At 38.1% G+C, this 71,752-nt stretch overlaps 3 protein-coding genes, 9 non-coding genes and 1 pseudogene across 13 annotated transcripts in view; 7 read left to right on the top strand and 6 right to left on the bottom strand.

Annotated features, from left to right (window-relative positions):
• LOC108698916 (vomeronasal type-2 receptor 26) overlaps positions 1–14,058 on the bottom strand; it is an 18,334-nt gene extending 4,276 nt beyond the window's left edge. Inside the window, exons 1-4 of the mRNA XM_041573909.1 lie at positions 13,910–14,058; positions 6,684–6,975; positions 3,687–4,322; positions 533–757 (exon numbers count right to left, since the gene is read on the bottom strand). Coding sequence (XP_041429843.1) covers positions 533–757; positions 3,687–4,322; positions 6,684–6,975; positions 13,910–14,058 — 1,302 coding nt within the window. The remainder of the gene's footprint in view (positions 1–532; positions 758–3,686; positions 4,323–6,683; positions 6,976–13,909) is intronic.
• A 3,005-nt stretch (positions 14,059–17,063) lies between these two features.
• LOC121397296 (vomeronasal type-2 receptor 26-like) lies at positions 17,064–35,080 on the bottom strand. Its single transcript, XM_041573908.1, has 5 exons — positions 34,992–35,080; positions 27,780–28,071; positions 21,566–21,790; positions 20,213–20,336; positions 17,064–17,992 (listed from the first exon to the last, which is right to left on the bottom strand). Exons 1-5 carry the CDS (start codon positions 35,078–35,080, stop codon positions 17,085–17,087), a joined length of 1,638 nt encoding a protein of 545 aa, XP_041429842.1. The 3' UTR covers positions 17,064–17,084.
• Positions 35,081–48,808: 13,728 nt separating this feature from the next.
• Positions 48,809–48,901, top strand: trnai-uau. Its single transcript is given in 2 exon segments — positions 48,809–48,846; positions 48,866–48,901. It is a non-coding gene; the product is annotated as a tRNA-Ile (tRNA).
• Positions 48,902–49,193: 292 nt separating this feature from the next.
• Positions 49,194–49,266, top strand: trnar-ucg. Its single transcript has one exon. It is a non-coding gene; the product is annotated as a tRNA-Arg (tRNA).
• A 3,860-nt stretch (positions 49,267–53,126) lies between these two features.
• On the bottom strand, positions 53,127–57,941 carry LOC108698462 (zinc finger protein 182). 2 transcript variants are annotated; one of them, XM_018229961.2, is made up of 7 exons: positions 57,575–57,941; positions 57,045–57,117; positions 56,290–56,416; positions 55,582–55,692; positions 54,865–54,963; positions 54,497–54,595; positions 53,127–54,253 (listed from the first exon to the last, which is right to left on the bottom strand). In XM_018229961.2, the coding sequence occupies exons 1-7, from the start codon at positions 57,748–57,750 to the stop codon at positions 53,478–53,480; spliced, it is 1,461 nt and encodes a 486-aa protein (XP_018085450.1). In that variant the 5' UTR covers positions 57,751–57,941; the 3' UTR covers positions 53,127–53,477. The 2 variants fall into 2 exon arrangements, with proteins under 2 accessions (XP_018085450.1, XP_018085452.1); XM_018229963.2 differs by having other exon boundaries at positions 57,610–57,740.
• Positions 57,942–58,052: 111 nt separating this feature from the next.
• Positions 58,053–58,126, top strand: trnan-guu. Its single transcript has one exon. It is a non-coding gene; the product is annotated as a tRNA-Asn (tRNA).
• A 516-nt stretch (positions 58,127–58,642) lies between these two features.
• On the top strand, positions 58,643–58,714 carry trnae-cuc. The gene has a single exon. It is a non-coding gene; the product is annotated as a tRNA-Glu (tRNA).
• A 296-nt stretch (positions 58,715–59,010) lies between these two features.
• On the top strand, positions 59,011–59,093 carry trnal-uaa. The gene has a single exon. It is a non-coding gene; the product is annotated as a tRNA-Leu (tRNA).
• A 1,544-nt stretch (positions 59,094–60,637) lies between these two features.
• Positions 60,638–60,711, bottom strand: trnan-guu. Its single transcript has one exon. It is a non-coding gene; the product is annotated as a tRNA-Asn (tRNA).
• Positions 60,712–61,102: 391 nt separating this feature from the next.
• On the top strand, positions 61,103–61,174 carry trnag-ucc. The gene has a single exon. It is a non-coding gene; the product is annotated as a tRNA-Gly (tRNA).
• A 950-nt stretch (positions 61,175–62,124) lies between these two features.
• On the bottom strand, positions 62,125–62,196 carry trnae-cuc. The gene has a single exon. It is a non-coding gene; the product is annotated as a tRNA-Glu (tRNA).
• Positions 62,197–65,586: 3,390 nt separating this feature from the next.
• Positions 65,587–65,659, bottom strand: trnaa-agc. The gene has a single exon. It is a non-coding gene; the product is annotated as a tRNA-Ala (tRNA).
• Positions 65,660–65,985: 326 nt separating this feature from the next.
• Positions 65,986–69,017, top strand: LOC108698915 (annotated as a pseudogene).
• The last annotated feature ends 2,735 nt before the right edge of the window (positions 69,018–71,752 follow it).

The following is a 71,752-nucleotide window of genomic DNA, read 5'->3' as shown; positions in this document are numbered from 1 at the left end:
GGAAGCTCTGAATTATGGAATGGTCGTCTCCCATAGACTCCATTTTTTACAAATAATCGACATTTTTGAAAATTATTTCCTTTTTCTCTGTAATAATAAAACAGTAGCTTGTACTTGATCCAAACTAAGATATAATTAATCCTTATTGGAAGCAAAACCAGCCTATTGGGTTTATTTAAATTATTTTCTAGTAGACTTAAGGTATGAAGAGCCAAATTATTCATTATCCAGGAAAAATCCAGGTCCCAAGCATTCTGGATACCAGGTCCTGTACCAGTATTAGCAAAATACAATTTGCAGTAATACTTTGTACCCTTCTACATTGTATAAATTGTATGTGGTTTAATCTTAGAGGATATGAATCATATGGAGCAAGTGCAGATCAAGTTTTCGGAGAGTCAGAGAATGTGCTATTATTTTATGTGGGATATGATGACTGCAGAACGATGATGCTGATACAAGCAAAGAACTTTTACTTTTGCCCAGTGGCAGCGATTCACAATTTATTTAAAATGTAACACATAAAACTAACCTGTGAAAAAGAATTTTCCCAAATAATTGCTTTCTCATTAACAGCCATTTGTTTTCCTGGGGGTGCGTCGGAATAAAAACTTCCAACATTTTCTGATAGGATTGTCCTGTTCGGTAAGTAGACCACGTTATAAATATCATATCTGCAAGATATTTCATCATTGTTAAAATAAATTTGTTGGCCCATTGTGTTTGTAAAGTTGACTTTTTTCAGGAAACGGTGTAACTAAAAGACAAGAAAGAATAAGGTTTAGTCAGAATATACATATGAATTATTTTCATTTTGTAGGAGGAAAATGTAGAAATAAAATGTCATGATTCTCAGTGTACAATATTTCAAATCGAATTTGATCTCACTTTGATTCGAACGATCGAATACAGCCTATTCACCCGAAAAAAAAAAAACGTTGATTATTTTAATAAATTCAGTTGGTCTGTTTTATTCGAATTTCAAATATATGGGAATTAAAAACAAACTCCCATTACTTCGAAATTTAACCCTTGATAAATCTGCCCCTTAAAGGGGTTGTTCACCTTCAAACAACTAGTTGTTATCAGATAGATCACCAGAAATAACGACTTTTTCCAATGACTTTCTATTTTCTATGTGTCACGGTTTTTCTAATATTGAAGTGTAAAGTGTCATTTCTCTCCTTCTGAAGCAGCTCTGGGAGGGGGGGTCGCCGATCCTGTAAACTGTTCTAAATTGATACATTTAGTTGATACATTTCTTATCTTTGTCCCTGCTGAGCAGAATCTCTGGGTTTCATTACAGGCAGCTGTTAGAATTGATACAATTGTTGCTAATACTCCAGAGATGCTGCTGAGAAATGTATCAACTAAATGTTGCAAAATTGTAACAGTTCAGAATCTGCACCTGGATCACTGAGCTGCCAGACTCAAACACCAGAGACAGGAACATTCAACTTTAAACTTAGATTTTGGAAAAAACGTAAAAAATAAATAATGGAAAGTAATTGGAAAAAGTCATTATTTCTAGGGAACAATCTAAAAACAACTAAATTGAAAAAAGTGTTTGGAAGGTGAACAACCCCTTTAAGGCATTACTTCGAAATTCGACCCTTGATTCGACCCTTGACAAAAATAGCTCGAAATTGGAATGTTTTTTACTTCGAATTTTCACTTCGACCCTTGATAAATCTGCCCCTTAGATATCATTATTATCTGCCACTTGACTTTCACATCAACCAATGGGATCTGAGCCCTTTCCAGCCCTCCCCCAAACATGGTCGCCATGTTTGGAAGTAATTTTGCCATTGACTCAAAGTTTTCCTATAGTTTTAAGAAATTTGCAGTGAAGTGAAATGCTGCAAGTTTACTCATCACTACTTTTCTGCTGTAAAAGTATGAAAATACAAATTAGTATAAAATAAGCTATAATTTGGCTTGTGTGTGCCCAACATTAATGGAATGTTCCAAATGCGGGGAGGTTCTTGAAACATAACTGATAAATGAATCTTGTGAAGACGCAACCCTATCACAGTACTATGTAAAGGTTTCTCTATCTCGACCCTGAAAACTTTTTTAGGTCACAGGTTGCTCATACAGCCTTTTTACAAAATTTGGCACATTTCTGGGGTTTTAAGGGTTCAGGTTTTATGTGTTTTTACAGTTTTGCTAATGAAGGTGAATTTCCCCTTAAGTTGCAAGTCAGAGTTTATCTTAAATAGCTACAATAGTTTCAAATTAAATTGTTACAAATTTATCTAAGTGCACCTGCCATTCTGGGCTCTCTGCCAAAAGTCTCAGTTTTAGAAACGTTGTAAAAGAATATACATACCTGGAAGATCATCTTAGAAATTATATCTCAAAATGTCTCTCTTCCAAAATGATTCATGTGAAAGTAATGTAACTTAAAGAGTAAGCCAACCAGCACCTCATAGTTTCTTTTTGCAGAACAAATAATTGTAACATTCTAGCAGGATATCAGAACATGGTCCTGTCTGGCTATCCCTTGACATATTATTATCATCATTATTAGTAGCAGAAGTAACATATTGTTAAATTTAGAATATTTATATATAGAAAAAAATAATCCCAAATGGAACCGATTTTTGCCCCCTTTCTCACACAGCATCTTCATTATTAAAGAAATATTTTTTGCATAAGTAATTACCCATGGCAACTCTGATTTTGCCCGTTATTCATTGTTGCCACTACCATCTAACTGTAAGGCACATTATTAAATCTAAATTATTAACAATATTGGCTGGATTGAACAAGCTTAAATAGACCATTAGTTTCTCACGTTGTTTGATCTCGTTAAAGAGATAAAGAAACAACTGATGAACTTGGTAATTTTTAAAAAGGTAAAATTCACAACTTAAATCACCAATATGACAATTGTTTATGTTGCCATAAACAGTAGCTAATGTGTAGTTCATATAAGGGCAATGACACATAGGGCATTTTCGAAGACAGCATTATGATAGTTAATCTCAAGCACAATCAGCCTCTCTATAATCAGAGCGCTTTGTCTTTATATATTTTAGGGGGTTATTTACTAAACTCTGAATGCCAAAAACCCAAAAGATTTCTGAATGGCAAAAACTCAAAAAATTTGTGGGGTTTTTTTAGTATAAAATCTGAATTTTTTGTGGGGGAAAAGAAAATCACAAAAAAAGATATTATACCCCGAGGATGGAAAAAGTCAGAATCTGAAAATCCAGCATCTCAGACCTGCTGAGGTTGCATATAAGTAAATGGGAGAAGTCCCAAAGATTCTTTAATCTGCACTGGGTTTCGTGCAATAAGAGAAATTCCAAAAAAAAGTCCTAAAATTCATATTTTTCACAATCTTTATTTTTTCCCACAAACAAAATTTTCGTAAAGTGTATTAATGAATAAGATGAAAAAATCAGTGCGAATTAGGTCAGACTTTTTTCAGAAAACATTGAGATAAATACAGACTTTGATAAATACCCCCTTAGTGTAAATTATTCTGAAGGATAAACATTTCAATTTACCACCCAAGGTTGCAAATCCTGGAATTTGAGTTTTCTGGAGTCATTTAATCTTTCCTTCAGTGTCTGTTGATACATATCATGCAAAGCATGTGCCACTATATACACAGCATTGTATGCACTATAGCTCATGGCTGCGAATCTGAGATTGCAATGTGAATACTCAATTACCCTCCCGCTTTCCACCCCTGTGCAGTTCCGTTTCCTTGGATTAAATGGGCATCGGTTTTCACATAATTCATCCCACCAAGTAGTGAATGTCTTTCCACTAGGAAATCGACTGGGATTAACTTCATGGATAAATTTAATGTAATATGAAATTTCCTTTTTATGCATGTTTAAATACAGAGAGCCATTTACATTTGTTCCATTTACTATATTTAACATTCGGAAGCTAGATTCTGCAGTATGGATCCAGACTTTTCCTGGAATGTTGGTAATATGAACACCTTGTTCCAGATAGTAAACATAGTTCTTAGACCCATAGACAAGTATGGCTTTTGCTGTGGCATTGTTAATGGTGTTTGTAATGTCCATGATCCTTTCTGAACTGTAGTCGTTAATAGATGGCACAACTTTAATAAATTCAATGCATCCCCCATTTCCCTCAAACATCTTTTTAATTTCCTTGATGGCATTTATACTGCTGTCATCATCTGGGCATATAATGCCTATCCAGGTCCAGCCGAAATGATTCAGTAAGGCTATTATTGCAGCATAAAGGGTCTTCTCACTTGGCACAGCACGGTAGAAATTGGGGAACTGCACTTTATCACCCTGAAGTGGATCCTGAGATATGAAACTGATCTACAGGAAAATAACACCGTTTAGTAGTTGACTTTAATACCCAGGATGCACTTAAATAAAGTGAAAGCAACTACTGCCCTTGCTCAGGGTGGCTGTATGTACTCTAGAAACCTGCTTTATTGGATGCTGGTAATAATTCAGGGGCACAATATCAATGTGATTCAAGAAGGTAAGCATCTACACGTATACCAACAAATTCTTTTCATGCTTAAAGGAACAGTAACTTGAAAAAATTAAAGTGTTTTGAAGTAATGAAAATATCATGTACTGTTGCCCTGCACTGGTAAAATGGATCTGTTTGCTTCAGAAACACTACTATAGTTCATATAAACAAGTTGCTTGTGTAGCCATGGTGGAAACTGAAAAGAAGCTGTATGGCACAGGTAAAAGGACCAGTAACATAAAAATTTTTAGTTAGTATACCATGAAAAAGAACACCAAGACTAATTAAACGTTAAAATCACACAGCCTTTATTAAGAAATAACTTACCGAAACTCTGCTTGTGTTCCTCTTCAGAAAAGGCCACGGCAAAGATCCATCGTGCAGCATTCGATTTCTCCTCCCTGGCTATCTCCTATAAGGAAGGCAGGGAGGATAAATCGAGCACCGCACAATGGATCGCCTTTTCTGAAGAGGAGCACAGAGTTTCGGTAAGTTATTTCTTAATAAAGGCTATGCGATTTTAAAGTTTAATTAGTCTTGGTGGGTTTTTTGCGGCATACTAGCGAACTTTTTTTTAAAAAAATGTTGATGTTACTGGTCCTTTAAATAGTGGATAACACCATTATGTTCTACAGATCTTATTTGCTGTGTAACCTGAGCCTTTTCTCCTTTGAATGGCTGCCCCCATTGCTACACAGCAGCTTATTTATATAAACAGTAGTGTTTCTGAAGCAAACAAAGAAGTTTTACCAGTGCAGGATAACACTGCATTATATTGTTATTACTTTAAAACACTTAAAAATGTTCATGTTACTGTTCCTTTCAGATTGTTTAATATCTGCAAAGTTTGTTTTTTAAATAACAATTTAGCTTTTTTTTCCGTTAAAATAAATGGTAATTTGTAAAGAATTTTGTAAACTGATTGATTGTAAATATCTCATATTGTTAGAGAATAAAAACATCATCATTTCTGTGAAATCTGTTAATTCTGTATCTCACAACTATCTATCTATTATATATATATTATCCATCATGGGGTGCTTCGCTAATGAGGCGAGTTGAGGCTGCCGCCTCAGGCAGCAGCGCCCCACTAGGTACCAGGGGCAGCAAAAATGTTGCTCCTGGTACTTTAAGAGCGAATTTCCAGGGGAGGGGGGGCAGCAGCAACTGCTGCTGCCTCAGGCGGCGGAGGGGCCAGGATCGCCCCTGTATCCATCTATCTATCTATCTATCTGTCTGTCTGTCTGTCTGTCTATCTATCTAATGTCTAATCTAATGTAGCTATCACTAATCTCTCTCTTGCTCTTTTTATTTATCTTTTTATTTATCCTTATATATTCTAGACATTTCATAATGTAATGTAATAATATGATTTTAACAGTAAGATAAGGAAATAAGATAAGAAAAATAAGATAATGTAAAGTAAGATAGGAAATAATGTGACACAAAAATACTTTGTTCACCTTTAAATTATCTTTTAGTATGATGCAGAGGTTTATATTCTAAGTTGATTTGCCATTGTTCTTCACTTTTTATTTGCAGTTTTAAAATAATCTAGCTTTTGTTCAGCAGCTCTCCGGGTTTAAATTTTCGGCAGCTTATCTGGTTGCTAGGGTCCAACTTACCATAGCAACCAGGCAGTGCTTTGAATGAGAGATGGAAATTTAGATAAGGCTTGACCAGAAAGATCAGTAATACAAAAAAATAACAATAAAATTGGAGCCTAACTGAGTAATTGATTATGGGCTGCTGGGGTCAGTGACCTCCAATTAAAAGCTTGAAAGAGTCAGAAGAAGAAGAAGGCAAATGATAAAAAATAGAAAATGAAGACCATCTGAAAAAAAATGGTCATTCTATAACATACTAAAAGTAACTTTAAGCCAAAAAAATTGCAGCCAGTATATTTTGGTACTAAGATTTTTGATAGCATATTTATCTACTACACATTTTCTGCATAACAGTATGTTTTTCATAGTGCTTTGAGGTACCATACTTACATCTTATTATTAAACCTATCATTCAGGGTCCATGATGTACAGGGCTTTGGTTTAGTGGGACACAGAACCCTGGCATAGTTAAAGGCTCTGACATTAGTTCAATTAATAGTTTTGTATTTATTGGGAAGAATCAATGGTTTATTGATCTTAACAGTTGATCCTCCTTGCTAATTTTAAGGGACCTTTCTCTGAAGTACTTACCTGTGGATGCTTGTACATTCCAAATATATTAGAATACTGAATAGAAAATGAAGAGGCCATCCCATCAACGACAGCAGCTAAAACACCATATTTATCACAGTTATAATTTGGAAACTGCTTTGTGTTTCCTGAATAGATGCGAACAGCACCTTGGATCGTTCTAAAGAGATCAACGTAAGAGTCATATACATTGTACCCCAAAGTCACATTGGGAAGTAGATTGGGGTTACGGTTGATTTCATCCACAGCAAATACTATGCTAAGAAAGTTATAAAAGTCCTCAAGAAGCATACTGTAAAAAGAAAAATGTTGTTGCAGGTTAAATATTTTAAATGAATGCTGATTCTTTATAGAACTTAAACCCAAAAATAACATTTTGCAATGACTATGAAGATTTTCATTCATCCAGGTCATAGTATATCTAGTATAGGTCAATCTAAAAAACTATTCAATTGTCACTATCATGTCAAAAAATGTATCAATAACTTTTACAAATGTGTCAATAACTAGACCATACATTGTTACTTTACAACTTAATTGGCTGCCTGCCCAGATCTCCTCAGCGTTGATTCAAAAAACATAAAAAAGAACAGTGTTCGTTTAACCCTGTTGGTGCCAGAGTGTTCAGCTTCCTGATCCAAAACACCTCTACTAATGGCACCTACTAATGGCAGATCTGTGGCCGTCCATGCGTAAATGCAGTGTTTGGTCTGATTTCCCCACATACGACAAACCACAGGGCAAGTTATTAAATAAATTATGTGTGTGGTTGTACAGGTAATGTGATGTTTGATCAAATACCGTTTACCGGTTTGTGGGTGTAAAAAACTGTTACCTGCTGTCATAAATCTACAGGAGGTACAATTTGGACATCTGAAACAGCCTGGTAAATCATTACGAAGCCAAGTACTCCGTCTACTTGAATAACACCCTACTGGGTCTGTTTTAACCAGAAGATCTTTAAGGTTAGTGTCTCGTCGGTAGCACGTCATAAGGTCCCTAGGGACCACATCTCTCAAGCTCGCATCCGCCTGAATTATGCCCCAATGATCCTTAATCAGCTTTTTGGTCTTATTAGATCCAGTCGTATATTTGGTGCTATAAATAAATTTAGGGTGATTATTCGTTCCTACCTTTGGAGCTGCCACTCTCTGTTTCGCCTGAGATAGTGCCTGTTCTAAAACGGGCCTGGGATAGCCCCGATCGATAAATCGTTCCCACATACCTCTGAGTTGTTGTTCAGCCAGGTCTGGGTCCGAGTTGTTCCGAAGAGATCCGTCCGGGAGTACTGTGGATCACACTAAATTAAAATTGAGAAGTCTCTTTACCCCTCCCTGTATACACCCTACAATCAAACTTTTTAAACACGCTGTAGAACTACTACTCCTAGTCCTCGGATGAGACAGAATATCACTAAAAATGAACGTGTAGCGATTAAATCTCTCCAGGAGGATTCAAGTTTAGTGATACGCCCAGCGGATAAAGGCGGGGGTATAGTACTTCTAAATTACTCCGACTATAGAGATGAGATACTAAGCCAATTATCCGATGGAAAGGTGTATAAAAAGTAATCTGGCGATCCTGTGAAATTATTTAAATCCCAAGTAGATTCTGTACTTGATCAGGCTTTCTATGATGGAATCATTGATTCAACTCTGAAAGATTATTTGAAACAGGAGTTCCCTATTTGCCCGATCCTGTACACTCTGCCTAAGGTGCACAAAAGTCTTCTTAAACCCCCTGGCCGTCCGATAGTCTCAAGTAGGGGGTCTTTATTACATCCAATAGGTATATACCTGGATAAGATTTTACAACCGATTGTACAGAATACTCCCACATACCTGAGGGACACACCCCACCTGCTTGAAAGTCTAAGGACTTTGGCCTTGCCGATAGGAACTAACCTCTGGATGGCCAGTTTGGATGTAGTGAGCCTCTATACATGTATTCCGCATGAGGCTGGACTAGAGGCTGTAAGACTCTCACTTGAGCAATATGATCTTTACGATGGTCCCCCAATACCGTTTGTGATGGAGTTACTAAAATTGGCTTTAACCATGAATTATTTTCGGTTCCAGCATGATTTTTTCCTACAGGTGGCAGGCACGGCGATGGGGGCGGCGATGGCACCCTCATACGCCAATTTGTTTATGCATCAGTTTGAGCAACACTCAATTGTGCCAATTTATGGGGACCAGATACTCTTCTTCCGTCGCTACATCGATGATGTCATTATCATCTGGGGGGGCACGGAGGAAGAGTTTCATTTGATGGTTCAAGAGTTGAATGGGCTAAACAGTCCAGTTAAATTTACCCATGAAATCCATACGGATCGATTACACTTTTTAGATTTAGAATTGTGGAGACAGGGTGATCATGTTCAATTCAAACCTACAGACAAAAATTTTTATTACAGTATAACAGCTGTCACCCAAGTTCAATGAAAAAGTCACTGCCCATATCACAATTCTGTAGGTTTCTTCGGAACAACTCGGACCCAGACCTGGCTGAACAACAACTCAGAGGTATGTGGGAACGATTTATCGATCGGGGCTATCCCAGGCCGTTTTAGAACAGGCACTATCTCAGGCGAAACAGAGAGTGGCAGCTCCAAAGGTAGGAACGAATAATCACCCTAAATCTATTTATAGCACCAAATATATGACTGGATCTAATAAGACCAAAAAGCTGATTAAGGATCATTGGGGCATAACCAATGCCCCAGTAGGGTGTTATTCAAGTAGACGGAGTACTTGGCTTCGTAATGATTTACCAGGCTGTTTCAGATGTCCGAATTGTACCTCCTGTAGATTTATGACACCAGGTAACAGTTTTTTACACCCACAAACCGGTAAACGGTATTTGATCAAACATCACATTACCTGTACAACCACACACATAATTTATTTAATAACTTGCCCTGTGGTTTGTCGTATGTGGGGAAATCAGACCAAACACTGCGTTTACGCATGGACGGCCACAGATCTGCCATTAGTACTGCATTTCGAGATGGGTTCACCAACAAGCCAGTGGCAAATCATTTTCTGGAGGCCGGCCATAGGTTACCTACATTTCGCTACATAGCCATAGACCATATTCCCCCACTTAGGAGAGGGGGTGACAGGTCAAAAATTTTGCTCCAGAGAGAGGTGTTTTGGATCAGGAAGCTGAACACTCTGGCACCGACAGGGTTAAACGAACACTTGTTTTTTTATGTTTTTTGAATCAACGCTGAGGAGATCTGGGCAGGCAGCCAATTAAGTTGTAAAGTAACAATGTATGGTCTAGTTATTGACACATTTGTAAAAGTTATTGATACATTTTTTGACATGATAGTGACAATTGAATAGTTTTGTTACTTTATTACCAGGAATGTAGCCTTAAAGGAAAACTATACCCCCAAAATGAATACTTAAGCAACAGATAGTTTATATCAAATTGAATGACATATTAAAGAATCTTACCAAACTGGAATATATATTTAAGTAAATATTGCCCTTTTACATCTCTTGCCTTGAACCACCATTTCGTGACTCTATCTGTGCTGCCTCAGAGATCACCTGACCAGAAATACTACAACACTAACTGTAACAGGAAGTAGTGTTGAAGCAAAAGGCAGAACTCTGTCTGTTAATTGGCTCATGTGACCTTACATGTGGTTTGTATGTGTGCACAGTGAATCTTACGATGTCAGGGGGCGGCCCTTATTTTTTAAAATGGCAATTTTCTATTTATGATTACCCAATGGCACATACTACTAAAAAAGTATATTATTATGATAATGGTTCATTTACATGAAGCAGGGTTTTACACATGAGCTGTTTTACTCAGTATCTTTTAATAGAGACCTACATTGTTTGGGGGGTATAGTTTTCCTTTAAGTAAAGCTCTAGTCTGATTGAAGCACCAATATTGTCCATAGTCTGACACGGTTTTTATGGGTAGCACAGCCCCCACAAGGGGAGTGGTGATCCCGATCACATGGGTCATTCTAGAACACGGGGTTGGGTGAGTGTAATTGGTTTTAGCTATTTATTCACTGAATTTTTTAAATGTTGTGTGTATGGTCTTGAGAAAGGTCTTAGGCAAAGACCGAAACGTTGACCTGTTTTTATAAGATGTATTAAATAAAGAAAAGATTTTTTAACCCTTCAAAGGTTCCTGGTGTGCACCTCACTCCTTTGATATTTTTATATATATATATATATATATATATATATATATATATATATATATATATAATATATATATATATATATATATATATATATATATATATATAAAGTAGTATGAACATGTTGAATATGTTCATACAGTATTCTCCTGTTGAGATGCTTAGGCCATGTTCATTAAATTTACCAATTTCATTCAATTTTATGTTTTGTGCACATGCCCATTTTTTAAATGAGATTGTAGCTGAGCAATATATCATTGCAACTACCGAAACACTTGACAGAAGGAAAACCTGTGAGAGTATGTAATGAGAGCTGCTGACTATAGTCACTATATGCACCAGGAGTTATAAAACCACAAATACAATAATGCCTAAGGTAAGAGGATATCCCTCTTCCAACTTTGCAATAAACACGTATTACAATTTTTAAATGACCTGTAAAGACACATGCAAGCTATTGTGGAAAACAGAGCCTTCAAGAGCTGACTTCTGCTACAATGTTCCAAGAATCAGGCCAGCAGTGCAGAGGGCACAAATACTGCTTTCAGTTGATTTAAATTTCCTTTCATTTGTCAAATCTAGTCACTAGTGATAGGCGAATAAATTCATCAGGCACAAATCCACGGTGAATTTTCGCGTTTTGCCGCTGGCGAATAAATTCATAAAAGTGCAGTGAAAATTTTGGATGCATGTCAGAAAAGTCTATTGCGTCAACATTATTCGGACTCCCATTGACATAACTGCCAGCGTCAAAATTGAGACGAATGTCAGAATTGACGCGGGCGTCAAAATTCGGGTTTCATTTTTCGCCAAAGTGAAACAGAACAAATTCGCCCATCACTAATAATCACTTTAAAATGACTTGCATTTTCTGTTATTATTGTGGACTAAAACCTTTTTCTTGTTTGATATATTTAAGTGTATGTGGCATAAAATAAAGTAATGCCATTGCCACTACTGTCAGAGTTACAATATGTGATTTACTGCACAAGGAATTAGTAACTGACCTTATTTTTCGTGGTTGAAGATGAGGAGAGCTCGAAAAATAAAATGCTTCTGTTTTATAATATATATGTATATCAAGAAGACCACCAATAAGGACATCTCCCGACATATAGAATGGTCTTTGAGAATACGGTGTCCCAGGTCTGCAACCAAATGTTGGAGTTTGGCAAATCCCATCACAAAACATCAACAAAATCACAAGACTTCTAAGAATGTTTCTCATTCTAAAATACCTGTGTATTAGAGCAGTGTAAAAGCAACACGCATGCACATGTCACTCATAAACCTCTTACCATAAAAGCTAAAATAAAGGAACTTGATGTGTATATATATCACAGTATATAATAATTCAGGCTCTCCATCGGGAACTGTGCTGCAATATTTTATGATTAAGCAAAAAAAAATAATAGTAGTTTTAATAATATAATTATAAGGCAAAATAACCTTTGACGAGATGTCGTTGTAATTTTTCTCTTTTAATTATAAGCCCTCATGCAAGGGCTGCTTCCCCGGGGATTGAGGGTGGTGCAGCTATAAGGAAAGCAAAAGGCAATAATTAAAAGACGGGTCCAGTTTAGGAAGTGAAACATTTTATTATTTATACCATCATATAGCAATTAGCCCTGAGCACCCCTTTGGCTGTTTTTCTAAAGCTTAAAATGTATATATTGCATTGTTGTTTCTACAGAATTTATAAATCAATAGAGAGTGTAAAATAGTTTATTTCTGAGAATAGGAGGGCGCCATTTTTGTTTGGGAGGCTACCATGTGAGAGCTTCTGACTACAGTCTTACAATTGGTAAATGGTCTATTTTTGAGGAGGCTAAGCCTCCCTAACCTTCATTATTCTGTACCTAGAGTGTCTTACATTCTGTAACAATCTCCAAAACTTTAATTAGAAGGCACATGTTAATCTTTTATGGGTTCTGTGTTTATTGGGGTGGGTCCAGGGAAAGCTCAGTAATTGAAAAAATATATATCTAGCCATACTCGTGCTTTTATAAATATAATACTCCTGTTGATTCAGATATGTTGGGAAGGGTCACAGATTCCCATTACTCCAATGATCTTTGGAGTCAAAGTTCACATCAATATCGAATGGATGTAAGAGCCAATTTGTCTCTTCTAGTGTTCAGGAGGAATTAGCTCAAATAAAAAAAAGGCTGCTTCTCTGCCAATCAAAAAAAATCTGGGCATGAATATGCCTTTTTGCCATGAGCCATAAAGCAGAGCTTGAATCAGCTCTCTTTTTCACCCCAAAAATTTAGCTCAGGTGAGTTTGCAGCTCATAAACCTCCTTGAATCCTATAAAAAATATTGAAAGAGATATTGTAGAATTCTTAAAAGTTCTTCTTCCTCAAACTCTTCAGGAATGGTGAGGCATTGTCTCACTTTTCCCAAGTCAAACTACATTCAATTACCTTCAAAGCAATGAAATAGTAAAATTATACAAAGAGCAGCAGGAAAACAGGGTCAATTTAATTCATAGCAAATTACATACAAATCTTTATGATTGCTCACTGCAAACAATTATAAGGAGACATTCATGCAAGCCAGTCTTACTACAGGATATAGAAGAAAACCAAAAAAACATTTAGAGCACACTGCCCTTACAAGTAAAAAACACTATTTATTATTTCATTTGTGTTCATTTAAACACAAGTGGCTGCAGCATGATAGATGCCTTACGCGTTTCAGGAACACCCTTTAATCATAGGGTTTATTAAGTGGTGTTCCTGAAATGCATAAGACGTCTATCACAACAGCGTAAGGTTAAGGATGCTGCTTTATAAGAAGGTTGAGATGTTAATCTCCAGCATATGCCTTTTTGAAGGATTTGGTTCATTTGCCTTGGTTCTTCATGAAGGACCACCTGCAACTAAATGTACCTAGTGCTTCTAGCAACATCTGTCTTTTTAAAATCATTTCATTAGATGGGCTTTGGTCCATCATAAAGGGCCCTCTACCACATTTTGGTGTATGGCTTCATCTGTGTAACAGCTAGGGTACTGCCTTTTGTGGGTTTAATACCAGGTTATTTCCACACCTGTCTCTTTTGGGATGCTTTGGTAACAACTGGCTTGGTGTATTATAGTACCATCTGCCGCTAAATTTGGCTACCCAAGAATGGCGCTTCAATAATGTAGTGGTTAAGGAATCTAAGGTCGAGATATCAATTCCTGCTTCTTCCGTCATCTATTTAGGATGTTTTCGTTTGAAATACTTGGTATAAAATGAGTTCAGTTCCTCAGTTCCACTGTTGGGATAGTCTATGCGGGAATAAACCTTGTGTGGGTAAGAAAAGAAGGTATAATTCCTGGTAGAGGGGTGTAAAGAGCGCCAGGCATCTATAAGAGCTAAGGATTTAAGGGATTAAGTGAATGTTGCAGGGGGTTTATGAGTATACAGTCTAGACGAAGGAGTTTTGTTCTAAGTGGAAGACATTACCGTATTAAAATCTCCCATCAATATAGTAGTACCCTGAGTAAGCTGGCTCATCCGAGTGAAAAGAGAATGAAAAAAGGCTTTTTGACCTTCAGAGGGAGCGTAGACATTAACCAGCGTATATAATTTTTCTAATACTGTACCCTGCAATATAATATATTGGCTATTAGGATCCTTAATGACTTTAGTTGTCTGAAACCCTAAGGCTGATCTTATATAAAAAGCAACCCCTCTACGCTTAGAACGGAAAGTGGTATAGTAAACTTGAGAATATTGTTTATGCAAGTATGGAAACGGGGAACCGTCTGCAAGGTGTGTTTCCTGAAGTGCAATAATGTCAGCCTTAAGATTACGGTAATACTTAGCTGCTATAGACCTTTTGGTAGGAGAATTTAGTCCTCTAATATTATAAGAAATTGTAGTCAATTCCGCCATTTTATCTGTAAAAGAAGAACTATAGAAATATGGATAACACACCTTGCATTGGGTTTCTGCATGTTATACATTGAAAACCAAAATAATAGCCATATATGCATCCATTCAAATTCAAAATATAGAAATAGTGAGACATTTCGTACAACCACTTTGATCATAAAACACAATAAGAACCTCACAAAATAATCTAAAACAAAACAGCAAGAAGAGAACATACCATCTGACCCAAATGAGATATGGAGTTCCGTAGTACTGGGAGAACATCACTAGTAAAAACAAGGGTTAGTATAGCAACATTTTAATTTACAAAAACAAATGAAATCTGAAAAGAAATTTGTCTGTCCGAACTCGGACAGATGGCCTCAATCTTGTGAGGCATGGGAATACAGCTGTGGATCATGAGCCTCCGGGGCTAAGAAGCCCTGCAAAGTTGTAGAACCAAAACAGGTAAGTGGGGATAGTCAACTCTTAGGTGATTTCATGACATTAGAATTAGGCTTAGTCATCGTAGACCATTGAGGTTTGAGGTAATAGGCTTGGGGACTTTTGTGTCTCATCAAAATTTTGGAGACCTAACTTGGCTAAAAGCAATGACCCATTATGGGAAGCTAGTCTCCCTTTAGCAGATTTAAAGTATGGCAATTCAAATTATGGAAAGATCTCTTATCTGGAAAACCCCAGGTCCTAAACATTTTGGATAACTGGTCCCATACCTGCATAATGGATTTGCATTAATAAGAATTCTACAAGGACAGATAGATGTTTTAATATTTGTTTATTGAAATAATTTCCAAGTAACATACTACATTATATATTCATACTGAATTTATAATTTCAGTATTCACATAACATATTTTATTTTATATACTTTTTTTTTGAAATGTAAATCAATTATTATTGTACATTATATCTGTCCATCTGTGGTGGCCTTCACTCACCTTCACCAGTAACATGCCAAACTTTCATCTTTCAAAACAGATTGCCTTTCGCCAGTGCTAAATTGTGCAAAACATGACAGAGACCTTCCCTAATTAATTGGACATATAGGGGCAGATTTATCAAGGGTCGAATTTCGAAGTAATGGGAGTTTTTTGAACTCCCATAACTTTGAAATTCTAATAAAAAATGACCAACCGAAATTTATTTTAAAAAAAATCAGGAAGTTTTTTTCTGCAGGTGAATAGGCTGTTTTCAAATCGTTCGAATCTAAGTTTTACCACATTCGTCCCAATTTGAATTGAAGAATTTGCCCCAAAAAACTTCGATTTTCGAAAATTTCCACCAAATGACTCCAAATAGGTTCTAGAAGATCCCCCATAGACTAAAACAGCAATTTGCAGGCTTTAGATGGCAAATGGTCAAAGTTGAAGTTCAAGAGGCAGAAAATGATAAATTTCAATATTCGATTAGTCAAATGTTTTTCAAATTCAAATCTAATTTTGGCCTATTCGATAGTCGAAGTACTCAAAAATAGCTCGAAATTCGAATTTTTTTACTTTAAATTATCAATTCGACAATATGGGGCAGATTTATCAAGGGTCGAATTTCGAAGTTAAAAATACTTCGAAATTAAAATAATTCTAATATCGAATTTGAACTTTTTTTCAGTGAATTTGGCCATCAAACGATCGTAGTAAAATCGAACGATTAAATCGTTCGAATCGAATGATTCGAACTATTTTATCATACGATCGAATGATTTTTACTTCAAAAAATGCTGTAGAAGGTCCCCATAGGCTAACATAGCAGTAACAGTAAGCAAGTAACAGTACTTCGATTATCGAATGGTCGAATATTCAAACTATTTTTACTTTGAATCGAAGTCTAAGTAAATTCGAAGTCGTAGTATCCTATTCGATGGTTGAAGTATCCAAAAATTACTTAGAGTTTCGAATTTTTTAACTTTGAAAATTCCCTCGAATTCACTTCGACCCTTGATAAATCTGCCCCTATATCTGCCCCATAGTGTTTGTGAATATCATTTTCACATATTTTGATAGTAAAAAGTAAAATATAACATCAATAAAATAAATCTAGCAATTTTAACTGTATTAGACGTGACATCCAAGCAGGATACTCCTTGATGTTATCCTTTGCACTTTCTCCGCCGTTTTCTTGCGTGAAAAGTGATGCTTCAACAATCTTTCCAATAATGTTTTTATTGGCATTGCCAGCTATAAAGACCTAATTGCAGAACTGCACTGTTGCAGTAACACCCACAATTGTTTTTCATTGTTACACATAGTTATAATAGTAGAATCCACTACAGTCCAAAAGCTAAAATTTGACTTCTTACACCTTCTGAAATGTTAACCCCCTTGTTAATTAATTGCATTGACACTTTATTTGACAGCAGATCCTCTTACCATATTCTTTTTCATGTTTTGTTCAGGCTTTATTAAGATGATATAACATTTAGGGACAAACATACATGCCAATAATCCAGAGCTAGATGCAAGGATAGCAAATACCTCCACTGCCACCGTTGATGTGCCTTTGGCACTGTGGGAGGTAAGAATAAAAAAGATCCAAACACTAAAGAAAACCAACATACTAAAAGTAATCAGCTTGGCATCATTAAAAGTGTCGGGTAATTTCCTAGCAAGAAAAGCTGCAACAAAACACACAGAAGCCAATAGACACAGATATCCAAGTATTGTATAAAAGGCAGTCACTGATCCTTCATTGCACTTAACTATAATTATTCCGGGTTCAGAATCCTTGTTATAGTATGAGTAAGGGGGTGATATAACCAACCATAGGAGGCAGATACACACTTGAATGGCTGAACAAGTTATGACAATGTATTTGGGAATTTTAGCACCAACCCATTTTCTTAAATTGTTTCCTGCTTTGGTCGCATTAAACGCCACCACAACAATAAATGTTTTGCCCAGAAGGGAAGAAACTGAAATTGTAAAGGTTATTCCAAAAATAGCTTGCTGTAAGAAGCAAGTCAGTTGCTCTGGGCGGCCTATGAAGATCAGACAGCAGAGGAAGGAGCACATTAGTGATATCAGTACAAGGTAGCTGAGATCCCGGTTATTTGCTTTGACAATTGGGGTGTTCTGATACTTCATAAATATTCCCAAGACCCAGGCAGAGGTAAAGAAACATACTATTGCTATAACTGTCAGAGTAATTCCTATTGGGTCACTATGAGACAGGAATGTTATGTCCATCAGGCTGCAGGATGTCTTCTGTTTATTGGGCCACTGGTTTTCTGGACATTTTATACACACATCCACATCTATAAAATGAATGTTATAATATTATGTTGGATGAATATATAAATCAAACATGGACATACGGCTATGTTTATACTTTATAGATTTGACTTCAAAAATGTCTCATCTTCTGCAACATTGAATCACCTTAGTTTAACCAAATAACTAGAGGAGTCACAAATACATCCCACCCCCAAACAGCTGTTATGGTTCATCTGTGATCTTTAAACTATAAGGCATCCATTTACTAAAATGCAAATAATTTCAACCATTAGTGCTGTGAATTTAAATTGGTAGTTGTAATTGGTACGTTTTTTCTTAAAGGGCACCTATCACAGCCAAAATCAAACACATTTTAACAATCTGACCAGTACAAGCTAAACACGTTTAATCAAATTACGTTTATAGTTTTTTGAAATTCCCTTACTTTGTCAAATGGTTTCTTTCACTGAGGAAGGCCATACTGTGACTATAACAGAGACTCTCATATGCAAATTTCAGGAGCATGCTCAGATTGTAGCACTGCCTTGAGTATTCTACCCATAATGCCTTGTAAACTCCTCCACTAGAAGTATCAGGAGATTTCCCTATCTTGTCCCCTGCTGGTGATGTTATTATGCAAAGGAAGGGCACACACTAACTTCCAGAAGGAGGCAGCACTACTGAACAGCAGCTAACACAGAGGTTTGGCTGATTTAAAAATAGCTTAGAAGGGTTTCAAGAACTACAATTGGCTGGGAAGATATAGGTAGGAGGAGCCAGTGAAATCCAAGATGCCTGCCTCAGCTAGAACTGCAGTGGATATAGGGGAGATCTTGCAGAAGGAAAAGTGTATAGTGTATTTACTTAGTAAATTATTTTAGTTATGATTGTGTGATACTCTTAAAGGACTGTGTGATACTCTTAAAGGACAAAGAAAGGTTAACTCATTGGAAGGGGGTCCTAATTGTTAGGCACTCTTTGCAAAAAATGTACCAGCCTGGGGTAAAAGAATGGGCTGCATCATTTCACCATTTTTTTTCCTCTTAGAGGTAGTCTTTACTCTACTTTAAACCAATTTAATATATTACAAGTGCATCCAGCCCATGCCTGTGCAAGGACTAACCAACCAGTAGGCTAGCATTTTCAGTGTTATGCTACGATGGTTTAGTAAACCATATGAAATAGCTTACATGGTATTATTTTCTGCAAAAGCTACGATCAAAGAAAGCATTAAAAAATCATAGTTAGAGAAGTTATTGTGATTAAGTACACCAGCAGAAACATAATCTGGTTACTTTATTAAAAAGAGATCTTTTACAAACTTTTATTGCAGTACTAAGTGCTGAGTAGGTTGATCTGTAGTTTCTGAGTAATTTCTGAGCTCATGGAGCCCCATGCTAATCAATGGGTAGGATTTATTCCAAAGCAATCTGCATGTTTTTTAACCAAGAAAAAAATGTGTGATAACTCTCACAAGCATCTCATCGTTGTTTAGTATATATGACATTTATTGACAAATAAACAATAGTCTCATGCAGGTGTCATCCTTTTAAAGAAATTGTTCAGTGTGAAAATAAAAACTGGCTAAATAGATAGGCTGTGCAAAATAAAACATGTTTCTAATATAGTTAGTTAGGCAAACATGTAATGTATAAAGGCTGGAGTGACTGGATGTCTAACATAATAGCCTGAACACTACTTCCTGCTTTTTAGGAAATACACTTGCTGTTTCGGGAATGAAATTTTATATTGTAGAGTGGATTATTTGCATTGTAAACAGTGTAATTTAGAAATAGAAACTATAAACACATAAAAATCATGACAGAATCTCTTTAAACTTTTAGTATGTTATAGAATGGCCAGTTTTAAACAACTTTTCAATTGGTCTTCATTATTTTATTTTTTTATAGTTTTGTAATTAACAACTGCAAATTGTCTCAGAATGTCACTCCCTACATCATACTAAAAGTTAACTCAAAGGTGAGCAACCCCTTTAAAAAGACTATGCAGGCAGTCTGCTTATAGAAGGGATTGATAAGAACAATGAGTGGGCTGCTTTCATTGATATTTACAAAAAAGAATTCTAGCAGATATTAGCTTCTACTATGTTTTTTTAATGCACGCTTCATGCTGATGTCTGTTTAAAAAGATAAGAATGAAATATAACCAATGAAAAAGTAATGATATCCCTTTAAATAATCGTAAATAACTGTAACCTGGTGTGTATAATGGACTGAGTTGCTACAATAGTAGTAAATTACCTGTCTCATTGGAAAACTCCCCTTCTGGGCATGGCAAGCAATCATAGCAACAAGCTGGTTTCCCCTCCCAGACTGATTTTCTCTTTCCCGGTGGGCACTTTCCACTGCACACAGATCTTGGAGTCTACTTGAAGAAACATCGACAGCTGTAAAGTTATATTTTGAATTTACCTATAATTATGGTATTTTACATATGCTTTAGGGGTCAGATGGTGGCCTTTAAAAAACAAAGTAGGGATGCTGCATTTCTATAATATCAAGCTACTAGACCAAACCACAGATAAATAGTTTGTGTTTTTTCATAACATTTTTCCATTAAATAATTTTGTCTTATTTTGTTTTTTCAGCATATTCTAAATCCCTTTAAATTAATTAGTATAAACCTATGTTAGAATACAGTTCTGGCATCTTATTTTTCTTTATAGTAAATGACCAGTGGCAGACCAAAAGAAGAAATTGCATTCTGCCATTAGGTTACTCATGCCATCCAACCTTGTTGTTACATACACCCCACTTACATACAACTCACACTTACAAACAGAGGCTATTACAGTAACATACTATGGTTTGACTTTTATTAGCACTTCGCTTTAATAAACCACCTGCCCCAATCCCCTCTGGTGAGTGTTGTCTACTGCAGAGCAAAGAAAGTTAAAAATAAATATTGTGTTAAGACAAATATCTATCTAAGTTACATTTAATAAGTAAATGTATATGTTTCAACTTACATACAAATTCAACTTAAGAACAAACCTACAGTCCCTATCTTGTACGTAACCCGGGGACTGTCTGTATTCCCCAAATCACATGGGAACAGCATTGGGAAATCAAGTACTGATATGGGATCCGTTATCTGGAAAGCTCTGAATTACGGAATGGTCGTCTCCCATAGACTCCATTTTTTTTACAAATAATCGACATTTTTGAAAATGATTTACTTTTTCTCTGTAATAATAAAACAGTAACTTGTACTTGATCCAAACTAAGATATAATTAATCCTTATTGGAAGCAAAACCAGCCTATTGGGTTCATTTAAATTATTTTCTAGTAGACTTAAGGTAAAATCCAAATTATTCATTATCCAGGAAAAATCCAGGTCCCAAGCATTCTGGATTTGCAGTAATACATTGTACCCTTCTACATTGTATAAATTGTATGTGGTTTAATCTTAGAGGATATGAATCATATGGTGCAAGTGCAGATTAAGTTTTCGGAGAGTCAGAGAATGTGCTATTATTTTAAGTGGGATATGATGACTGCAGAACAATGATGCTGAGACAAGCAAAGAACTTTTACTTTTGCCCAGTGGCAGCGATTCACAATTTATTTAAATTGTAACACATAAAACTAACCTGTGAAAAAGAATTTTCCCAAATAATTGCTTTCTCATTAACAGCCATTTGTTTTCCTGGGGGTGCGTCGGAATAAAAACTTCCAACATTTTCTGATACGATTGTCCTGTTCGGTAAGTAGACCACGTTATAAATATCATATCTGCTAGATATTTCATCATTGTTAAAATAAATTTGTTGGCCCATTGTGTTTGTAAAATTGACTTTTTTAAGGAAACGGTGTAACTAAAAGACAAGCAAGAATAAGGTTTAGTCAGAATAAACATATGAATATGTAGAAATAAAATGACATGATTCTCAGTGTACAATTTTTTTTTTTTAAACATCAGAGAACTGATACGACCAGTAAAGTACCAGCAAATCTTTTTTGTGAATTGGCAATAGATTTTTTCTCTGAGTTCTGTTTTGCCAAAAACACTAAGGGGCAGATTTATCAAGGGTCGAAGTGAAAATAAAAGTTGAAGTAAAAAAATTCAAATTCTTTGAATTCGAGCTCTTTTTGTGTACTTCAACTAGGGAATAGTCCAAATTTAATTAGAATTTGAAAAAAATTAGAAAATTGAAATTTATCATGTACTGTCTCTTTAAAACTTTGACTTCAACCATTCGCCATCTAAAACCTGCTGAATTGCTGTTTTAGCCTATGGGGGACCTCCCTAGAACCTATATGAAGTCAATTGGTGGACTTTGAAAAATCAAAGTTTTTGTTTTTTAAATATTTCTAATCGAATTTGATCTTACTTTGATTCGAAAGATCGAATACAGCCTATTCACCCGCAAAAAAAAAAAAAGACTTCGATTATTTTAATAAATTCAGTTGGTCTTTTTTATTAGAATTTCACATTTATGCGAATTTAAAAAAACTCCCATTACTTCGAAATTTGACCCTTGATAAATCTGCCCCTTAGGGCATTACTTCGAAATTCGACCCTTGATTCGACCCTTAACAAAAATAGCTCGAAATTTGAATTTTTTTACTTCGAATTCTCACTTCGAACCTTGATAAATCTGCCCCTTAGATATCATTATTATCTGCCACTTGACTCTCACATCAACCAATGGGATCTGAGCCCTTTCCAGCCCTCCCCCAAACATGGTTGCCATGTTTGGAAGTAATTTTGCTATTGAATCAAAGTTTTCCTACAGTTTTAAGAAATTTGCAGTGAAGTGAAATGCTGCAAGTTTACTCATCACTACTTTTCTGCTGTAAAAGTATGTAAATACAAATTAGAATAAAATAAGCTATAATTTGGCTTGTGTGTGCCCAACATTAATGGACTGTTCCAAATGTGGGGAGGTACTTGAAACATAACTGATAAATTAATCTTGTGAAGACGCAACACAGTATTATGTAAAGGTTTCTCTATCTTGACCCTGAAAATTTGTTTAGGTCACAGTAAATTGTCTAGGTTATGACACTAGCTCATACATCCTTTTTACTAAATTTGGCAGGTTATGGAAAATTTGAACACATTGCTGGGGTTTTAAGGGTTCAGGTTTTATGTGTTTTTACAGTTTTGCTTATGAAGGTGAATTCCCCTTAAGCTGCAAGTCAGAGTTTATCTTAAATAGCTACAATTGTTTCTTTGCTTATCTTAAATTGTTACAAATTTATCTAAGGGCACCTGCCATTCTGTGCTCTCTGCCAAAAGCCTCAGTTTTAGAAACTTTGTATCTTTTTCTGGCAGTTCAGTGCAGGAGATCAAAGAAAAAATCAGTACATTCCAGGACTGCAGGTTGAGCTGTCAAAATCGTGACTGTCCCGTGAAAAATGGAACAGTTGGGAGGTATGCTAGAGCTTCCAACAAACTGTGAAGTGTACAGAAAACCTTGTGTTCTCCTACATAATTCAGCACTTGCAGTAGAAGCCATTCATGATATTGCACACAACTCATTAAAAGTACACACAATAAAGAAATTAGTGGAGTTTATGGCCTACAAAAGCTGCTGTAGAGTCATTTTCCCAGTCCACTCCAGAGTTTATGATAAGGATGCTAATTTAGAGAGAGCTAGAAAGAATATACATACCTGGAAGACCATCTTAGAAATTATATCTCAAAATGTCTCTCTTCCAAAATGATTCATGGGAAAGTAATGTAACTTAAAGAGTAAGACAACCAGCACCTCATAGTTTCTTTTTGCAGAACAAATAATTGTAACAGTCTAGCAGGATATCAGAACTTGGTCCTGTCTGGCTATCCCTTGACATATCATTATCATCATTATTAGTAGCAGAAGTAACATATTGTTAAATTTAGAATATTTATATAGAAAAAAATAATCCCAAATGGAACAGATTTTTGCCCCCTTTCTCACACAGCATCTTCATTATTAAAGAAATATTTTTTGCATAAGTAATTACCCATGGCAACTCTGATTTTGCCCGTTATTCATTGTTGCCACTACCATCTAACTGTAAGGCACATTATTAAATCTAAATTATTAACAAAATTGGCTGGATTGAACAAGTTTAAATAGACCATTAGTTTCTCACGTTGTTTGATCTCGTTAAAGAGATAAAGAAACAACTAATGAACTTGGTAATTTAAAAAAGGTAAAATTCACAACTTAAATCTCCAATATGACAATTGTTTATGTTGCCATAAAAAGTAGTTAATGTGTAGTTCATATAAGGGCAATGACACATAGGGCATTTTCGAAGACAGCATTATGATAGTTAATCTCAAACACAATCAGCCTCTCTATAATCAGAGCGCTTTGTCTTTACATATTTTTAGGGGTTATTTACTAAACTCTCAATGCCAAAACCCCAAAAGATTTCTGAATGCCAAAAACCCAAAAGATTTGTGTTTTTTTTTAGTATAAAATCTGAATTTTTTTGTGGGGGAAAAAAAAAATCACAAAAAAAGATATTATACCCCGAGGATGGAAAAAGTCAGAATCTGAAATCCAGCATCTCAGACCTGCCGAGGTTGCATTTAAGTAAATGGGAGAAGTCCCAAAAATTCTTTAATCTGCGCTGGGTTTCGTGCAATAATCCGAAATTTTTGGGGTTTTCGGGCAAAAATCCAAAAAAAAAAATCAGTTTTAAGAGAAATTCCAAAAAAAGGCCTAAAATTCGTATTTTTATTTTTTCCCACAGACAAAATTTTCGGAAAGTGTATTAATAAATAAGCCGAAAAAATCTGTGCGAATTCGGTCAGACTTTTTTTCAGAAAATATTGAGATAAATACGGACTTTGATAAATAACCCCCTTAGTGTAAATTATAAACATTTCAATTTACCACCCAAGGTTGCAAATCCTGGAACTTGAGTTTTCTGGAGTCATTTAATCTTTCCTTCAGTGTCTGTTGATACATATCATGCAAAGCATGTGCCACTATATACACAGCATTGTATGCACTATAGCTCATGGCTGCGAATCTGAGATTGCAATGTGAATACTCAATTACCCTCCCGCTTTCCACCCCTGTGCAGTTCCGTTTCCTTGGATTAAATGGGCATCGGTTTTCACATAATTCATCCCACCAAGTAGTGAATGTCTTTCCACTAGGAAATCGACTGGGATTAACTTCATGGATAAATTTAATGTAATCTGGAATTTCCTTTTTATGCATGTTTAAATACAGAGAGCCATTTACATATGTTCCATTTACTATATTTAACATTCGGAAGCTAGATTCTGCAGTATGAATCCAGACTTTTCCTGGAATGCTGGTAATATGAACACCTTGTTCCAGATAGTAAACATAGTTCTTAGACCCATAGACAAGTATGGCTTTTGCTGTGGCATTGTTAATGGTGTTTGTAATGTCCATGATCCTTTCTGAACTATAGTCGTTAATAGATGGCACAACTTTAATAAATTCAATGCATCCCCCATTTCCCTCAAACATCTTTTTAATTTCCTTGATGGCATTTATACTGCTGTCATCGTCTGGGCATATAATGCCTATCCAGGTCCAGCCGAAATGATTCAGTAATGCTATTATTGCAGCAAAAAGGGTCTTCTCACTTGGCACAGCACGGTAGAAATTGGGGAACTGCACTTTATCACCCTGAAGTGGATCCTGAGATATGAAACTGATCTACAGGAAAATAACACTGTTTAGTAGTTGACTTTAATACCCAGGGTGCACTTAAATAAAGTGAAAGCAACTACTGCCCTTGCTCAGGGTGGCTGTATGTACTCTAGAAACCTGCTTTAATTGATGCTGGTAATAATTTAGGGGCACAATATCAATGTGATTCAAGAAGGTAAGCATCTACACGTAAACCAACAAATTCTTATCATGCTTAAAGGAACAGTAATGAAAGTGTTTTGAAGTAATGAAAATATCATGTACTGTTGCCCTGCACTGATAAAACGGATCTGTTTGCTTCAGAAACACTACTATAGTTCATATAAACAAGCTGCTTGTGTAGCCATGGTGGAAACTGAAAAGAGGTTGTATGGCACAGGTAAAAGGACCAGTAACATCAAAAAAAAAAAATTTGTTAGTATACCATGAAAAAGAACACCAAGATTAATTAAACTTTAAAATCGCACAGCCTTTATTGAGAAATAACTTACCGAAACTCTGCTTGCGTTCCTCTTCAGAAAAGGCCACGGCAAAGATCCATCGTGCAGCGTTTGATTTCTCCTCCCTGGCTATCTCCTATAAGGAAGGCAGGGAGGATAAATCGAGCGCCGCACGATGGATCGCCTTTTCTGAAGAGGAGCGCAGAGTTTCGGTAAGTTATTTCTTAATAAAGGCTGTGCGATTTTAAAGTTTAATAAGTCTTGGTGGGTTTTTTGTGGCATACTAGCGAACTTTTTTAAAAAAAAAATGTTGAAGTTACTGGTCCTTTAAATAGTGGATAACAGATAACACCATTATGTTCTACAGAGCTTATCTTCACCTTTGAATGGCTGCCCCCATTGCTACACAGCAGCATATCTATATAAGCAATAGTAGTGTTTCTGAAGCAAACACAGCAGTTTTACCAATGCAGGACAACAATGCATTATATTGTTATTACTTTAAAAAACTTAAAAATGTTTATCTTACTGTTCCTTTCAGATTGTTTAATATCTGCAAAGTTTGTTTTTTAAATAACAATTTAGTTTTTTTCCATTAAAATAAATGGTAATTTGTAAAGAATTTTGTAAACGGATTGATTGTAAATATCTCATATTGTCAGAGAATAAAAACATCATAATTTCTGTGAAATCTGTTAATTCTGTATCTCACAACTATCTATCTATTATATATATATTATCCATCTATCTATCTATCTGTCTGTCTGTCTGTCTGTCTGTCTGTCTATCTAATCTAATGTAGCTATCACTAATCTCTCTCTCTTGCTCTTTTTATTTATCTTTTTATTTATCCTTATATTTTCTAGACATTTCATAATGTAATGTAATAATATGATTTTAACAGTAAGATAAGGAAATAAGATAAGAAAAATAAGATAATGTAAAGTAAGATAGGAAATAATTTGACACAAAAATACTTTGTTCACCTTTAAATTATCTTTTAGTATGATGTAGAGGTTTATATTCTAAGTTGATTTGCCATTGTTCTTCACTTTTTATTTGCAGTTTTAAAATAATCTAGCTTTTGTTCAGCAGCTCTCCGGGTTTAAATTTTTCGTCATCTTATCTGGTTGCTAGGGTCCAACTTACCATAGCAACCAGGCAGTGCTTTGAATGAGAGATGGAAATTTAGATAGGGCTTGACCAGAAAGATCAGTAATACAAAAAAAATAACTATAAAATCATCAGAGCCTCACTTAGCAATTGATTATGGGCTGCTGGAGTCAGTGACCCCCAATTAAAAGCTTGAAAGAGTCAGAAGAAGAAGAAGAAGGCAAATGATAAAAAATAGAAAATGAAGACCATCTGAAAAAAATTGGTCATTCTATAACATACTAAAAGTAACTTTAAGCCAAAAAAAAATGCAGCTAGTATATTTTGGTACTAAGATTTTTGATAGCATATTTATCTACTTCACATTTTCTGCATAACAGTATGTTTTCCATAGTGCTTTGAGGTACCATACTTACATCTTATTATTAAGCCTATCATTCAGGGTCCGTGATGTACAGGCCTTTGGTTTAGGGGGACACAGAACCCTGGCATAGTTAAAGGCTCTGACATTAGTTCAATTAATAGTCTTGTTTTTATTGGGAAGAATCAATGGTTTATTGATCTTAACAGTTGATCCTCCTTGCTAATTTTAAGGGACCTTTCTCTGAAGTACTTACCTGTGGATGCTTGTACATTCCAAATATATTAGAATACTGAATAGAAAATGAAGAGGCCATCCCATCAACGACAGCAGCTAAAACACCATATTTATCACAGTTATAATTTGGAAATTGCTTTGTGTTTCCTGAATAGATGCGAACAGCACCTTGGATCGTTCTAAAGAGATCAACGTAAGAGTCATATACATTGTACCCCAAAGTCACATTGGGAAGTAGATTGGGGTTACGGTTGATTTCATCCACAGCAAATACTATGCTAAGAAAGTTATAAAAGTCCTCAAGAAGCATACTGTAAAAAGAAAAATATTGTTGCAGGTTAAATATTTTCAATAAATGCTGATTCTTTATAGAACTTAAACCCAAAAATAACATTTTGCAATGGAGTCTTAAACGGAGGAGACTTGATTACTGCAACAGGAAAAGAATTTGCAATTACGATTTAAAAGTAGCTTTCAAGTAGTTGCATATCTGTAATAAATTAAAACTGGAAGGGTGCTTGGAGCTGCTTTCATTTTACAAAGTCTTATATTTGCTTTTGCAATTATAAAACACGTGCTTGAAAATACAAAAGATTGGGTCAATGCAATACTGTTAATTTTTACAATTTATTTGTATTTTTTTGCCATCACTAAGCAATAGACAAAAAGTAAAAGTTAAAATGGTATATGTATATTTTTTTCCACCCCTGGAAATTTTTGTTTCAGATATAAAAAATAAAGGGAATTATTTAAGAAAATATGTCAAAAGATATTTGAATGGAGTTCTTATTACATTTGTCAAGTAGTCATGGTTTAAAAAAGTCCGCATTCAACCAGAATTTTCATGAAAATTCTAAAAATAATTATTCCAGAAATCATCTTCACTTTATATTTTGCCTGAACCGATATCCCGAGGATGGCACTTTATTTTTATAGTGCAGAATTTTTTAGGCTACGGTAATCAACCCATTTTAGAAAGTCTGTCTGTAGAGAATTTCATGCAACCTGCTGCATAGTGAGTAAGTCTAGGCTACTTTAGGCCAGGGTATATAACAATTTGAATGTAAAAATATATCAGGTCCTGGGAATGGCCCAGCATATATATATATATATATATATATATATATATATATATATATATATATATATATATATATATATATAGTAGTATGAACATGTTGAATATGTTCATACAGTATTCTAATGGTGAGATGCTTAGGCCATGTTCATTAAATTTACCAATTTCATAAAATTTTATGTTTTCTGCACATGGCCATTTTTTAAATGAGATTTTAGCTGAGCAATATATCATTGCAACTCCCAAAACACTTGACAGAAGGAAAACCTGTAAGAGTATGTAATGAGAGCTGCTGACTATAGTCACTGTATGCACTATCAGTTATAAAACCACAAATACAATAATGCCTAAGGTAAGAGGATATCCCTCTTCCAACTTTGCAATAAACAGGTATTACAATTTTTAAATGACCTGAAAGACACATGCAAGGTATTGTGGAAAACAGAGCCTTCAAGAGCTGACTTCTGCTACAATGTTCCAGGCCAGCAGTGCAGAGGGCACAAATACTGCTTTCAGTTGATTCAAATTTTCTTTCATTTGTCAAAACTAGTCACTAGTGATAGGCGAATAAATTTACCTGGACACAAATCCACGGTGAATTTTCGTTTTTCGCCGCTGGCGAAAAAACTTCATAAAGTGCAGCGAAAATTTTGGATGCATGTCAGAAAAGTCTATTGTGTCAACATTATTCGGAAGCCCATTGACATTAACACCAGCGTCAAAATTGACACGAACGTCAGAATTGACGCGGGCATCAAAGTTTACACGGGCACCAAAACTCGAGTTTCGCTCATTTTTCGCCAAAGCGAAACAGAACAAATTTGCCCATCACTAATAATCACTTTAAAATGACTTGCATTTTCTGTTATTATTGTGGACTAAAACCTTTTTCTTGTCTGATATATTTAAGTGTATGTGGCATAAAATGAATTATTGCCATTGCCACTACTGTCAGAGTTACAATATGTGATGCAGTAACAATATGTGATTAGTAACTGACCTTATTTTTCGTGGCTGAAGATGGGGAGAGCTCGAAAAATAAAATGCTTCTGTTTTATAATATATATGTATATCAAGAAGACCACCAATAAGGACATCTCCCGACATATAGAATGGTCTTTGAGAATAAGGTGTCCCAGGTCTGCAGCCAAATGTTGGAGTTTGGCAAATCCCATCACAAAACATCAACAAAATCACAAGACTTCTAAGAATGTTTCTCATTCTAAAATACCTGTGTATTAGAGCAGTGTAAAAGCAACACGCATGCACATGTCACTCATAAACCTCTTACCATAAAAGCTGAAATAAAGGAACTTCATGTGTATATATATCACAGTATATAATAATTCAGGCTCTCCATCGGGAACTGTGCTGCAATACTTTATGATTAAGCAAAAAAAATAATTGTAGTTTTAATAATATAATTATAAGGCAAAATAACCTTTGACGAGATGTCGTTGTAATTTTTCTCTTTTAATTATAAGCCCTCATGCAAGGGCTGCTTCCCCGGGGATTGAGGGAGGGGCAGCTATAAGGATAGCAAAAGGTAATAATTAAAAGACGGGTCCAGTTTAGGAAGTGAAACATTTTATTATTTATACCATCATATAGCAATTAGCCCTGAGCACCCCTGTGGCTGTTTTTCTAAAGCTTAAAATGTATATATTATATTGTTGTTTCTACCGAATTTATAAATCAATAGAGAGTGTAAAATAGTTTATTTCTGAGAATAGGAGGGCGCCATTTTTGTTTGGGAGGCTACCATGTGAGAGCTTCTAACTACAGTCTTACAATTGTTAAATGGTCTATTTTTGAGGAGGCTAAGCCTCCCTAACCTTCATTATTCTGTACCTAGAGTCTTACATTCTGTAACAATCTCCAAAACTTTAATTAGAAGGAAGATGTTAATCTTTTTTGGGTTCTGTGTTTATTGGGGTGGGTCCAGGGAAAGCTCAGTAATTGAAAAAATATATATCTAGCCATACTGGTGCTTTTATAAATATAATAATCCTGGTGATTCAGTTTCCCATTACTCCAATGATCTTTGGAGTCAAAGTTCACATCCATATCGAATGGATGTAAGAGCCAATTTGTCTCTGCTAGTGTTCAGGAGTTCAGGAGGAATTAGCTCAAATAAAGAAAAGGCTGCTTCTTTGCCAATCAAAAAAATCTGTACATGGAATATACTTTTTTGCCATGAGCCATAAAGCAGAGCTTGAATCAGCTTCTATAAAATAACTCTTGTCACCACAAAAATTTAGAGAGTCAATGATGATGCAATGATTGTAACAGATTCACTTAGCCGATATTTAAGACCACTTTAAAGCTCAGGTGAGTTTGCAGCTCATAAACCTCCTTGAATCCTATAAAAAATATTGAAAGAGATATTGTAGAATTCTTAAAAGGTCTTCTTCCTCAAACTCCTCAGGAATGGGGAGGCATTGTCTCACTTTTCCCTAGTCAAACTACATTCAATTACCTTCAAAGCAATGAAATTGTAAAATTATACTAAGAGCAGCAGGAAAACAGGGTCAATTTAATTCATAGCAAATTACATACAAATCTTTATGATTGCTCACTGCAAACAATTATAAGGAGACATTCATGCAAGCCTGTCTTACTCCAGGATATAGAAGAAAACCAAAAAAACATTTAGAGCACACTGCCCTTACAAGTAAAAAACACTATTTATTATTTCATTTGTGTTCATTTAAACACAAGTGGATGCAGCATAATAGATGCCTTACGCGTTTCAGGATATAGGGTTGATTAAGTGGTGTTCCTGAAGCGCATAACACGTCTATCACAACAGCGTAGGGTTAAGGTTGCTGCTTTATGAGAAGCAAGTTGTTGATTTTAATGTCCAGCATATGCCTTTTTGAAGGGTTTGGTTCATTTGCCTTGGTTCTTCATGAAGGACCACCTGCCACTAAATTTGCCTACACAAGCATAGAGCTTCTAGATCTAGCTAGATCTTTCTTTTTAAAATCATTTCATTAGATGGGCTTAGGTCCATCATAAAGGGCCCTCTACCACATTTGCCAGTCCAAGTGTATGGCTTCATCTGTGTAACAACTAGGGTGCTGCTGTGGGTTCAATACCAGGTTATTTCCACAGCTGTCTCTTTTGGGATGCTTTGGTAACAACTGGCTTGTTTCATTATAAAGTACCATCTGCCACTAAATTTGGCTACCCAAGAATGGCGCTTCAGGTTGAGATATCAATTCCTGCTTCTTCCGTCATCTATTTAGGATGTTTTCGTTTGAAATACTTGGTATAAAATGAGTTCAGATCCTCAGTTCCACTGTTGGGATTAAGCCCCTGTATTGGTTGCCAGTGTGGTGACTGATTGTAAAAACTAGATAAAAAACCCCAAGGCGGCCTTCCCTAAAAAGTATATGTAAGCCCTGGCTAAACAAATGGGGAGAAAGGTAGTAGGGTGATGGCGGTTAGCAGGGGTCAGGATAGATGGTTATAGAAGGGCACTGGTGGGTGGGATAAAATAGAAAGAGCGGCCTGGGCTTCTCCTGGTGCCAGATGGGGGTATTGCTGAGTGGAGGGGCCAATACAGATTCAGAAGTAGAAATGGGGGCACTGGTGGGTGGGAAATGAAGGAGCTGTTCTTGGAAAGTGGTAGGAAGCATCTGGTACTGGTGAGCAGGACAAGCATGGCTTGATAGGGTAGAATTGATTGTATGTTCCAAAAATTCCTTCCTACACACTCATCTGAAATATTGTTTTGTTTCTTACCATTCACCCCTGCCATACTTGAACTCTCTCCTCACCTCTTGGATCTTTCAGATGAGCTTCTGACCCCTTTCTTTCCATGATGTAACTACCAAGGAAGCAGACCCTATAGCTGTTGGGGAAGCTGGGTCTACTTCCTCTGCATGGGGGGGCATGGGCGATGCACATAAAAAAAATACACAGGCCATCCATGATTTCCAGTGAGGGGGTGGGGTATCTGGCACAAGTTTACAGGGGTGGGCCGAGCATCCTTAGTTACACCACTGCTTCCTTCAATTGCAACCCTCTTTTGGCACCTGCTCTGGGATTTCTTTTCCATTCTGGGCTACTCCTACTACTTGTAATAACTTAATGTTCTGCTAATTTTTGGTTTAAGGAGCCTTGACATGCTTCCCCTGTTCTTAACATTCTGAAGCCTCGTTTGACACTCATCAAGCCTTGTCCTGAAGAAACCACATACCATAGCATCATTCAGGGGTTATCTGATTTTCTTACACCAACTTGACAGTTTCTTTGGGGTGAACTACTCTCCTCAGGCTTCTAATTGGAAACTCATATCCTGTTCTGCTCATTGTCAGATAATAGAGCCTCATCTGCTTCATTCAGGGGTCTTCAGGACACTACCTGTATCAGCTTCTTACTCAATTCATGTATTTCTCACCTGCTTTACCATTTTTACTTTTCTTTACCACTTGATGCTATAACTGCTCTGTACTCTCCTCATGCTCTCCTTTTTTATTTTTTCTATTTGCCTGAGATGTTATCATTTTCTTAGGACACACTTCAACAACTTCCCTCCTTTACACATGTAGGGACCCTGAGATTTGGGTTAAATTACTCAGGCAGTTCCCCTTTAGCTTTTGGACACCTAAGGGTCCTTTAGTTAACTCAGGCAGCTATGTCCCTTGCTGGGTCCACATTAGTTCACGGAGTTTGTCCACTAGGTGGCACTATGTGATAATATAAAGGGTTTTAGCACCATGTGGTCTGGGTCTGTCCTGGGACTTTGCTTCACTGAGAGGTACTAAAGGTACAGGTCTGCCGGTGAAGTTAGTTAAGTATGAGTTAGTGATAGTGAATACGGTAATAGTCACTCTAGGAGTGAGAGTCAGCACAGGGTAGCTAGTGAGCAGATGTGGCTCCAATGAGGAGAAATAGTGGGGTTAGGACCCCGTGGTATGTGAACCACTAGAGCAGGGACTACAGTGGGTGAGTTGAGGACCAGATAGGGTGCCAAGACGCAAGACCCCAGGCTGAATACAGTGGGTGAGGACCAAGTCTGGTGCCAAGATACAAGACCCCAGGCTGAGAAACCCAAGCCTTAGTGTTCATCTGGAGGGATAGTGCCTAGTGAGAGTGGTAACTATCTCCTAAGTCTATTATTGCTGTTACTTTGATATATTGGATATTAGCTCACCTGGAGCACCTTGTACCCCCTGGAGGGAATATTGCTGTTTGAAGCTATCCTATTATGCCTGTGGACATCTAAGTTCCGGTGAACTACTCCATTGCAACAGTTCTCTGTTAATAAACAAGTTTATGTTACTGCAAAGAAACTTGTCTGGCTGATTATCCTGCTGCATTGATCTACACCAGGTACCGGGAGTTACAGGGCGTTGCACGGGTACACTGGGGGTCCGGGGCACACTACAAGCAGTTTTAGCCTTGTCACACATCACCTTAATACACAGCAAAAGTACACTCAAGGGTGTGCTACACACAGATAATTCAAAACTGAATCAGGATTTGGTGACATTTTACTTTTCCCTCTAAGAAGTACATAGAGCCATGATACTCACTCTCAATTAACCACTCTCAATTAACTCTCAAGTATGGATGGGATATGTTCTGTGCGTGTCTCTCTCAGAGGGTCATTCTTTATCAAGTAGGAGTTCAGGACTTCTAACAGCCCTAGCTCATTCAAGGTTTGTGTGTAGAAAAAATATACCCTGGTAGAATGGTTTTAATTTGACATTTGCCACAAAGAGTCCTATCCTACATAAATACCTGTGAATAGAATTTCATATTGTTCCTGAGTGAGTCAGAATGGAGGAAAATATGAGATGATACAGCATTGTTGCTATTTTATTGCTGGGACCACTGTATTACTTTTATCATCTCCTCTCCTCTTACCTATTTTATTTTATGTATCTACTTTCTATCCATACAAGCACAATCAAAACAAATCACTGAGAATTATAAACAAATCCCTCCATTCCACCAGCTGCATCTTTTGTTAGGCTTTGAAATAAGCAGCAGCTCATTATACAGAGGGGTTTGCAGCGGATTCATTTTGAATTTGTGTACAAACCAGAGAGATTTTATTATTAAAACAACAGTGTAAGAACTCACCCTGGTGGTTTAGCGGGGCGGTGGGGATGACCGTCGCACCGGTCTCAGGGACACCAGCAGGCATAGCTCCACACTGTTCTATTGGTCCTTCGAGGCGTGCACCAGCTGCTTCCTGGTTTAGCATGCCGGCACCACAACGTCATCGTGCATTGGTGTGAAATTCGAATATTTATAGGCGCAGGCGTCAGTTGTACAGTACCCAAGGTAAAGCTCTTTTCACAAGTTCCTGGGTGCTTTCTTTTAGTGTATTAAGTTGTTATTGATCCTGCCTGTCCCTGGTTTCGTCCTGTCTGTTGCCTGTCCTGATTTTTAGCCATTTTAACTACTTTATTGGAGTTCCACTGGTACTGTGATATTGGTGTGTTTTGACCCTGCCTGTGACCCCGACTACTCTCTAGCTTACGGCATCTGTACTGTCTCTCCTGTCTTGTTCTCCATTCCTGAATGACGAACGGTTCCCTTACCTGCCCAGAACTCTTCCCCTGGTCCTCTCATGCTAAAACCTGGTGGAACCCGAGAAGCGGAGGGCTCCTCCCAAAGTGAAAGGTGGCTGTTATAGGTGGAAGACTGAGCCGCGACTGGGACCTTGGGGTTTGTTCTGGGTTAGTGATACCAATCGTATAGTGACAGTATATGTATCCGGCACACGTCCTGTTCATTAAACTACAGTTGAAAACGGGTATACTGCCCATTTAAAGTGTGCTAATTTTTTTTAGTGATAAGTGATGACTGAATCTGCAGTATTCTGTTTAGAATAGATTTTTTGTTGATTTTTATGCAAGAGCCAAATTTAACATATCATCCCTAGGGGTATTTGAGTTGTTTTTTGGGGGGAGGGGGGTTTGGTGTACTGCAGGAGACTGTATTCACTGTATTCCAGTGTCGGACTAGGGTGCCAGGGGCCCACCAGAACCTTAGACTTTCCAAACTATTATACCACCTCTCCTCACTCAACCTCGTTATTCTCCTAGTCTCTTTTCTTTATATACTATACTGTGTTCTTCTATTATTAAGCCTCTTTGTTCCCATAAAGAAATAGAGAATGACTATGAAATAGGCCAAATGGTTAGAAGCAAGAGGCCCACTGACACCTGGGCCCACGGGAGTTTTTCTGGGATCTTGGTGGGCCAGTTCAACATTGTTTACATAAGGCTAGGGATCAGACAGAATTTTAACCTTAGGTTGTTTGGCCGGATCAGTAGCACTTCCATTGTATTTTAGTATTTAACCATGGATTGCTCCCACAACCTTTTCCTTTTCACATTTTGTATTGTAGCAGATCTATTCTGTTCAGAAGTTTAGCAGCTATGCTGCAGGCCAGGCTTCCATTTGGTTGTAGCACCCCCACACCCGTCCCTTTAAATGGTGGCCCCATGCCTTTGGAAATGGGTGTTGGTCTGGGCAGTCACTCTCTTTTAAAAGACGCAAGCGAGGGAGGAATAATCTCATTGAATCAATGCTGTGGTCTAGGTTATCTCTCTTCTTTGAAAGCTAATGACAGGAAGCAGGGCCGCCATCAGGGGGGGGGCAGGGAGGACAAGTGGCCCGGGTACCCCAAAGTATTTTATACGTCCCAATTTTTCAACACAGCTGGGTCACATAGGGAGTGTTGAAAAATTGGGACGTATCAGATACTTTGGGTATTTTTGTATCCCTTTGACCATAGGATGTCTTGCCCTTACACGCTTGGTTCAGGTTTCTTTACCTGGGACAGGCATTATGTGCAGTGTCTTATGGTTAAGTAGGCCAGGTTTTAGTTAGACAGTGGCCTGCCTAAAGTGAAATTTTTTGATACCTTTTGTTCCTTTCAGGAAATTGTTTCACTGTTTCTATATTATTGGACATTTTGTTCTTTTTTAACAAATGGACATTTTTTAACCATCCTGGACTTATCGCAATTGGATACAAGCAAATAAAGATGAACACAAGATTGGGATTTTTTAACTTTAATTGTTTTCATTTTTGTATGCTGCAAAGTTTTCTATTTCTTATATTTGTGCACACAATTATGGTCTGAGCACTGGCTTTACTATTTATGTGTTAATAATGTTACACACACAGATACAAGTGTCACTTTACCCCCTCACTATGGACTACAACTCCCAGCAGCCTCTATCAGGGAATCCATGTTACAGACAAGCAGAGAGTGTGGCCCTGAGCTTTTGTATTTTTTATATCTGTGCACACAATTATGGTCTGAGCACTGGCTTCACTATTTATGTGTTGCAATACAACCTATATACGCACCAATATTTTAAAATGTGTTAGTACATTTCTCTTTAAATTGATTACCCAGACTGTGTTGTATAGGTCAAAGTGCATATGAGTTTTAAATGGGTGCACGTGTTAATGGTCGTTATTCACTTGATAAAGGGTATTGAACCCAAAACATGTTGTGTTTACCACTGCCTGGAATAAAAAGTTGTTTGCAGTAATACTGCTGGAGTTCCTCTTCCTTCTCCTATGCTTGGCTCATTTGTTAAGAAAGTAATAAAATATTATGCTCTTCAAAATATGGAAGTTTTTCTTACAATGCTTTTTTAATTTGTAGTATTGATGTGCGGGTCGGGATTTTCCCGACCCACAAACGACCCTAACCCTGCCGGCACCGCATCCGCACTTTCGGGTTGCTTTTATAGACCGTGCCGACCTGCCCCGCCAATGATGTCACAAAAGGGGCGGGCAGGTGCAGCATCTATAAAAGACGAACCCGGAATTAGGAAGCCAGCATTTGACGGTGGTGGGTGTGGAGAGCAGGAGAAGATCTCTACCCGTGAAGAAGAGTGTGCAGTGTCGGACTGGGACACCAAGGGCCCACCAAAAAACCTTGGACAAGGGCCCACCAAAAAACTTTAGACCAGGGCCTTGCCCTCAGTACAAATGTCTTCCTCTCCTCACTCAACCTCTATTCTCCTAGTCTCTTTTCTTTACATATTATAATCTATTATTCTATCTATTTAACCTCTTTGTGCTCATAGAAATAGGGAATGTCTATGAAATAGGCCAAGTGTTTAGCAGCACGAGGGCCCACTGACACCTGGGCCCACCGGGAGTTTTCCTGGTATCCCAGTGGGCCAGTCCGACACTGAGAGTGCGAGGTCAGCCCGCACATCACTAATATGTAGGGTTTAATAATATAGGGTCTGAGGAGGAGGTCTGGGGCATAATTAAAAAGGAGTAGGGAGAGGGTGCATTTTGGCCTTGTGCCCTTTTTATCTGCAATCTTCCTGAGTGAGGTTATTGAGAAATTGATAGAGAGAAAATGTGAAACAGCTGAATTCCAAAATATTAAAAATCTAAAAGTCTATTGACATGGTTGATCCTGTTAAAGACTTTATTCACCTCTAGATCATCAAGTGTGTGGTATCCTTTATGAAAACCTTTACATCTCTTTATATACTTCTGAACCCCTCCCAGATTTATTGGGCAATTCAGGTAGTATCAACCAATATAATGCAGCTTTGGATTGAGGTATAAAAATAGGATCTCTTGGACTGGCTTGTTCATTTAAATTTCTTATGCAGCTGATTCCTTTGTATAATATTTTCTGCGCAATTGCCTGTATTGACTACCTTTTTATCTTAATTGATACCCTTCCTTACATACTACAGAATTTGTAGTTAAATAAAAACTGGTTAGCAAAGTTAAATGAAATCTTTAAACTTGCTGTGAAATATTCAAAGGTGCTATAAAAATGAATGTTGTTAATTGATTTTATTTAACTTTGAAATTGTGCTTTTGTTATAAGAACATCATTTCACAGGCGGACAGCATTAGGGCAGCAGCATTAAGGTGGCAGCAGAATTGTGTGTGAATATTTTATAAAATCCGTTATTATATATATATCAAGTTTGATTTGATTTAGCACTTTGTAGGAGATACTGTTAATATTGCAATACAGTTTAGCGAGGCAGTGATCTGGGTTACTGAGCTGCAATTGTGAAACATGAAATAGGGGAGAATTAAACAAATCGGTTTTTAAAACCTACATTTCAGAAAAAACTATAGAAAAATCTATTTAAGAAATCATTATGTAAGGTGTACTGTTTGAACACAATAAGTTTGGGAATGTGAACCACTTCATGAAGCAGGCCCTAGCATATTAAATAGGCAGAGGCCTACACAGACCCCCCAGGACCAATACGTTTTTACTGCCTATGGCATCTTACAGCAGCCCCTCTGGCATTTGCCAAGATTGGGCCAATTTAAAAACATTAATTAACAGTATGATTATGTATCTGCCACCTCTGAAATGTTTTGGGGAACAAAAGTCTGATGCAAATGCATCACAGCTGATTCTCAAAATAGAAAATGTGTGACTGGCATGTAAACCCCCACTGGCATTTATTATTAATCTCATATCTTCATGTCTATTACAATTGCTAATTCAGAAACCAAAATTCAACATTAAGCAACATGAGTTCTTTATTTATTGATCATAACATTTTAAACTGTTATTTAGAACCAATGCTTCACTCGATTTTAACATTTCAGAAGGTACTGGCAGCAGTATAACACCAAAAAAAAAATTTAAAGAATGCAATTTATCTGGTTGAAGTAAAATTATAAAATCAATGCTGTTGTTATACTTTATTTTTACATGTTTCATGGGAATTATTATTTTTTATTATGCAGATCTTCTCTGTAAGTAAATCAACAACCTTCTGGTGGTGTCTGTGATGTAACTGCGGAGTCACCCTTGCTGTTTCTGGACTTTACTGGTGTATTTTATAACTAGCAAAGCCAGCCACAATCAGGGGGGCCCATGGATATTCACATAGTTTGGATAACACAAATGATGCATTACTAGTAGAAGAAATCCAACACGCTACAAATCTTCTTAATGGAGGTGACAGTTCAGTAATGTATAAATTCAAACTGAGAAAACAGATCCTAAAAAGAACTACAACTAAATGCTTATTTATGAGAAACACTTTGCATCAAGCAAATTAATTTTTGTAACATTATTAAATTGTTTTGATACCAGTCACAAACAAACATTTAGAGCACGGGATCTTGTTTCTTCTTGTTTTGTCTCAATATGAATAATGCAAATTAGTAGCTTATACTGTAGTGGTGAAATATATTTTCATGTGCTATTTTAGCATGAATTTAAGTGTATATCTGCAAATATTAAATGTCCTTTGTCAGATGAATAATGCATACATCAACACCGCCCTTATTTTTAAATGAAACCAAATTTCTAATTCCCTAATAACTTAACAGTTACTTTAAAGTTTTGTTAGCAGATATTACACATCATAAATGTTGTATATGCAAGTTATTTATAACATTTACAAACGAAAAAAAAACACAGCAAAAAAAAATTTACTACAAAATCAATAATATCTCACAATTTCTAAAAGACAAGCCTTATCTAATAAAAACCAAATTGTTTCGGAATCAGTTATTTTTTATACAGTACCTGAATGCAAATTACCAACATATTTCTTTGTTATAGTATTAAGATAATGTATTTTCTTCCGGGAGGACGGTTCCTGCTAGAGGAACTCCTGTTTTCACAAACTGGTAAATAGCTTGCAGCTGGTTCTGAATGTGATTTTAAAGGTTTTCCCTCCTTCTAAATCCACCATTTCATTAAAAGAAAAGTAGTTATCTGGAGTGTCCTCTGGGATGCTAGTGAGAATCAGGGGGCTGATTATAATAATTATGGATTCCATTTGCCTGCAGGAAAGGCGGTAATAACTATGTTTGTAACATGATGACTTTGCATCACTCTATAATAACTCCACTTTTAAATATAATATTTGCAGTAGAGTCATTACCCAAGGGTGTGTTTTCTTTGTCAGAAGAACTTCCATCTTCCTATTGTTTGAGAGATACTGGACAGATGGGTTTCTTTTTTGTCAGGGTGAACGGCCTTTAATAACATTTATAAACTTCAGGCAGCACAGTTAGGGCAGAAAATAAAGATATTATATATTTATATTAATTGTTCTTCTTCTGTCATGTGCCTGGGGAAATAAAATGTTTTTCTTGATAGTACATCAACTCTATTCTATTGTGTACAAAACAGTTTTTATTATTTTTCATGCATTTTTTTGAGTAACAATGCAAAGAGTAACAATGACATAAAAACATGAGAAAACATTGAACTTCAGATGACACTTCCAAGGGCAAAGTAGGGTATTAATCAGTGCAAGGCAACACAGACTGGTTATGCATTATATCAGTAGAGGAAAGTTCCTGTGTACATTGCCTTATTAAGGGGCAGATTTACATAGGGTCGAATATCGAGGGTTAATTAACCCTCGATATTTGACTGCTGAATGTAAATCAAATAGTTAGATCGAACGATTAAATCCTTCGGATCGTTCGATTCGAAGGATTTTTATCCATCGATCGAACGATTTTACTTCGACCTAAAAAACAGTAGAAAGCCTATGGGGACCTTCCCCATAGGCTAACATTGACTTCGGTAGGTTTTAGGTGGCGAACTAGGGGGTCGAAGTTTTTTTTTAAAGAGACAGTACTTCGACTATCGAATGGACGAATAGTCAAACAATTTTTAGTTTGAATTGTTCGATTCTAAGTCGTAGTTGAAGGTCGAAGTAGCCCATTTGATGGTCGAAGTAGCCAAAAAAAAATTCGAAATTAGAAGTTTTTTTTTATTCTATTCCTTCACTCGAGCTAAGTAAATGGGCCCCTAAGTGTCAGCTGAGATATACAACAAACTAATAAACAGTTTTCCCAACAATTTATGAGTGCTGACGTTTCCTGGGAAGGAAAGCGGGCTGGAAATAACAGGAGGGGTTGTTAAAGGTCTTGTCCACATTGAGGTAGCAGAGAAGAGAGCTGTTCAGTTAACCGTAGGGTCCATAGCTTTTTTATCTTTTGGGGGCATCCTCTACACATGTATGTCAATTGATATAAGGGGACTGTACTGTTAACTAGTTCAATCCACTGCCTTTTTTGGGTGAATGTTCTGATTTCCATTTTAGTCGCTTAGCCTAGATAATGAGGAAACATAATTGTGCCTGTTCCGCTGTAGAAGGGGCCGTTTCCGCTACTTGGTTCAGGAGAATGAGGGTTAAATCCATGGGGATTATTATTGCTAAAAGGCAGCTATGTCTGCAGGAGAATGCTTTCATTTGAGCTGTCCCTTCTTTGAAGTCTTTGGTACTCAATCTGGACACAGGGAGATGTATACTGGGAAGTCCAAGAGTGTTGGGTGGTGTATCTCCGGGATGTTCAGATCTGTTATCCAGACTGCTCGGGACCTGAGGTTTTCCGAATAACGTCTCTTAAAGAGATACTGACACCAGAAATGAAACTCTTTTTTTACATCTATGTCACCGTTAGTAAATTGACGAAGTGCCAAAATGACGCGAATTTTCACCAGCGTTAGCCACTTCGCCCTTTAGTAAATTTCCCCCATTGTATTCTTGGAAAATTCTTTACCTTCTACAACACTTGTCAGCTAGAAAACTTCAGGAGACCAATTCATATTTAGGGGCGATAACAATATTATTTTGTTAACAATATTACTAATTGCCCCCAAGAGTTTGAAACTATTGGTTCTGATATCAAACCCAGTAAGGGCAAGTTATTTATAACTGTAACAAAAAATATAAGCATTACTGGTTGAGACAAAATAGCAAAGAAAACTGAAATGGTCACCACACAATGGCAGATTTGTGCTAGAGATCTCACCTAGAAAGGCAGAGGAGCCCATTACCTGTTTCACCTATAGACCTCAAGGCTTAGTGGCCAACATTCTTACCTACCCAGCAACAATCCCTAAATAACCCAGGCCATTAGCTGCCTGTCAGACCAAAGAAAAAGAAACAAGATTCAGAATTCTTATCAGAGGAGTATTAAAATGTTCTTTGTATGTAAAATTACATACAAAGGTCTCCCTCAATATTTGGATAACGTTTTTTGTACCTTGTTAGTCAGTCACAGAGCAAGAAAAATAGCAAACAGGTGGTATAAAGGTGATACCTTTATTAGATAACTAAGATAATCATAGCAAGCTTTCAGAACATTTTGGTTTTTTCAAAATATTCAGCTTGAAAAATGAACTAAAATGTTCTGAAAGCTTGCTATGATTATATTAGTTAGCTAAAAAATGTTTCACCTTTATACCACCTGTTCAATATTTGGACAGACACTTTTATTCGTCCAATCATCCAACCACAAAAATACATGCTACGCTCTGAATGCTGAGCAAATTATACCTGTAATCCCACCTTTTACACAGTACAGTATGTCAACGTGGTTAGTCCTGCATTCTCGGTTGTAATAGACAACTGCAGATGTACTCATAATTGTGCAATTATTTGTTATATTAGCCTTGTCTCTCAATATAGGAAGACAGAATGATCAAGCCCACTGACTCCACTTCATTCTATCTACCTGAGGTGGGCCAGGTATACCTCACCGTTTGTCTCCCAAATCTAAAAGCTATTCCACATATACAAACTCCTGATAAAGTCAATATTGTTATTTATCTACATAGCATCAACATATTTCAGAATACTTTACAAAGACCAGCGATCATTCACATCATCAATATAGCCATGTAACAGTCAGACTGAGATAAAAGTTGCATGTTACGGCTAGTGTTTTTTTTTTTCTTAAGAAATATTTACTGACTCATCCACTGAGCTAAGAATGTAGGCAGTTGTTCTCAGATTGTGTGGCTGCCCTCTCTAGAGGGGCATTAACCTGAAGGTCATTTACGATGAAATTTGCCTATTTTGCTTCATTAGAAGGTCAGTTAGACTGAGATTTGGACTTGAACAATTATTTATTTACCTAGATATTCTTGGAACATTTGCAATGTTTTACTATATCTGTAACTTTTCTATGAGCTAAGACGGCCCTAAACAAAGGATTGTCCTCCAAGGTGGGGCTTCATCTGAAAATAATTCATAAAAAAGTAATGACAATCATTAGAGCCTTACTTTTAATCACCAGGATCATTTGGGTTCCCTCCGGGTTTAGAGATTTATCATGTACAGGTAAGGATATGTTATCCAGAAACCCGTTATCCAGAAAGTTCCAAATTAAAGGAAGGCCATCTCCCATTTTAATCAAATCATGCAAATTTTGAAAAAAATATTTACTTTTTGTCTGTAATTATAAAACAGTACTTGTACTTCATCCCATCTATGACAACTAATTGTTTTTGGAAGCAAAACAAGGCTATTGAGTTTTTTTTTATATTTAAATGATTTTTTAGTAGATTTAAAGCATGGAGATATAAATTATGAAAAGATCCTTTATCCGGTAAACCCTAAGCATTCTGGATAACAGGTCCCATACCTGTAAGAGATTCAGAAATACCTTTTAGGAGGTACTGAACCATTTCTGGAGAATGTTAAATCTGTTCCTGAGAGGGTAACATGGATCTTGGAATAGCAGTGTCGGAATCATGGAGTGACACCAGATATTTAGGATACACATTTTATAGCAGAAAAGAGGGCATTTACCTTTAAAAATTTAGTTTCTGAGGGTATATAAGTGTCTTCTGTTAAGTTATTACATATCATCTGTCCTTCTCAGAAGGTTGAGGGAAATTTAACCTAAAAGTGACTGTGCTACCTAAACGTCTAGTGCTTCACAGCATTTTATATGTAAAGCTGAATATTAACAACACATTTTCTGCCTGAATTCTATTCAAATGATTATTTCATATAAAGAAGGGCAGAATAAATACCCTTGCAGAGCAACATTTTACCTATGACCTTCTGCTGCGCATCCCTAGCTTAAACAAACGAGTATCTCTGGTGAATTTACCCAACAACCCAAACAAGTAAGTTAGTGCAGGTCATTTCTTGGACAATGTTTAGGGGTTTGTTTTAAAAGAGATTTAAGATGTGTCTGAAAGACAATGGATTTGTACAAGGTAATGACAGAAGACAATATCCAGAAAACGGTGCTACATGAAAAGAGAGATTCGAATAAGCAAAGAAGAGAAAGATGAAGGCTTGAAGCCTCTACGTTCCTCTCAATTTTCTTCTACTTCAAAGCCATAAATTCCCCCCAAATTCTATCAATAATATCTCTTGATCTTGATCTTCCTGCACATTCAGCATTTCTTCCATACCACCTATCATCTGTAAACACATTCCCTACTTTGAGTGTACATATTCAGACATTGGCAGGTACATCTAAACCACAGACCATCCATTTTTGCCCTGCCCTGTCTGAGTTCAGTGAATTGCTATTTTAAACGTAAAATACAATCAGACAGTCCCTGCATAATTGCTCAATATGTACATTGTTTATTACTGATTCATATTGCTAAGACAACTAGCTTTAGTTTACAGCAAGATGGACATCCGAATGTTCCTATTTTATCTTAACCGTTTCTGTTTAATAAACAGTGGGCAAGATTTGTTGTCTTGACACACCAGGTCACGTTTAGCAGATCACTTTTAGCTTTGAAACAACAATGGGAAATAGAAGGTATGTTATCCTGACCTTCTCTTATCACATTCTTAAAAATCAAAGCATTGCTTTCTATTAGTCTTTAAATCATTACAGTGAACAAATAAAACATTTTCATACAAATGTCTAAAGCAAAATTAAATGAAAACAAACAACAAATGGCTATAATATACTGTATATATAGGTATGGGATAGGTTATCTGGAAACCCATTATCCAGAAAGCCCCGAATTACGGGAGAATCATCCCCATTGACTCCATTTTATCCAAATAATTATTTTTTTTTTAACATATTTGCTTTTTCTCTTAAATAATCCTTGTACTTGATTCAAACTAAAATATCATTAATCCTTAATGGAGGAAACCCCAGCCTATTGGGTTAATATTATATTTAAATAATTTTTTAGTAGACTTAAAGGAACAGTAACATGAAATTTTTTCTATAAAAAATTTGTTTGCCCTTAACGAAAAAAAACACCAGCACACATTTAACTTTACATTCACAAATACTTTATTAAGAAATATCTTACAAATACTCCACTTGCGCTCCTCTTCTGAAAAGGCGACATGGCGACGATCCATCTGGCGGCGCTCGATTTCTCCTTCCTGGCTAACAGAAGAGGACTACAAGCAGAGTATCGGTAAGATATTTCTTAATAAAGTCTTTGCGAATGTAAAGTGAAATGTGTGCTGGTGTTTTTTTTTTCAGATGAGGAGTGCAAGCTGAGTATCGGTAAGATATTTCTTTGGTCTTTGCGAATGTAAATGTGTGCTGGTGGTTATTTTTTCCAAACTAATTTTTGATAGAAAAAAATTCATGTTGCTGTTCCTTTAAGGTATGATGGTCCAAATTACGGAAAGAACTGTTATCCAGAAAACCCCAGGTCCTGGGCATTATGATCAACAGGTCCTATACCTGTACAATAATAATCAGGGGAGTAACCACAAAAAGTGCAGGGGGCCCGGGAGCACATGTTTGGAGATGCAAGCAGATGCAGGGCTGCAGAGGTAGGTAGGAAGCTGATTGGTGAGCTTCCATAATAAGGGAAATAGTCATTGGCATTTTACTGCCAGAAGACAAACTCTTTGAGGTCTTATATGCAGCAGTGTATACAGGAGTCACAGAAATTTCAGTCCCCCATCCCACCCTTGTTAGTGTTGGATAGCATTATGCCTCAGTACTGGATTTCATCCACAGACTGTAAGTACCTGTTTAATGACTAGAGTGTATTTTCTATTTGTTGCAAATTAACCAGGTTTTGCGTCATTTTAACCCAGATACATTTATTATTTAGTTCTCAGCTAACACGGATGGCATTGGAGAACTAGTATTGCCTCCCAGAAGTTGCATTAGGAAGAGAATACTTTTAAAGTGAGAGAGTGAGGCCAGTTGGAAGCTCTAGACCAGTGATCCCCAACCAGTGGCTCGTGAGCATCGTGTTGCTCTCCGACCCCTTGGATGTTGCTCATCTTGCTCATTATGCTCATTTCTATCTTCCTATGTGCTCTTGCACTTGTGCTTGGGGAAATATAAGCCCTGTAATGTTTTTTTCCCTGAATATGCTGGGCCGCCATCAGGGGGGCATAGGGGGTACTCCTGTACCGGGCCCGAGTCTAAAAGGGGGCCCGGCTGTGCTGCACTTTTCAAAATAGCCGGCCCCACTTCACAGCGCCCAAGCCGCGACTCCTCTTCCGAAGTCCTGAACTGCCGAAAAGCCGAAGTTCTGAACAGCCGAAGTCCCAAAGCCACAAAAAGACCCAAAGCCGCGAAAGTGAAGTCCCGAAGGCGTGAAAAGACCCGAAGTCACTAAAGGAGCCGAAGTCCTGAAGCGGTGAAAAGACCCAAAGCCACAAAAAGACCCAAAGTCATGAAATAAGCTCAAACTGAAGGGTTTTTTTAACTTGTAAGGGGGGCCCTGGTGCTAATGTTTTTTTAAAAAAACTTTCATGGGGGGCCCTGGCACCAGCATTTTTTTTAACTTATGGGGGGCCCAATGTTTTTATTTTAACTTATAGGGGGGCCCTGGTCACCAATTATTTTTTTAACTTGCTGGGGGGGGACCTTGACCACCAATTTTTTTAAAAAAACTTTTATGGGGGCCCTCACCATCAATGGCTTTTTATAACTTGTGTGTGTGGGGAGGTTTACCGTTTGTCTTTTAAAGGAGAACTGCACCCAGGGTTCTTCAAGTGACCAAGACGGAGAGATCCTCTTCCTGCTTCTACGGGCCTTCTCGCAGTTGCGCATGTGCAGTAGAGCGGAAATCTGGCTATTTCACTCTACTGCGCATGCGTCTGTCCTGGAAAATTTGAACTGTGGAGTGGGCGGGATATGGGGTGGGGCTTGGAGGATGGGGTGGGCGCAGAGCCGGGCCAACCCGGCCAGGCGCCCTAGGCAACCTGGCGTGCACGGTGCCGGCTCAGTGTGCGCGAAACTGGGCGCATTTTCGTAAAGTTACACTAGGCAGTCTGGGAGAGACGGGACCGGACACGGGGTAGGCAACAGAGCAGGTATGTGCCTAGCGCCCCCCCCAGCTTTGCGCCCTAGGCACTTGCCTACTCTGCCTACCCCTAGTTCCGGCCCTGGGTGGGCGAGGCCCAGAGGGCCCCAAAGATTTTGTTGTACGCTGCTCCGTGATTTCTAATGGCGGCACTGTGTATGTGATGGTAGATAATTTAGCATTACAGAAAATATATATTAAAAAAATGGTTGCTGGGTAGGGTTGCCACCTGGCCAGTATTTTACCCTTCTGGCCATTGCTATTAATAGGGTTAAAAGATAAATACTGTATATAGGAAGGCTTTTTCCAGAAAAGGTGGTAACCCTATCGCTTATTTGGGGGGGGATGGAAATTCGCCACTTCAAGTTTTTTTATTTATGTGCCACAGGAGCTCTTTGTTTAGTGTAAATGAGTCGCATTATATTTCCATTCTATACTATGCAAGGAAGTGACACTGCGGGCTCAGCATGAAACGCCATTTTAGCTTCATAACTTACAAATACTTATTGGCAGTTTAGTCACAGGCCCCGCGCTGGGACAGCTTTTAGGCGCTGACATTCACCCACATCCACAGGGGGGCAGTGCGCAGAGCCCGCGGCATTTATAGCATTAGGCGCAGCTACTAGAGGAAGATATTGCGCTCTATCAAGTCCGCAGAAAACATCGGCGTTATTGTTTATCTCGCGCAGCTGTATAATTGATCTAAACGCTTTGCTTTCGCCGTCCCTCCCTGCTCCGACAATGAATAATAAATAAAAAAGACTATCAGTTCCCAGACTGGTTCGTGCCATTTCTATTTATGAACTTCCAAAAAGTTGAAGCAGTAAACGAGTTGGTGTCGCCATCGCAAACCTCCTGTTGCTGAACGGTCTGGATTAGGGTTTGTAGTCGGCTGCATGTGGATTCGTTTTTTTTTTTTTTAAATGGCTGTTCTTTCTCCAATAAATGTAGCGCTCCAGTGGCGCAATCGGTTAGCGCGCGGTACTTATATGACAGTAACTTGTGAGCGATGCCGAGGTTGTGAGTTCGAGCCTCACCTGGAGCACTTGTTTTGTAGCTGCTAAATCGTTGTAGCGCAGTCGCAGTGTGGGTTATAGTCGTTTTTGTGCGCTACCAATGTGCCTGTGTTGGTGATTGCACATGTTTGGCATTCCATTGGAACACATAGATTAGAGTTCAGTGCAGCTGGGCAGCAATCCCCACACTGACTGTTGGTAACGACTGCCGGAATGCTGCATAAACACTACTTGCAAAATTCATTTTGTCCTTTTCTATAGAAAAAAAAGTAAAAAAAAAAAAAACCACAACTCCATTGAATTACAGGCTTTCTGCATCTTGACCGCGTGGCCTAATGGATAAGGCGTCTGACTTCGGATCAGAAGATTGAGGGTTCGAGTCCCTTCGTGGTCGCTTTCTTTAATTCCAGGACATTAATTTATATTTAAATTTGTTTTATGTGTATTATACACAATGTATGTCTGGGCGTGAGATTTTTTTTTTTCTGCTCCTCTGCAGTGTCTCTAATACACAGGCTTTTTGAAATGTGTTTAGGAAGGCGTGCTTATATTGCATTGTGTGTTTTTTTTTAAATGCGCATGTGCCTTTTTTGTCAGTTCCACACCGACCCTCTGTTTTATTGGTTTGTGAATGCGCACAAACTGCAGCTAGTTGCACCTAAAAAGGTGTGAATGAATTAAAACACACTATGAATGCTCATGAGTACAACCAGACGGCAAATAATGGAACCAATAAGCTGATGTATTTAGATGCATTTGAACTAGGGATGTACTTCGGTTTGGGATTTTGGCTTTTTTCAGAAGGATTCTGGCCGGCCGAACCAAATCCGAATCCTAATTTGGGGGGAGCTAAATATTCCAATATATGACACAGCTCCAATCAGGATAATAATCTAAAAAGCCTTTATTTGCACATGGCTTAAAGATCTACAACAACATGACGTTTCGGGCTCATCTGTAGCCCTTTTTCAAAATTCAATTTGAAAAAGGGCTACAGATGAGCCCGAAACGTCATGTTGTTGTAGATCTTTAAGCCATGTGCAAATAAAGGCTTTTTAGATTATTATCCTGATTGGAGCTGTGTCATATATTGGAATACTTGGTGAAGTCGGTTGGACAGTGGGCCACTGGACACGTGCACCGCCAGAATCATAAAGAGGTGAATAAGTGGGTGAGTGCTGACTGAACAAACCTTGTGGGGAGCGAAATGCCATGATTTTTTGTCACAAAATAAGGAAGTAAAAAATGTTCTCCCATTCGGATTTGGTATTCGGCCAAATTTTTTGCGCAGGATTCGGCCGAATCTAAATTGGTGGATTCGGTGCATCCCTAATTCAAACATGCACCAGAATTTAAAAAAGCCATTATATAAGGGCCCTTAAAGGAGAACTAAACCCCCGTTAAGTGAAAACCCCCATCTCCTTCCCTCCATTGAACCCCTTACTGCTTTCTCCTTCCATAGGACCTTACTTAAAAAAAAGTGTCCCTGGAATTAACGTTGGCATATTCAGGCAGAGGAGCGCAGCAGAAGATGACTGAAGATGTTGCCCATGAGCTCCGCTACTCTGCATGAATTTGCCAACATTAATTTCAATTTAAAGGGATTTAGTTTTACTCTGTTTTTCTTACTTCTTTTGCCTTTTATTACTGGTAAGCGCTCTATTTATTTATGTATTTATTGCGTTGTCTTTTAACTATAAATTGTTTTTATTATTCTGCACCTTGGGGGAGCTTAAGTGGAATGACAATAAAGTTGTATATTAAGTATATTGACAATAAAGTTCTTGGATGTTTGGACCTCTATTGCTCACATGAATGGGAAACCGTCAGTCACTGGTTACAATAATGTAACTATCAGTGCCGGGGCCTGGGTGCAGACAGAGCAGCCTCCACCCCCTTCTCCCTCCAGTTTACAGTGCAGATTCACAAGAATCCAGGGGGCCCCAAGGGTGTTTCTGGTTCTGCTTCCTCCCCGGTTACCTGAAGCACTCAAACTAGGGTGAGAGGAGTTGTGCAGGATCAATAGGGTTCACTCAAAGTTCACCAAAAATGTGGCCCTTAAATTTCCCTGGGGCAGCATTCTGTATGCACAGACATCTTTTTGACCTTTAGTTGATGATGGTGCTGGGAACTACAAAGAGCTTGTGGGTGATTAACAAACTCCACTTGTTCCTTAGCACTAATATACAACAGGTGTTGACTGCAGTGTTGCTTCTGGGGCTACTGCCTAAAACTTTGCCCCCGATTCCGCCCCCTCCCCTGCTCTGTGCTTACCTCTTTAGAGTAGCAGGTCAAGGAGCAGTCACATCACTAGTACAGAGAGCATATTATACATATTACACATATTGCGTGAAAAACAATAATGTGCCAGTGCAGTATACTCTTTTAAATATAGAAAATATGCAGCTCTGTATCTAGGTCTGGTGCCTACGAGCACCCCCCACTAGCAAACTGCGTGACATCACTTCCATATGAGCCAGATACACCTCACCCCACCAGTTCCGCTGACGGAAAAAAATATATGTTTTAGATATATAAATAGGGCCCTGGAGGAATGTGCTTTAAAAAAGTTTTTTGGGTTGATTTATAGAAAATTTCAGCAAAAAACACTACTAATCCCGCTCATCTGTTCCACTTCCTGCTGCCTCCTTTCCCAGGCTGTGCAGGGGAACTGGTGAGACTCAACACACTGCACTGTAGCACAGAAACCAATCAGCAGCTAGGCTCACCTGATAGGGAACTGAAGCCTGTCTTTGCTTGTGTGACTGCAGGGCTGTGATTGGCTGTCCCTCTCCTATTGTGCTTCTGGCAGGGACCATTAGGACACGTCTTCCCCTGATTTGAAACATGGACAGGGGCCGTAACAGATCTATAGTGAACTCCAATAAAGGGGGCATTTTTGAAGTTAATGTTCATTTTTAGCCCAGAGTGAAACCAGCACCACATATTATTTATTAATGCCTACAAAATTAGGGGAGTTGTCACTTATGTTATAAAGTCTCCTTTGAAGAAACTCATCGATTCTGCTCAGCAGGGCCGGAGATAAGAAATGTATCAACATGTATCAATTTAGAACAAGTGACCTCCCCTTCCCAAAGCTGCTTTGGAAAGACATAGAAAGGTGGAAAATTAAACTTTAATATTAAAACAATGGTCACAAATAACACAAAAAATAATTGAATAAAGTCCTTATTTCGATTATAGGCACTAGGCAATATGGACAGAATCATTTTCTATATGATATTTTGACTCCAAACATAATACTGTCCACAGTGATAATACGGGGCCCTCAGCTGTCATGTATTTATATTTTTCACCAAAAGAAAATACCACCCTCCTGCCCTGAGCTGCCTAAAACTACACAATGCCATATTTAGAAATGGAGTGTGGGTCCATAACTTGGGACATGGGGGATGTTTGCAGTAGGTGTGCTTAAAGGGGATGTCTAAAATAAAATAATGCTAGAAATGCTATATTTTGTATACTAAACATAAACATGAATTTACTGCACCAGAAGCCTGATTAAAAAAATATTTAAATGCTCTACAGGGAAACAAACAAAGATGCTCGAGTTTTGGTAAGTTCTTTGAAAGTATGATCAGTTTCCCTGCAAAGCAGTTAGGGGTTGTCTGAAGTTTCTTATCCTCAGCAGTCAGTTGGTGGGGTTGGTCATTTCTCTTTTTCAAGTAGGACCAGTTATGCCACATGAGCAGCAATTCTTGACAGTGATAGGACTTGCCATAAACAGTGACGGGTTGAAGCCTGGGACATTGTTCGGGCAACTAGAACTTTTTGTGGCACAGCATGCCTTTGGGTCCAGGATTCAATTCGGGATTTTGCCAAGACTGTGCCTTTTTCAGCAAGATTTGGCTGGAACCAAGTGTCTAGTCGAACCGAATCCAAAAAATCACGTGACTTTTCATCACACAAACAAGGAAGTCAATTTTTTTTTTACTAGGTGCGGTTCTCTTTCCCCCTCATTTCCCTAATTTACATATGCAAATTAGGGTTCGGGTTTGGTTTGGCATTCAGCCGAATCTTTCACAAAGGATTCTGGATTTGGCCAAATCATAAAATAGTGGATTTGGTGCATTTCTAATTACTAATGTACACTGCAGCATTATGTTGCTGTTTTATAAATGTTGGAAGGGGAAAGAAGAAGAAAACACAAAGTACTGGCCTTTGAAGCTCTGGCGACGTGAAACAGCAGCAGACTTCAAAGTGGCCAAATATATGACACTTATACACAGAAGCTCCGTGTTTGTTACTTTATTATTAAATAAAGACAAGACAAAGTATAAAATCTTACCTGCATATTACACATAGCACATGCCTACTACATTTTCACCGATGCAAGTTGTGCAGAGATAAGGTTCCTATCTATTCCCCACTCTATTTTTGATCTCCACATATAACAAGGTAAATGTATATAATGCATATCATTTGTCTGGTGTCAGAGTGCTGGCATACCCATCCTGCGACTGACAGGCTTTCTCTGAATAGCCAACATACATGCTGAACATACCAACACAAAATGTCATCTAAATATACACCGGGGTTATTAGTAACTGTCAGTTTTTGGTACAGGCAAATAATAAGGGAAAATTAGTGTTGATAATATTTGACTGCAGCAAATGGTAGTTTTAAAAGGTGCACACCCTGATGCTTAATCAAGTAATGTTTTTGGCTAAAGCTTTCCCCACACTCAGTACATGTATGCAGCTTCAGGTGCAAGTGAGTTTTTTCATGACGAACAAGTCCTGAGTATCCAGTGAATTTTTTCTCACACTGTGTGCAATGGTATGGCCTCTCCCCGGTGTGTATACGCCGGTGCTTAATGAGAACAGAATTATACATGAAGCTCTTGTGACAGTCCATGCATTCATAGGGTCGTTCTCCTGTGTGAGTTCTCTGGTGTTGCACAAGGTTCCATTTCTGTGTGAAGATTTTTTTACAATGGGTACATGGAAATGTCTTGCCTCCAGTATGGGTTTTTCTGTGTTTTGCTAATCCCGATTTGTCACAAAAGGCCTTAGAACACAAGGCACATTTGAAAGGTCTCTCTGCATTATGTTGTAGACTTAAACATCCTTTCTTACTTGTCCTTAGATCAGCTGCATTTAACAAACTGGGGTGTTGAGTGTCCTGTTGCATTATAAGGCTGTATAGGATGCTACAACCTTTACTGGTGTCTGTGTTTTGGTTAAGGAGAGATTGTGGAGATCTCCCAGTATCCACTCGGGACTGTCTATTTGTGAGCTTACCAGAATGTACACACAACTCATTTGTTATAGACGCTTGGGTCTCAGAAGCCTCTGATTTTTGGCACTGCAGGATCTTTCCATGATTGTTCACCTCTGGAATACTGATGGCTACAGGCTCTGTGGAATTAGAGATGCTTTAGTATATTGCTCTTCACTGATGTTCTTATTCAAAGCAACTACCACCATTTCATGATGGTCTGTGTGCTGCCTCAGAGATCACCTTTCAAATTTTTTCAAATATATCCAGGGTCAGACAGGGCTGAAACAATGGAGCTCCCCCCTGACCTCCCCAGTGGGTCCCGGGCCCCCCAGTCCAATGCTGCATATATGGTATTAGTTTTGCAAGGTCTTAATACATACCATGAGCGGGAAACGGTGGAGCATCTTTCTCAGCCTTGCAAAGAGGAATTTGTATGGTTGGACTTCTTACTGAAACACTGTTCCTGGCATCTATCTGATCTGCAAACAAAGCCAAGCACTTAAAATACTTATTTCCATGTGGCTGTTAACAAGCATACTGTAGCATCCACAAACAATTCTAATAATGTTGTGTTTTAGAACCCTAAGCAAAGCAGTTATTATTCTTTCCAGTATCAGCATTTTGGTGGCACATTGAGGGAAGGGTGCACCATAAACCGTGCATTCTACAAAAAAATCTTAAAATAAGGATCAAATCATCAAGAAGAGTCTGATGCATTATACTTGTATAGATACAGGAAGAAATATACCATAATTGGATCTTGGTTTAGCCTCTTCCTCAGCTTTGTACATGGGTATCTGATCACACTGAAGTCTTAGTAAAATGTCAGGCTTGATGTCTAGTTGGCCTGCCAGAGAAAACCATGGATTTATACACAAACCAGCAAAATGTACAATACAGCTAATATGTTTAAAAACAAACAGACCTTCAGACTGCCATATCAGTATATATTATAGGCAGGACCCAGTAAATTCATATCCTGTATTTGGCATTTCTGGGAACACATCACTTAATTTTGGTATAACTTTATAGGACTAATACAACTCAGCATTAAAATACATAGGCTCTTCAACACAGCTGGAATATGAGTATGTGAGACACCACCTCCTTTTACACATTTTTACATGGCCACTGTATGCTCAGGGTTTCTTACAAACTGTGATTACAAGGGGAATATTATATAGATATAAAGATTGTATGACTTTATTTGCATTTGCTACTTGTACATGCAGTGCGTCACATTATCCAAATACAGCAAAAGTACATACAGGGAGGAAAAACATTGCAATAAATACAAATAAATATACTGGGTACTGAAATCACAAAAAATGCTACAGCGATGATCCACTCTATTAGAACCATAACTTTTTTATAAGTATTATTAATATTAGTGCTATGGTACTTAGCTTACATTTACTGTCAAATCGAATAATGCTGTTTAGCTGCTTTTACTTTAATTACTCACGTTCAGGTATATTCCTTGAGCAGTCTGTTCTTACTGAGTTTTGAAGTTCTTTGTGATGAAATGGCTCTTCTTTAACTCTAAACAACACATCAGAATTCACTATAGTATGGCCTATAATGAAAGTAATGAAAGTTTTTTTCCTCAAACACTGCTGCTATTTGAGAACGTTGGAAAAAAAATGTGTGTCTACGTATATATATATATATATATATATATATATATATATATATATATATATATTTTTTTTTACATTTTGGTACCTGACATCATGTCTTCATACAAATATGTTTATCCATATTTTATTTCATAAAATAAATGTATCACTACATTATTTTTTTAATTTCACATTACACGTTGAGACCTACTTCACGTACAGTTATGGGTTTTCCAGATAAGGGGTCTTTCTGTCATTGAGATCACCATGTTTAGGGCTACTAAAAACCCAAAGGATTTGTTTTGCTCTTAATATAGATATATGCAGCTTGGTTATCATCATGTACAAATTATTGCATAATTAATATTAATACAGAGAAAAGTGAATTAGTCAAACATGGAGAACTGCATAGGAGAGACACTGCTTTATTTTTGAAGCTTTCTGCAAAATGGGTTTCAATAACCATATAATAATGATGATATAAAGGATGACAATATGTTTTTCTTGCTATGTATAGTGTGCCATTCTAATTTGTAAAGCTGTAACATACTTACCCAGTCCTATCAATACTGAATGGATTCCTTCCATGACATTCTTATAGAATTCCTTCTGTCTCTCTTCTAACAACTGCCATTCGTCTTGAGTGAAATATGCAGCAACATCACTAAAGGTCACTAGAGCCTACAGAATAAAAAAAAAACAACTGTGCATTAGTGATTACTGAATGTTGCCAACTTTCTCTGTAAGTTAAACCAACAACATAAATAGATCTCTTCCCATCCCAAAATCTTCTCCAAAACCTTTGGCCTCCAGATATTACATAAGTACAACTTCCAGGACCCCCAGGCTGCTTTTTTGGTGTTCTTAACTGTAGTTCAACAACACCTGAAGGGTTGCAGGTTTCCCGTGATTTATGTAGATATCATGAATACATACACATACATTTTTCAAAAAATAAAGTAGGGGGGGGGGATGCTCCTATTATTGTGACAACTGCTGTATAGTCAGTTTTGTACTTTCATTGGAAAGTGTTATTTTCACCTCCATTGTCCCACATCATCTCCAAGATCATATGAGTAACTCAGTGATTACATTGCTACAGGATATGATCCCATGTATAGACACTTGCAGTCACTGGGCATTAGTTTGCATCCTCACTGCCTGTCAAGTAAGCTACTCCATTGGAACACAGCTTGCATCAAACGGACACACACGAATGTCTCGTATCTTATTTTATATTGAGGCAGGTTACAGTTCAGAGGCAGAATTGCTGGGAAAAAATGGCAAATGATACAAAGTATTTTCTTACCGGCATTAATATTTTGTTGGCCATTTTCAGGTTGCTCTTCTGAGTGAAATCGCTGATGTAACAACTGCAAATACTAATCACAAATGAGATGTTAAATGGATACCCTTCTTATTTTATTAAAAGGTTAGCTTTGTTTTTTTTTAAAATACAATACCGTCCATTGCCATGGAAGCCAAGTTTGTGTTTTCCATTGGGATGAGGGCTATTTTGTGTGTGGCTTATCCAATAGTCAGTTTGGGATTGGTTAAATTTAATATATCATCTGCCAATGCAACATATAAATCAGTGTAAGGCACATGGGCAGATTAAGATATGAAGAGCTGTCTGCCCAGGACAACAGAGATGCTGCAGTATTTATACATTTATATATATGTATAGCCCATGGAATACTATCTGTCTGTTTGGCCTGACTGCCAGTTGGCCAGGTAACTGCCAGTCAGTGTATTGCTGCCTCTAGTCTCATCAACAAGACACTTTCCCAGACAAACAGTAGAAGATCCTGTGTGTGTCGCTAGGGCAGCTACACATACCATGGGAATGGTGTCGGACTGCTTTTTATAAATACCAAATAATCAACGTTTTTCCCAGCACGGCTGGTGTCAGCTCTGGTCACTCGGGATGGCCCGGTGGTATCCGATCCTGCAGGCTGTAGCCATATCTTTAAGCCGGCTTGACCCACTAGTGCAGCCTTTGTCCCGAAGGGCATTGTGGGTATGCGTTCCTGTCACACTCCGGCTCCGTCCCTCGGCTCACGTTCGGACCATAAGACCTGGCTAATCGAGCGACGCACGGGCTGTGACGCGCTTTCGGCATACGGGAAAAGTATCGGCTTCTGGTATTGATTATATGTCCTGCACTTTCCACACAGTGAACACTTGAGATCGATTCGCGAATGTGCAGTGGATGAGCGCCTAAAAGGGCAGCGTTACTTGTGAAACAAGTTCAGTAGAAGGAAAATCAGATGGTTAAGTTTAGAGGGGTAGGCACGAGATGTGTTTGTAAGCGGTTGTCTCTGTGGCGCAATCGGTTAGCGCGTTCGGCTGTTAACCGAAAGGTTGGTGGTTCAAGCCCACCCAGGGACGCGCTCATATTTCTTTTTTAAAAATCGTTGAGGTGCAGAAGTCTGATAGTTAATGAGACTGATACTGGATAAGTGACGTATTGCACTCATGCTGTTATTCCTTTATATTGATTGACTGGCCGGCCGGGCCCAGGGTGCTTGCCCAGCTTGGCCTGGCACTGATAAGAAGCAGAATAAGAAAAGGGCTACAATGTAACGTAATGATGGGAACTAAAATTTAACATTAAGGACTTCACTATAAAACCCTAACTGGGACACACAAAGATTTGCAACTCCTGCTGAACAACTGCAGACAAAGTGAGCAATATATAACATAGCATCTTTGGGAAAAATGTATGTATTTGTTTCTGAATAAGGCTAACCTTGCTGCCTCCCTGCCCTTCAGTTTGTTTCAAGTAGAGCAGTCGTGAAAGTGGAGAGAAGGGGAAACTGAAGTGTAGAAGATATATATATATTTTTTTTTATAGAAACGAACTATTTCATTTTTATATCTAACAACTGGACAATTTCAACAGCTTCCCTGGTGGTCTAGTGGTTAGGATTCGGCGCTCTCACCGCCGCGGCCCGGGTTCGATTCCCGGTCAGGGAAAGATGTTTTGTTTCCATGGTATTATTTTGGAATTTTGTATATGAAATTGTCAGGAAGGCAGAGGATGTGTCATAAACCTTGCATTGCATATTTGTCATATATGTTTTTGTTTTTTTTGACAGCTTGCTGGCATCCCCGATACACATGCATACTCATTATGCCTCATGTGGCCAAGCCTTTGTCACTGATTTTATTTTCAGGAGAAACAATAAATCATAAATATATGTATCTCTTTTGAAAATAAATCATCTGAAATGAATAATATATACTCATTATTATAAAAGTAAAACAGGAGTACCAGGATGGCCGAGTGGTTAAGGCGTTGGACTTAAGATCCAATGGACGTATGTCCGCGTGGGTTCGAACCCCACTTCTGGTAGAAACATTTTGTTATTTCATTCATGGCTATGTCTTTGGTTAGCACAGTGCTGTCTAACTGGTGGCCCACAGGTCCGAAAATCGTACAAATCAAGGATTCATATGATCGGATCTTTGCGCCTATGGCCAGCTTAAAGCCCTGTACTGTTTACACCTCAGACCCAGTTTGAAAATACCCACATTTTTCACCTTTTCACACTTTATAGGGGACAAAGGGGCACCAGTATTGTGCCACCGTATGTAGCAAGTGCATCTGGTGCTTCTTTCAGCTTCCACTTTTTTGCCCAGGCCCCCTGTGCAAAAATTTTTTTCAGGCCCCACTCCCATATGAAATCGCCTGCAATCATGTGTGAATTTAGGGCAGGACTACACCGGCGATTTCGCCGCAAAGCGCAAAATCGCAGGCGTCACGTCGGATTCGATGGAAGTAAGGTAAGTAATGCCAGTGTCAGATAGCGTCGCATTGTTGATGCGACGCGACACGACGACTGTTGGATGCAGACGCAGCGTGCAGCGTTTGCATCTGACAGTCGTGTTGCGTCGCATCAACACTGCAACACGATCCGACAATTGAATTACGTACCTTATTTCTGTCACATCCGATGCGACACCTGCGATTTTGCACAGTGCGTCGGATCGCGGTGAAATCGGCGGTATGGTCCTGCCCTAAATTCACACATGATTGCAGGTGATTTCATGTGGGAGCGGGGCCTAAAAACAATTCTTTGCACAGGGGGCCTGGGCAAAAAATGGAAGCTGAAAGAAGCACCAGATGCACTGAATTCTTAGCAGACAGGAGAAAATACTTGACACAGGCAGAGATCAGCATGTGTATTTAATTAATCCCCACTTGTCAAATCAGATTAGGCGATAATGTTACCTTACACAGCTACAGTTAAAGAGATACTGACACCAGAAATTAAACTCTTTTTTTACTTCTATCATAATATTGCCTTTGAAAGCTACAAATAACTTTGCCATAAAGTATTGGCACAATGCTTTTACATTACCTGTCTGATGCCCCAATGTACTGTATGAGGGGGCTGCCATATTTGTGCAGCAGGAGTCCATTAGCATTAGAAACTATAACTATAATAATGACAGGCTGAGATGGGACAGTCAGGTTGGCAAAACAGTCAGGTTTGGAAACTTCAACTACTAATTACTTACAAAAATAAACCTCTTGGCAAAAAATGATCAGCATGGCCTATAGGTAACTTTTAATGTACATTCATATTTTAAAAAGTAGTTTTTTAGTGTTAGTATCACTTTAAGTAATTGCCATAAAGCAGAATGTGTGCTTGTTACAAAGTTTTGGAAAATCATACACCGTCCCTGGTAAGAATTTGGCTGCTTCAATGTACCTCATATATGTAAATTAATTTTGTTCCCGTTAGAGTTAATTCTTGAGCCCCCAGTCAATAATAAATAACAGCATGAGTCCAATAAGTCACTTATCCAGTAGCAGGCCATCAACTATCATACTAACTATAAGCGCAGCCTGCGCCACGATTTTGTAAGCTTGTAGAAAAAATGTAAAAGCTACGTTCCTGGGTGGGCTTGAACCACCAACCTTTCAGTTAACAGCCGAACGCGCTAACCGATTGCGCCACAGAGACCATATGGCTGCTGGTAAAGTAATTTTTTTCCTCTGACATATTGTAACAAGTCAGTTGTATAATGCCTTCCTCCAATGTCTGCCTTGCAAATGTATTTGGCTTCATTAACCCTGCTAATAACCCCCTTCATGCTCCCTCACACATGGCAATAAATGTTCGCTATACAAGTTTATATCACAGTCCAATTGCCTTAAAGTCATAGCACAGCCTACTGGGGATGCACTTCTGTCCTAACGCTGATGTCACACTTAGACTGTAAGCTCTATGGGGCAGGGACCTCCTTCCCACTACTTACATACATACATACATACATACCAAGTTACTGATAACTAAAAAATATCTTCTACGTTCAAGAAATCTGTATCATTAGTGAAAAGACAGCTGACAGTTAGCGTTGGTGGTATAGTGGTGAGCATAGCTGCCTTCCAAGCAGTTGACCCGGGTTCGATTCCCGGCCAACGCAATTGATCTTTTCCCAAGTTCAACTATTTTAGATATGATTAATGTTTTAACAGTACGAAGACCCTAGAACTTACCTCAGAACATTTTGGAAATAGAAAGAGGCACAAAAAAGATTTGCTCTGAAAATTTTTATACCCATTGTTGTGGCCAAACCCCCTAATTACCATGTTAATTTTACAAAATTTGGCAGGTTATGAAAGTTTGAACACATTTCTGTGGTTTTTATGTTTTATTACAGTTTTGCTAATGAAGGTGAATTGCCCTTTAAGCAGCAAGTCACAGTTTCCCCAAGAAACCTACTTATCTTAAATTGTTAACTGCTTCTTTGCTTATATTAAATTGTTACAAAAGTATCGAGTGCACCTGCTGAATGTTCGAACCTCTCTGCCAAAAACAATTAGGTTTTTGAAACGTTGTATTTTCTGGCTGTTCAGTGCAGGAGATCAAAGAGAAATTTCAGTAACAATCCGGGACTGCAGGGTTGAGCTGTCAAAATCAGGACTGTCCTGCAAAAAACGGGACAGTTGGGAGGTATTCCCTCGAAAACCATATATTTTGGAAAAGCACACATAGTGTTCAATCCCAAATAAGAAAATTTGTCCTTCCACTGCAAACTACCAGACTGCAAAGCTATGCTAAACTAAGCTAAAATTGTGTAAATATGTATACGTGTGTGTGTACTTGGTAAAATGCATGTTGTGTGCAAGTATGTGTAAGCCCTGTGAGCGTGCAAAAACCCAACCAAAAGCTGATCCTCCGCACTCCTGGCCAAAAGTACTGCAGGTCATAGGATTTTTTTTTTTTATTCACAGGCTGTAGATTCTAAGATGTGTGGCACTTAAATGGTTAACCAAAATCTTTGAATATCTAAATCAATGTGACAAGTGTGTCCTTTGTCACATAATTTCTAATTTTGTCAGGAGGGATAAATAAAACTGCATAAAAATTCTGTTCCCTGACCGGGAATCGAACCCGGGCCGCGGCGGTGAGAGCGCCGAATCCTAACCACTAGACCACCAGGGAAGCTGTTGAAATTGTCCAGTTGTTAGATATAAAAATGAAATAGTTCGTTTCTTTAAAAAAAATATATATATCTTCTACACTTCAGTTTCCCCTTCTCTCCACTTTCACGACTGCTCTACTTGAAACAAACTGAAGGGCAGGGAGGCAGCAAGGTTAGCCTTATTCAGAAACAAATACATACATTTTTCCCAAAGATGCTATGTTATATATTGCTCACTTTGTCTGCAGTTGTTCAGCAGGAGTTGCAAATCTTTGTGTGTCCCAGTTAGGGTTTTATAGTGAAGTCCTTAATGTTAAATTTTAGTTCCCATCATTACGTTACATTGTAGCCCTTTTCTTATTCTGCTTCTTACCAGTGCCAGGCCAAGCTGGGCAAGCACCCTGGGCCCGGCTGGCCAATTCCCCACCCCATGAAAAGAGTGGCCGGGGGGCGAGGTGACGAGAGGAAGATAAGGGACACAGCAGCACCCCTGGCTTTCATTACTAATTACACATTAATTAATTGCACACTACTTGTGTCAAACTTAAAATTACAGTGAGTATGGACGGTGCATTAGTCTGTGTTGTTTAATTGTGATATATATTAAAAGTGCAAAAGAATGCTGGTACTCACATGTATCATATAAATTAGAAACATTCACAGCTTCTCATTTGAAACATTTATTTGTGTATTTTAACCACAGCAAAGTTGCACATTAACACATTCACAAAACACACCACAGTGGTGTCTTCCCCCTGGTCTGACTACCTTGTGTTAGCCACTCCCTCCTGACGCGTTTCACGCTATTGGGCGCTTCATCTGAGGAGGTGTGGCTGATACCAGTCATGTCCCGTAAATACCTGTGGGCTTATTTTATACAGGTTCCAGGGCTACCCATATAGCTATCTCCATTAACCCTCACCCCTCTAAGCTAGTGGCCGCTACAATTCCCCATGGTAAGTTCTAAAATTTATACATTTTAAAATTATTTTCAATCCTTGGAATAGGGAGCATGACCATTAAAATGTTTCCATAGTTACAATTAAACAAATCTGTGCATAATATTAAAGTGCTTAAGTGCCAAATATTACATAAATTACATAAATAGTGTCAGTGTATTATCAAATTCATAAATAATCCAGGCTTTCAAATTTTATAAGACATTAAAAACAATAAGAAATAGTTTTAGTTCAAAATGACTGTTCATTCCCTCATATAATTGTCCCTAATTTAAAAATTCAATTTGATTCTAGTCTTAATAATTTAGTAGTTAAATTACCCCCACTGTTTTCATTTATGCTATCAATGCCAAACATTTAAAATTTTTGAGTTAATCCTTCTCAATACCTCTCAGGTGTTCCCCCAATCTAACCCTTAATTGTTTTATCGTGCCGCCAACATATAAAGTGCCACGTTCGCATTGTACCTCATACACCAAATATTTTGTAAGACAAGTTATCGCTTTCCCTATTTTAAACTCTTGGCTCTTTACTTTATCACTTAACTCGGTCACTTTTTTGATATGTTATTTTTGCAGACCACATTGTTTTTACAGGGAAAAAAACCTTTTAGATCTAACCATGTTTTTTCTTTTTTAAGTTTCTGTTTAACCGATTTGGGGCAACCTGGCTAGCTATAGACTTGGCTTTCCTACTGATGACCATTGGGGTTAAGTTTAATGCTCGTATGATTGGATCTGCATTCAAAATATTCCAGTTTTTTACTATACTCTTTTTGACTGCTTTATATTGTAATCCATACTCTAGAATGCATCTTACTTCTTTTTCCTGTTTACTGAATATCCTTAAACTTCCTTTTTAATTTTTGGCCTTTGATTTCTCTAATTTTGTCATTGCTTCCGCTATTTGGCTTTTACTGTAACCTCTACTTCTCAATCTTTCACATTCTTCTTTGGCCTGTTGGTAAAAAACGTTCTCGTCTGTACAATTCAGATCTATTCTAACTAATTGGGCATCCACATGCAGAGTGACCGCAGCAAAGCTCACGAGCACCATCTTCTCTTCATGAAGTGAGTGGCGTAATGGTGCATGTGCAGTTGGAGCAAATTTCCGTTTTGCGACAACTGCGCAAGTGCTGAAAGAGAAGGAAATTGCCTGAAGGGGAGGAAGAAGACACGAAGATTACTGAAAAGAAGAAGATGGTGCCCGTGAGCTTCACTTAAGGTTGCCACCTGCCCGGTATTTTACCGGCCTGGCTAAGCTTGATCCAAATGTTATTAATAGGGGAAATGTGTAAAAATATAGGAAGACCGGTATTTTTTTCAAAAAAAAGGTGGCAACCCTAGCTTCACTGCGCTCACTCTTCATGTGCAGTCACTATTTCAAGAGGGGACAGAATTCTGAGGTAAGACTGTGCAGAGGGGAGGCAGCGAGGGGGGACAACGGAGGGAGGGGCAGTGGGTGGTTTAGTTCACCTTCAAGTGTTAGAGGTTCCCAAACTTGCCATGACTTGTTACAGGCATAGCAAGGTTAGTGGCCCTGCAGTGGATGTAAAGTCTTGTCTGCCTGCCCTTACCTAGTGCTTAGTTAGTTAATTCATCAATTCATTTACTTAGTATTTTATTTAGGTCACATACATTTACAGTGAGGCAATACTTCAGGGGAGGGACTCATTGTCATGAAAATGATCTAACAGAAGCTTGCCAGAACACAGGAGAGAGATTGACATTGAATTTTTCACTTTAGTATGTAACATCCAATGGCAGCAACAAATTAGTTTATGGAAGACATGCTATAATAGGCTGCCTCCAAAGTCCCAAGCAAATAGAAAAGTCCAAAATAAACTGAAGTAGTTCTTTCCTGTCTCTCTGAAGACTGTCTTCAAGTCTCTCTTGGTCAGGCCCAGAATGGCAATCTGTGGGTTCTGGCAAATGCCAGAGGGGCTGCTGTAAGTTGCCATAGAGAGTCACTCTTTAGTGGGCTGGTAGGGCTGCTTGGGCCTCTGTATTTGGAATACAGGGCCTATTTTGACTCCCAGTCCGCACCTGCTCTTGGTGACTCTTTTTATGCCCCTACTGGCCCAGCCATTGTTCTCATGCAAGTGTGTGGAGACATGTTGGATCCTGGGTGACTGGATTATGGCCCATTGCATTTTTTGAGTAGGGTTGCCACCTGGCCAGTATTTTAACGGCCTGGCCAGTAAAAATTATGCTTGATGCCAATATTATTTATAGGGAAAAACCACAAAAATATAGGAAGAGGTGGCAACCATAGCCTTGAGCTATAACTGCTTTTGTATGTAACATCACTGACCTGTTCTGCTAAGGTTGTGCTCAGGCATATATGATGCCATAGCCTTTAATTATGCAGAATTGTATTACACGGTCTGTGTGCCAGGATACCTATGCTGCACGTACTTGTGCCAGATGTATGAACAAAAAAAAAAAAATGTGGAGAATGCGGGCATCGATCCCGCTACCTCTCGCATGCTAAGCGAGCGCTCTACCATTTGAGCTAATTCCCCTAGTGGTGACAAGCTCGTCTTTTATCACTGTTCTCTTCAGCACATTGCCTATATTTCCTTCTATTAAAGTGCTAAATACAATGAATTGCCTCCACATAATCAATAGTTTTGAGTGAAGCATTGCTAGTGGCGCCAATCATACAGAGACCGCATGTCCCTCCAACAATGATTATGGCACCGCGCGCTTTAGCCACACTGCCTCTATCTTGCCTCTGCTTTTTTTTATTAACAACTGAGCGCGAAACTATTATTAAAACAACTCGCCGCGAGCCATATTCGGTAAGGCAGCATAGCAAACAGCGCGGAACAATAAAGTTACAGGATTTGAATGCAGCAAGGAATGCTGGGAGTCGTAGTTTGAAGTCTCACGGATGTTTTTGAAGGGAGCGTAAATTCACTGCTCTCCCGAACACAGATGTCTAATGAACGACAACTTGACCCGCCATTAACTCTAAAGCATATTTCAGGATATTAATTTGGCAGATTGTTTCCGCCATGCGGGTGTGTTGCCTTTCTTGCCGCCAGCCCTATGCGGGGTTAACGCTGAATGGACCTAAAACTCAGGAAACGCGGTGGCGTCCTCTGCTGGCAGAATTCTGAAATCGCACCATTGCTATTCACATTGCAGTGAAAGATTGGGGCGGGCACGACTGGAGAGACGTCACGTGAGCAAGTGCAGCTGCTCATACACTCGGGAGAAAGGTTTGGTAGGGGGGTTAGCTCTTCCAATTAGTCTACTCTTTACTGATGTAGTAATGTTTTAGCAGTGATACTCTCAAAAATGTGCCAGGGTTTGTGTCAGGTTCACAGACAGTCAGTGCCGGGCCAGGTCTGTCAGTTGCCCCGGGCAACCCAGCTGGCTGTTGATAACTTCAGCTGTGCGCAACCGAGGACGCACGTGCGTAATTGTGCGTAAACCGAGGACGCACGTGGGTAATTGTGCGTAACAGAGGACGCGCGTGCGTGGTCGTGCGCTAAGCACTTGGACTTCACAGAGCGCACCCCTAGTTCCGGCCCTGCAGACAGTTGGTAATTCCCAGCTGAGACACACACACATACAAATGATGCGTGCAGCCTATGTTATTATTGGGGGAGACAGATAATAGAGGTAGGACGGTTGGTGGCAATGTTATAATAAAGAAGGGCTCCAAGAAGCCTTATATTTCTCAGTAGAGGAGAGTCTTGTATTTAAAGGAACAGTAACACCAAAAAATGGAAGTGTTTTAAAGTAATGACAATATCATGTAGTGTTGCCCTGGTAGAACTGATGTGTTTGCTTCAGAAACACTACTATAGTTGATATAAACAAGCTGCTGTGTAGCAATGGCAGAAATTGAAAAAAGGCTATATGGCACAGGTTAAATAGTGGATAACAGATAACCCCATTATGTTCTACAGAGTTTATCTGTAGCCTGAGCCTTTTCTCATTTGAATGGCTGCCCCTATGTCTACACAGCAGCTTATTTATATAAACAATAGTAGTGTTTCTACCAGTGCAGGGCAACACTGCATTATATTTTTATTACTTTAAAACACTTACATTTTTCATGTTACTGTTCCTTTAACAGTACACCCATCAACAGGCTCTAGTGGGTTTTCATGCATGTAGTATATCTTTAATCCTACATTCTGGAAAAGCCTCCTGTTCCTATAGCTAATGTCACCCTCTCTCATCCCCTGTCACACACTTGTGTAGAGTTAGAACTACCACACACACTGCCACATAACAGAGTACAGGTATAAGATCCATTATCCAGAAAGCTCTGAATTATTAAAAAGCCGTCTCCCACTCCTTTGGAATCAAATAATTAAAACAATTTAAAATGATTTCCCTTTTCTCTGTACTAATGAAACAGTGTCTTGTACTTGATCCTAACTAAGATATAATAATGGGTTAAATTAACGTTTAAATGATTTTTTAGTAGACTTAAGGTATGGATAGCCAAATTATGGAAAAAAAACAGGTCTGCAGCATTCTGGATACAGGTCCCACAACTGTACATTCATTACACTGGCACCAATCATCATGTTCACTGCTCAGGCCAGTACTATACCAATACCAACCACATGGCGACCATATACCAGATTAAGGGGGTTATTTACTAAAATTAAAATTTTTCTATTTGGGCTTTTTGGGGAAAAAACTCAAATTTTTCATGGAAAAAAAACCTAGAATTTTTCGAAAATCCGAATCCTGCAAAAAGTCCGAATATCCTCCATCTCAAGCCATGTATAAGTCAATGGGAGATGTCCCTATCCCAATTTGAAGATATCATAATTTGTGCTGGGTTTAGCCCGATAATCCAAAAAATTTGGGATTTTCAAAAAAAAAACCATGAAAAAATGGAGTCAGGAAAAAAATCAGAAAAATCGTACGACTTGGTTTTTTTTTCTCAATCCGATTAATTCTAGTTATTTTAATGATAAATGAGGCAAAATTGGGGATGGGAGTTTGGTCAAGCTTTTTTTTTTAATTAAAATAATGAGATATAATCGGATTTTAGTAAATAACTACCTACATTTCTTTTACTGAGAATGTCAAAATTAATACATAATGCCATGTTTGTTGTATAAAAACACTACTATATATTGACAGTGGCTTCATTATGTTATTTCATCTTATATTGTTTCTAATCAGGGCTTGTGGACGTTTGTGGAACTTGGCAGTGAAAGGAAAACTTTCCCCCTTTGCAGGTCCTAGAACTGGAGAACCAAGCTCTGTTAAAAGGTCTGGGACACAAGTACGTCACCACCATTTCTAATGCTCGCTGGTTACTGCAGCCAGTTCCAGCAAGGGGTGGCAAATATGTGTGGGAGGTGGACATACTAGACAAGTTCATCCCCTAAAATACTTGCTTCTTTAGAAGAAGCAATAGTTTTACCTTACAGAATTTCCACATGTGGATTGTATTGAGAGTTTTGCCCAGATCTTGGGAGTGTGTTCTACTCCACAATGCGGAAATAAAGTGTTATGAACAGTATGTCATTGGCACTGAACTGCACTCAAGCAAATGATTGGAGAAGAGGCAGTAGTAAATCAAGCATAATACAAAAGTACTTTACAGGTTTTTTCTCAACAGGAAAAAAACACATTTTACTCACATCTGTGGTTAATAGCTTCAGCAGTTTATTTTTAAAATAGGAAATATGGGGAATTCTAGTTTAAAGGGATGCTGTTATGAATAAAAGTCTTATTTACAACTGATACAAATGTGCAAAGCCTAATTAATTTTCCTAGGAGCATAAGTGAAAATATTTCATTCTACTTGTGCGACTTGCTACTTCTTCCCAGCTTCTAGCTTTCTGTTTATCAGAACATGTTGTGGCCCTTATCTAAATCAATAGCATGATTACTTTTTAAGGGCAAAGACACATGGTCAGATTGGGGGAGATTAGTCTCCTCTTCTTCGGGGCGACTAATCTCCCCGAACTGCTTTCCCGCCGGCTAGAATGTAAATCACAGGCGGGATGGCACTCGGAGTGCTTCGTTTTCTGAAGTTGCCTCACGAGGAAACTTTGAGCGACATTGCAAAACAACGGCATCCTGCCGAGTTTTACATTCTAGCTGGAGGGAAGGCAGTTTGGGGATATTAGTCTTCCCAAAGAAGAGGAGATTTTCCGGTAAGACAAGGTAAGCAGCATGGTTATCTCAAGAGTGTCATGTAGTTTTCTGTTTGTCAGATGATTTATTTACTATCATGTGGTTGACTGACATCTTTCAGAAACCCCTTTAGGGTAGGGGCAGATTCGGGAGATTTAGTCGCCTGGCTACTAATCGCCTCTTCTTCGGGGCAAAAATTTCCCTGAACTGCCTTCCCCTACTTTGCCGCCAACTATAATGAAAAATCGCCAGCGCAATGGCACTCATGGCGCTTCCAGAGCAGCGGAGCCTACGCTCCATGTGCCTCCATGTGTCACTTAGATTACTGATTCTCTCTATTTCCAGAATTTTCTCAGCAAAAGAAATGGTAGTAAAAAGTGTAATGGATCGCCTGCAATTATGGCATTAATGTTATCTGAATACACAAGATTTTCTAGTGTATTCAGATCTTTGTGAGCTGCTAGAAGATGTTCTCCACCAGTGCTCAGATCAAGTAGGTGAGGTATAACTAACATTGGAAATGAAGGTTCCACAGAAAGAGAAGGGTAAATGATATACCAACCTGTTGAGAGCCAGTGAAGCAAAATGAGCACCTAAGAACTTGTGCATTGCTGAGCACACATTCCTTTCTGAATCAACATAGATTCAAACTACATGATATTGAGCTCAGGAATTTTTGTAGTTTCCTCTGTAATAAACGTTATGTAACTGTGTGTATTAAAGGGGCGGTTCACCTTTAAAAGTTAACTTTCTGTATGTTATATACTAAGCAAATTTTCAATTGGTCTTCATTATTTTATTTTTTTTATAGTTTTTTATTTATTTGCCTTCTTCTGACTCTTTCCAGGTTTCAGATAGGGGTCACTGACCCCATCTAAAAACAAATGCTCTGTAAGGCTACACATTTATTGTTGTTGCTACTTTTTATTACTCCTCTTTCTATTCAGACCCTCTCCTATTCATATTCAAGCCTCTTATTTAAATCAATGCATGGTTGCTAGGGTAATTTGGACGCTAGCAACCAGACTGCTGAAACTGCAGACTGGAGAGCTGCTGAATAAAAAGTTAAATAACTCAAAAATTACTCTAGAGAACACATGGCTGATGGAATCTTAGATACAATCTGCCAATGCAAAATAAACTGACATTTGCACCAGAGTCAGGAAGTCCGGATAATGTATCACTGACCTATCACTTGAGATACATTCAGATACACGGAGCACTTCTTTTAAGCACACAATCAATGTACAGTGATTCACAACAGTTATCTTGAAAAAGATTGAAGATCATTTAGAATAGGGCAATAAAACTTGAGGACAATGGCCAAACAACAAACCGTCAATTCTCCTGCTTCTGACTCTCCCCAACGGCTTGCCTGTCTTCTTTGTACAACATCATGGTTTTATTGGTTTTATTTACTACACTGATTTTGAATATTATTGAATTCTTTGATCTGCACTTCCCAGAAGAATGAGTTGCCAGGCATGAGTATATGCAACAAAATTGAGAAATGCAGGTATATTCCTAGGCAATACCATGTGATATCCCTGATAATATCCCGGGAATAGTTAAAAGGGAACCAAAATCTAAAATAGAATAATGCTAGAAATGCTGTATTTTGTATACTAAACATAAATATGAATTGATGCACCAGAAGACTAATTAAACAAATGATTTATGTTTTCAAAGTTGGCCACAGGAAGTCATCATCTTGTAACTTTATCTTTGCAAGACCAAGACTACGCACATGCTCAGTGGGGTCTGGGCTTCAGTTGGAAGGTTAAGCTCAGGGATCGTCATAAATTATCAAGACAGCACAAGTCAAATTATTTCTGCCATAGAAGCCGATACAGCAAGACAGACTGCACTGGGTCTGCGGATACAAATCTCTACACGGTTGCAAACTGCTCTACAGGGAAACAAACAAAGCTGCTTGAGTTCTGGGAAGTAAGGTTGGGACTCCCCCCTGCTGTTTGAAAGTATGATTGTTTCCCTGCAGAGCAGCTAGGGACTGTCTGAAGTTCCCTATCCACAGCAGTCAGAGAAAGTAAAACAAAGGAGGAATTTCACTGCATACAGTCAGGTTTATTATAAAAACAGTAGACATTTTTTAATTAAAGTATATTGGTGATAGATTTCTGTTTCATTAAAGAAAGTAAAAATGGGATTTTATTTTTTTGCCTTTAACACCCCCATTAATGCAATAGTTGGGACTGTGCTATGGAGTAAAATTAATTTGTGACTTGTCTCCTGTATTTCAGATTTTTTGATTCAGGGATCAGTAGCTGTCCAGCACCTGATGAATACCAAATGCTGGCCTCTATTTTAAGCTTGTCTGGATTCATAGATGGTAGCCATACACAGTTATGTACATTGTGTAAAATATAGATACAATTTAGATTGTTGAACCCTAATGCAAGCAGCACAGGTGCCCCCCACCTCTCAGATTTTGTATTGTGAGCAGCCAATTGCGTTTAGCAAGCCAGTTATTT

The sequence above is a fragment of the Xenopus laevis genome, chromosome 8L (assembly GCF_017654675.1).
Source record: "Xenopus laevis strain J_2021 chromosome 8L, Xenopus_laevis_v10.1, whole genome shotgun sequence".
Taxonomy (NCBI): Eukaryota; Metazoa; Chordata; class Amphibia; order Anura; family Pipidae; genus Xenopus; species Xenopus laevis.
This window is presented reverse-complemented; position numbering and strand designations above follow the sequence as displayed.

Excerpts from the sequence above, each read along its gene's own strand:
- LOC108698462 (XM_018229961.2), bottom strand. The coding sequence starts at position 57,750 with ATGCCCTTCGGGACAAAGGCTGCACTAGTGGGTCAAGCCGGCTTAAAG. Across the intron at positions 55,693-56,289 it reads TTCAGTATTGATAGGACTGG|GCCATACTATAGTGAATTCT; the intron begins GTAAGTATGTTA and ends CTTTCATTATAG. Across the intron at positions 54,596-54,864 it reads TAAACCAAGATCCAATTATG|ATCAGATAGATGCCAGGAAC; the intron begins GTATATTTCTTC and ends CTTTGTTTGCAG.
- LOC121397296 (XM_041573908.1), bottom strand. The coding sequence starts at position 35,080 with ATGACGTTGTGGTGCCGGCATGCTAAACCAGGAAGCAGCTGGTGCACG. Across the intron at positions 28,072-34,991 it reads GTGTGGAGCTATGCCTGCTG|TATGCTTCTTGAGGACTTTT; the intron begins GTGTCCCTGAGA and ends TTCTTTTTACAG. Across the intron at positions 17,993-20,212 it reads GGAGTTTTCCAATGAGACAG|ATGTGGATGTGTGTATAAAA; the intron begins GTAATTTACTAC and ends TTCATTTTATAG.